Below are 72,089 nucleotides of genomic sequence, written 5' to 3' on the forward strand. Positions count from 1 at the left end.
GACGCAAAGGAGGTATGCATAAAGGAGATGATACTCCTGAGATGCAGGCAAACAATGCTGGTTTCAAGGCAGAGCTTTGCACAGAGTTGCTTACCAGTGCTACAGCAGGGATAGAACATTAGCTGTGAGGCAGTAGATCTGCCAGCTAATGAAGGCTATAATTAAGCATAACACCTGTGTGTAGAGGCTGCAGGGAAGAGGCTTCCAAAAAAAGGCTTCCCCACCCACTAGGTAGGAGATCTCTCCTCTGCGGAAGCCCTGGCCACATTGCTGCTAACTTGGCACCACCAGAATGTGGGGTGCTGTAGGGGACTGTAACTCCCCCCCCCCCCCCCTCCATTTCTGCGCACCTTAGCGGTCACAGTGAGTGAGTAGCTCAGCTTTCATCCTGGAGAAAAGCAGAAGGGTGAAGATTACGGCTGTGATTATGGCTCTTTCCACTCCTCCACACCTCTGAAAAAGGATCTTTGTTAGTCTTTATTGTCACTCATAATGAATCCATTTCCATACCCATCACTAAAACAATTTAGGTGCCTGATAAATCACATTACTTTCATTTATATTCAGATCTAATTGATTCCCCGTGTTTATTTTCTCAAGAGAAAAAAAAAAAAAAGGCATCATTCACTACCGAGCAGCTTTCTCTACTCACAGCCTTGCTCATTCTCCACTGCAAGCATGTTCTTTCCTCTCTATCCCCAATCAGTTCAGAGGAGCAAAAATCCCCTCTGGTTTATAAGTGAGCATTAATTAGCCCACAACAAATGCACAGGCACTTGCCCTTCTTTTCCTAGGAAGTTATCATGTACAGGTCTGGGAGGAAGAAACTGAAGTCAGGTCAGAGCTATTGTCCCCAGCAGCAAACCTTGCAAATACTGATTTCTCTTGACAGGACCAAGCAGAAAGAGTGGGTTTTGCTACTGGATGCCTAGGTATAGGAAAGTGGTCTGGTTTCCTTACAACTCTTCCCTATGCTTCTAAGTCCTTAAAAACCCTTACAAATGTGCAGATATATAGTTGTGCATTTAAATAATAAAGTGTTTTTACTTATTTTCCACATAGGAATGAACAAGTTTCAGTTTCCTCTTTCAGCTGAAAGACAAGATGGTGGGGGAAAAGGCTCTAATCGTATCTGAGGTTTTAATATTTGTCAATCAGTGTTTTCTTATATTTGTGTCAAAGAATGGGACAGAAATAAAAGGAGGAACACATTTATTGTAAAATCTAAGGGACAATATTTGGATTTTGTATTTCCATAGTGACATACACATTGATAATATACAGAGAAGGATCTGAAAACAATTATAGCAATCTAATATTCAAGATCAAAAGTAAGGCAAAGCAGGAGAATCAGGCATGAAATTTGTTCATTGTTCATTTACCAGACTCAACATGGACGTTTTTGTATCTGAGACGGACTCAGGGGAGTTACATCACATCACACAGTCACAGAGCCTTTCTTTGAAAAAAGCTTTTTACATTAAAAAACAAACAATAACAACAACAGCATTCTTCTAACGGATCACAGCTGAAGCAAAGCAGTTTTATATCCAGAAATAGAAATTGGTTAAGAGAATTAGTGGCTGTCTGAGGCATCAAGCTGGGTGTGATAATGAGATGGGTTATAAATAATGTCATTAATTCACATGTCCTTCTAACACATGCCACTCCAGTTAATGTACAAATCCCAAATCCCTCAACACAACATTCACTGACCTCCTCATTAAAGTATCTAATGGCATGAAGCCCGTTTTGCACAAATCTGCTATCTAGAGCTCTGAATCATGAATAATTATAATGCAGCATTTCTGCTCCTGAGCTAAAAGACAGAAGTATTTCTGTCACCAGAAAACAAGACTTTCATGTCTTTCATTGCCTTTTCAAAGTGTTGTGGTGTGTTATGGGGCAGCATATATCCCTGTGCTCTGTGCCAGTGCTGGGGCATGCCAGCATCCTCAAAAACCCCCTTCTACCTTGTAGAAGCCATTGATACCTTTCTGCTATGCCCCTAAAGCTAAATACACTTTATTAATCTCGCTGATTGCCCCACTAGCAGCCACTCCTCTGCTGGTGAAGGGTCACTGCTGATGGCAGCAGGTATTTGTCTCTGTTTCTCTGTCAAAGGTTTGGCTGGATCCCCAGGGCTGCTAAACAGGGGAGGGGTGTGGGGATCGGGGGGATGGATTTCCTTATACTTGAAGGGAAGACAGAAGCAGATACTTTTTTTTTTCTTCTCCCCCCCCCCCCCCCCATTATTCTAAAAGACCTCTGAAGGAGTAAATGTACTTCTGGAAAGTGCTTGGAGAGACTGGCTACCTTCAGTGAATTCTGGAGCTTCTGTTGACTGCATTCTGCCTTTCTTTCCCCAGAATACTTCAGGATGCCACTGACAGAGTCCTGTAGGTAGCTGGCACAGCACCCAAAGGAAATTGCTTCTGGACCCTGAAACTGGTCCTTTGTTCTCCATCAGCATCACAATGCAGCATGAGTGATGTATCTCCTGCTTCTATATTAAGAAAGAGAATGCACTTTGTGTTTTCAACAGGCAGGCAGGCAGGCAAACTATCTCTACAGGCTTTTGTCAGTGACAGTTTCCATGGTGTTCATGCCCTCTTTTTCAATCTCAGAGAGTACAATTTCATTATCTCCAAAGATAGTGTTTAAATTGCCCATCATGTTAATAAATTAAACCCTGGTAATTATGGGTTTTTCTAAATAATCTAATAAGGATGCTTCTGCTTTGATGGGGAGAATTTAATTGTAAAACAATATTTATAATGGACTTACAGAAACCATGATCAACTAGAATGCCTTCTCTGGAGGTTAATAGTCCTCTCTGCCCTGCAAGGCCAGAGCCTAACCTCTTCTTGTTGAGCATGGGAAAGAATCTACGGGTTTAAATACAGAAAATATTGAGAGAGTGGCCATTTCATCAAGGGATTCACGGATTCTTCCAAAGAAACCCTTTCCCAGCCCATCTGAAACAGTGACGCTGCTGATTTTGATGTTGCTAGTCTGGATCAGCCACACATGCTGCTCAGCCTTCTCTAATGTAGCATATTGACAGCAGTGAAAGCTGAGGTGGAGCAGGAGACTTGTGCTGGGTGTCTCCATGGTGTGCTGGCTGCACTGCCATGATCCAGCTGTGGCTGACAGAATGAGCTACCTTGGAAAACCCTATTCAGAAATGAACTCTAATTAGCCCCGTTATTGTTTGAAAATGGCTATTTAAAATCTGTGTATGCATATGGATTTGAGTAATATGATGATAAGTATCAAGTGGGATAAATGCTACCTCCAGCTGATCTATATTTCAGGGGGGTTTCATTCTTCAAGGCATCCTCCTGCTCTGAAATCATGATATTGACTTACAAGGCATGAGATTTAGAAAGTAATATAGCTGCTGTGTTGGTGTTGGTTTTTTTTTCCTTCTAGGATTTGAGTTTTCAGGGTGCATATATCCAGGCTTTCCTCTGAGCTTTTCAAGGAAGCAAAGCAGACAGTGAGAAGCCCAGGTAACCACCTGCCTTCAGGAGCTGCAGCTCTACAGATGTTACTGGATATAGGAAGATTTGGCAAGATCACAGCATTTCTGCACTTGCCTATCCCTGTAGGGACAGGGTAGTGTTATTTCAGTTATGCAAAGATATTCTGTATAATTCCCAATGCCCACATTCAAAAAAGAAGAATTCAGAAATTCCTAGTAGACATATGGGGAACGGGTCAAAATGACCTCTTCAGGACTGGGGACTTCTCAGAACAAATGGAGTGGAGGGTAAGCTGGATAGTGCTTATAGGCTGAGAAACCAAAAGGCAAGCCAAGCGCTTTCTCCAAAACAAGACCAAAGCTGCAAAGAGCCAATGTATATGAGATGTCTGTAGATGCCTCATTATGTAGAATTATTCCCTTTTAAATCTATGCTAAAGTAACTTGGTTTTGTAACAGGATGCTACTGGCTAGGCATCACTGGCTTGTAATGCCTGTGACAACATTTCTTGTTCAGTTTCTGCAGTGTTGGAATGAAGATGCATCTGTGCATCAGCCTGAAAACTAATGTCAGATGAGCTGATTTAATTTGTGGTCTGGCCTCAGCATCTCCTCTATGGATTATGTAAGACATTTTCCTTTTCTGTAGTTATAAGCCAGTCCTGAGGACAGTAGACTTTGCCTTCACATGTGGACTTGCCTTGGCCATCCACTATTGCAGTGAGAACTACCAGAATTGTAAACGGCATAAAACATATATAGTTTCTTCTGGAAGAAATTAGAAGTGGCTCTAGATGTCACATATCAACTGGCTTATAAATATAACTGTAATGCCTAAAAAAAGGTGATGATCACCTTTATACCTGCTTAATAGCATCATTTTAAACTGAATTACTGACATCATATATTACCTTCTTCCCCTACAGTAAATGGTCTCTCCCTGCTCTATTTTATTACTTATTGTAAATTCATTCAAGCAGTATATTTTGCTTTCAGCAAGGTATCCTCAGTTACTTTTTCTGTCCAGGATAAATTGAGATAAATTTTGCCTGTGCCTGTATTTTGCTTATGGCATCCATCTTTGCCCATGAAAAGTTACATGTAGAGTTGAACAGGACTTGAGAAATGATCATAGTGTACTGTAGAAAGTTACAGATCACCAGTTTGCAGTCAAACTGTGTGCAGAGGGCTCACTGAAGCAGCCAAGAATTTAATAGAAGGTGAAAAACATAAAGAAATGTGATGTATTCTCTAATGTTTATCCTGATAAAGTAATAAGCACATTACAAGGAAGTGACACTAGTTATTTACCATGACATCATAAGATTATACAGTAGCATATCACCCTAGGCACCACTGTTGCTAGTTATCATATTTTTGCTGTTGTAGGATTTATTTCAAGGGCTGTAGAAAAACAAAACTTTACTTTTGGTTTGTTTCTTTTTTCTTTTTTTTTTTTTTTTTTTTCGGTGGGGTTTCAAATAAAAGAGATCTCTATCCCTTTGTTGACATTCCTGTTCTCCCAAGGCTTAGCAAATCTCACAGCTGTGGCCACTTGCTGCCAAATCAAATAAAAACCTTAAGGTTTCCACCAACCAGCTTCTTTGAGGAGTTGCAGAGCCATTGTGGAAGCTACTTGATTGAAGGCTGTGGTTTTACAGCCATGGGAGTGAGATGTGTGAAGGTCAGTCCAGCTTTGCAGTGGTTCTGGGGAGGCCTGCATGTGGAAATGAAATGTATATCTTGCATGCTTTTTAGGAAACTCTATGAGCTGTCCCTAGATGCAACACATTTCTGGGTCAGTCTAGCCTTTGTTTTGTGCTTACAGCTCTGGAGATCCCGTGATGTGTTGGTGGTGAGGACCTGGTGCTGTGGTGGGCTGGATGCCAGTAGAGAACCCATTACATCCTGCAAAGCAGTGCCTGCTCTGTCTGATCTGAAGAGTGGCTCAATAGCAAGTTCACTTGAAGGTAGAAAAAAACAATTATTCAGGTCTTCCCCCTGTAAAAGGGGTCTGGCTTGGTGGCTGGCCCTGGGACACATCAGCACTCACCATCCCAACGGCTTTCCCTGCAGCAGTGGAGAGTGCCAACTGCAAAGCTGCTCCCTCACGTTCTCTTCCTGAATTGTCATCGTTCACTCCTCACTAACATCAAGTGTTTTATTTAAAAGTGTTTAGATATGCAGAGCTCGTTTTGGATTTGTATAATCAGAATTTTTAAGTGGACAAGGCCGTGATTTTCTCTTTACAAGGGAGTAATGTCACATTTCAGCTCAAAGTGAGTTTTCAGAGCCAGGTTACAAAATACAGGCAATTAAATACACAGACTTGAACAGTGGCATGGCTGCATGCATCCAAGGAGACAATTCTCACCCACCAGCTCATATCCACTTTGCTGTGCTCAGGGGAGTGGGGGAATCCTCCTGGGAGCTTCTGTTGATCTTGTGGCAGTGATTCCAAACATATCTTTGGGGGTGCTGCTGGGCATTGCTGGAAATAACGTTCAAACCTGACTCCTTCTGAATTTTACTCTGCAAATGTTGTAGTGGTACTGTTGAAAGTGCAGGTCTGTACACCAGAGGTGACCGGAGGTCTTGTGGAAGGAGATGCCTGTACTCTGCTGGCCTGGCTCTGTTAACTAACCCTTGTAAAACCTCTGAAGTTTATTCTGCCCACATACACTACTGAGAAGAGAGAAGCCTCTCCTCTGGAGTTTTTAGCATTCAGTAAGTAAAAACCAATTGATTTTTAGATCATGGGGCTGAGGGTTGAAAGCCAGTTGGGATAGATTTTGTTTAACTTCTGTATTTAAATAGCTCACACTGTTTGAATACTTATATTGCCTTTTTATTAGCTCACTCATGTTAGTGATGTGTGTGTCTGTGTCTCATGTCTTTGGGGAAAAAAAATGAAACAGCTGGCATGCAGGTCTACAAATAGGTATTAGCCAACATCTGATGTAGAGAGAGTCAGTGTTATACTGAAAGACTTAGGCAGGGTACAAAAATCTCAACTCATCAGGTGCCGCAGGGACATTGTGACCTTGCAGGCCCTTCTCACTGTAGATTTCACTGGTGGTCTGTGTCTTCTGTGCTGTCAGGAGCACCAGGGTCACCCCTGCCTGCTGTTATCTTGCAACAACCTTGCACATCACTGTAACAGCTAAGCTGCAAAGGGCAAGGTTACCTCTGATACTTGCAAAGCCAATTAGGACTTACAGAGCACTAAACTCAGATTTCTTCAAGTCATTTCATTTTATTGATCAGACACATTTTTATTTCCAGACTGCTCACTCTTGGGAACCATCCAGACTTCATAGTGCAAAGGACTATGTAAAATGTACTGATTCAGCACTCCCAGTGTGGTTATTTTTTTTTTTTTAACCTTGCAAGCTACATTTAAAATGCTAGACAGGGCTTGAAGAGCACTATCATATATCCAGTGTTTTTCTGAAAGATTTCTCCAACTTGCATTTCCCTTGTTCTCTTCAGAATTGAAACATTTCCTTCCTCTCTTTCTTGGTTAATTCCTTGGATTTTCCCAGAAGGGAGATTCCCAGCATGCAAGAGAGTTCATAAAGCAGGTGCTGACACTTAACTTCTTCCAAAATATTCCATGCAGGTTGGTAAGCTTTTCCCTATGGCTAATGGAGCTCAGACCAGACAGACAACACTTCAGGTGAGAAGCTGGACCTCTGCCTCTCCCCCAGAAAGTGCAGCACAGCTCTGTGCTGCCACTGCTCCTTTAGCACCTTTGTGAGTGCTGACTCCAGGCACACACATGCAATTTCCTGGAGACTCTTGTGTGAGTGAAATGACTTTACAGACAATTTAATGCCTTCTTGCACAGGAAAGATATATTCTTTTTGCCTTGACTGAAAGAGAGGCATAAAATCCCAGGAAAGGAAATAAAGTGATTCTGGATCAATAGAGAGAAATATACAGTAAATGCTTTAGTATGTTGTGCAATAACAAGAGCCCTTGTGCATTATAAATACAGACGCTTAGCTTATCATGTCCATGCTGTCAGTCCTTCAGTACCCACAAGCCACTTGAAAAGCACGCAGCTGAGCAGGTCTGAAGCCACCAAAGCTGCCTTTGTGTATTGTTCTGCTACTTGGAGAGACATCTTGGACTGAGAATAATGCTGAGAAGAGCCACCATCAGCACCCTGGACCTGGACATTCCAGCGGATGCAAGGCAGAGAAAACTGCACTGAATCTGCCTGGATTTGGCTAACGTTTAAAACCAGCAGCAGCCATTTCGATTTCTCTGGGTAACACAGATCCGTACTACACTGCTAGTTACACACAGGTTTGGGAGCAATTAACAAGTAAGTGACTGTGAAGTGAAAGTTGGAGCATCTCTGTGCGAGGGATCTGCAGAAATCTCTGCAGAGCTGAGGGCTGAGATATCTTCAGAGTTACGTTCCTAACTACATTTGCTGTGCCCTCAGGACGTGCAGGTCTTCCTTGCTATACACATCACAAAGTCCCATAGTCTGGTGAAATTTGGCTGATGGAAATCCATGCTGTCACACTTCATTAGAAGGTGGCCAGGGACAAGCACAGGGAGAAAAATCTCTGCTGATTGCAAACACCTAATTTCCTTCAGAAATCAGACTAGATTTCTTCCCAGAGCATATAGGCTGACTGCAAACATCTCAGAGTATTTGCAGGGCTGTTAGCAGTAAGCTGGCAATAAGTGCTGTCAGAGCCCCTTTGCAAGACCATGGGTCACCCCTTCTCTAGATAAAGTACTTGCAATGTGATGTGAGATGTTTTATTTCTGTACAGCACAGAAACATAGAAAATAGATGTTTAGCTGACTGGTAAGTGCAAGTTGTAATGTACTATTTTTCAAGTGTTTATTCCCCTGGTCTTGTCTACAAGCCAGGAAGAAACTGATCTGAACAGATTTCTCCCGTTGCCCGCCTGAAGCTCCCATTCCTCCTTCAAAATACTTTTTTCAAATTTCTTCTGAGAAACAGTACTTTCAAATAAGCTAATAGAGAATACATAATGAAATATGAGAAGATTTCTGTTGAATCCAACATATTGTCATGTTCCCAGTTCACCTCCTTGCCTCAGATTCCCTTTGTTCTCCCTCCATCCTCTCACCAGCCACCCTGTTCTTTTTCCTTTTGACTGCCCACTTTCACATTCATTTTGGCTTTCCTTCAGTCTTTTAATGCTGTATCTATTCCTTGAATTTACTATAGTTTGACATTCTGTTTCATGAGTCACCGCTGGGGATAGAGTTTGAAGTAGATCAAATTGCACAAACTAGTTCTTACAGCTGCCTAAAACTAATCTGAATTCATGCTCCTTATTCCCCTGATAAACCTTCGTGGATTCTTTGTTCTATACGCTCTCCCCAGAAGATGATGAAGTAAATATATGTATTTATTGCATGTGGTGATGGCTGAATGTCAGGGATAGGGAGACCAAGAACTTCTGCCCTTTTACCTTTGCACAGGTCCTCAGCTTGCACACCACAGAAAGTCTGGATCATGTCCCCTTCCTCAGAAGGTTTCTCTAATCGTTTTCCTTCCAGTACATTTTCAGTCAAACTTCATAATCCTCAGTGAGTTAATTGGGTATGCGTCCAAGTATACATTCGCATTTACATATCTCCTAGTGAAATGCTGAGTGGCAGCCACACTGAATTCCCAGCACTTTTCTGGCCTTCCCTTTTATTCTATCATGCTTTGTTGAATTTTTCTCTAATACAATAGAAATAAAAGTGATGTTTAGAGGAACGCTTGCTTACTAAACAACTACTAAATTCTACGTACAACTCCACTTTGCTGTGGTGTTTAATCACTTGCAGAAATTGTTCCTAAGCTTGTATTTTCTACTAAGAACATTAATCTTTAAATAACTTTATGCCATGGTGGTGTGAGATGATTAGGTTGGCAAGAATATCTGTTGTGGTGTCATCATAATTTTCATTAGTACAGTGGATTATGACAGCTTGTTCTCTGTTCAAATTGATGTGATTACTAGTCTGAGACCCTGGCACATTTCACTAACACCTGACATCTGGAAAAGAAAGGTGGGAGGCAATGAAAGCTCTCAAAGTTGCTACGTGATGCACACCAATAGTCTCATCATTCATTCCAGCAGCTGCTGCAGCCAAGGGTTATGGCCTTCCTTGGTCAACAGAGCTAACACAATTCTTGTGGTGATAAAACAATTAGCTTTTGTGATTAGTGATGGAAAATGCCATCAAACGATGAGTTGTGCTGAATAGGCAGCAACTAGAATTACCAGCACTTCTCTATTTAAATTCAGGTAACATATCAGAAGTGGGTGGATGAGTTGGAGATTTATTTTAAGAAGAACAAAAAGCAAGTGTCAAATATACATGTGTATATCAAATTGAAGACTCGTATCAGAACAGCAATGACAATGGAACAATTCTACCAGCAAAACTGTGAAGAAATGTGTTTCTAGCTTATATAACACCTTTAGCAGAGGATGAACTCTTGCCCTTGAATAATTGTGGTCCCTGTAAAGCTAATACTGCATGGGACAGCAGTGAGAGCTGCCCTGAGAAGCCAGACACTCTCACTCTGGCACAGCCATGAACCTGCACAGGACCCTCAACAGCCTTTGGTTCCCTAGGCTTCATACAATACTGCTGATATAAAGTGGTACTATCATACCACCTGACTTCAATCCTGGCATTTAACAATGACAGCAAAAGGATCTACAGAGAACAAGGCAGGTTCATAGTGGAAGTGAATTTTTCTTGTGCTACGAGTGAAATTCCTTTTATGTGGCAGCATTAAGCTTCTTACCAGCAGCTAAAAATGCAGGCTGTTAGCAATGTTTTTCTGTACAGACATATATATTCCAGCACTCGTCACTGGTGATGAATCTTTTCACAGTGATCTTGTTCCCTGCGGAGTCACCAAGCCCCACGCACTGCCAGTGCTATGAGTGTCCGACAGGAAAATCAGATTTGCTCTTTCACCATTAAGCTGCTATTTCCAGCCTTGAAAATTATGCTGGGTGACATTAGGCAGCCAGGCTCCATAAAACAGCATAGACAAGACTGTCAGATCACTGCACTGGCAGAATAATCTGTTCTGACACGGAGGAAACCGCTACATGGGAAAAACTGAGTCCTGATCCAGCCAGGGAAATGTGTGAGGGTAAAATGCCAGTGCTGCCACCACAAGAACTCTGGCTGTGTGACCAGACATAGGACACACAATGCATGGGACAGTGGTGCCCAGCGATCTGGCTGGCACTGCACATCTCTGAGCAGAGCCAAAGTGCATTTGAGGCAATTTTTGTACATGAGATGTAACTGAATAAAGCAAAAACTGCACAAAGTAAAACCAAAAGAATTTGAGTGGTGTGGTCTCCCTCACAGAAGACATCTTGGGCTTCTGATAGTGACCAAGCCTGGACTGAACTGCAATGCAGACAGAAGGGAAGATGGGAAGGGCTTTGACAGTGTCCAGCCCTTAGTGAAGTTTTTGTGCAGCTCAGAAAACACATGCAACTTTCTCAATTCCACATCCAAATTTTCTTACAGCGGAGTGAGGTCTTGTGTTTGCCATTATCAGGGATATGTTTTGAAATGTGTTAAGAAATTAACCCAAACCCATTAATCACTAGCATATTTCTTACTACAGTACCAGCCAAGGATTACTTCAATACTTATTTTAATGGATTCCTCAGCTATGAAGGTTAAAGGTCTTGCAAGACACTTTTTATAAGCTTTCTGAAATCTAATCCATCACTAATTTCTGTATGTCTTGCACAGCACTAGGCTAATGTAATGCATCACCACATAAATCCCTCTCTGATAAAATTATCCCAGGTATCACAAAAAATCAAAGCATTGTTCTTAAATACACATGCCTTTTTTTTCAGATGTCTCACTAGTTGAGATGTAAGCCTGGTATCTTCAAGACATTTTTTCTTGATGATGACTATCATTTGTAGTTTATTATGACACCTGGCAGCTCAGATTCTCCATGCCAACAAACGTTAGAGACAGAAGTGGTTCGCTAATGACATCTCTTAGTACAGAACAACTAACTTCCTACTCGTGTCCCCAGGCTGAATTTTTGGCCCAGTACCAGTGTTATTCATCCCACAAGCCAACCTGCTCCCTCTAAAGGGAGCACTGTATAAAACACTGATGTGACTCCTTTGTTCTTTCACTATTAATTTCTTCAACTAATTTTGGTTACCTAGGACATACAACCACTGGTCTAAGCATCAACAGTTGTTTCCTTTTAATGTGTTGCAGATGGATTGGTGCAGAGCCCATGGAGCATAGTTGCAGCATTGTTGCCTTCTTGGTTTTCCAGTCATGATCTCCCACAGAGGAGACAGGGAATGGCACTATGTGTCTAATTCTGCTACACACCACAACTGTGTGCTGTGCTAAGACTAGACATCTTTTTGCCTTCTTTATCCGTGAGCCATTAACACATTGCCTATGAAGGGCAGTGTGACAAACCAGGCCACAACAGCCATGGTATATGTTATGTTAGTGGAAAGTTTACACTGTAGATACAGAGTCAAAGAGAGGCCAAAAAGAAACTGATTTTTCAGTTTCCTGATAAGGAATGCTTAAAAGTATAAGCCTCTTAGCACATCACAAAGCACAATACAATACCTGAAAAAGTATAGAAGGGGAGATAAACTAGAAAAGGAGACTTGTTAGTACATTGACAAAAACATAGTAATGGAGAAAGCCTCATATGTGAAGTCATATGCAATGGTTGTGGCAATAGAAATCATTATATCAAATCCTGCAGACAAGAAAAGAAGGGAAGGAATATTCACCACATTAGGTTAGCAGTGATTTAAGCAAAGAGATCATGCAAGTATCTGATATTATCCAGTGCAAAATAGCAAAAATAATTTGTGTACATCAAGCTGCTCTCAGATGCAAAAACTGTACCCAGACCCACACAGCCACCCCAGGAGGCAGCACATGGAGGAGGACGGTGGGGCAGCTTGGCAGCCTGTTAAGAGTGTGAACAACTTACCTGGGAACAAGAAAGTTCCACAGTCATCAATGCAGCTGCACACATCTGTAGCATGCCAAAGGCAATTGTAAAGCAAGCTGAGCCAGCAGTTCAGAATTAAAGGTGGCTGCAGAAAGCAAAGGCAGACATGAATCTATAAAGAATTTCAAAGTCCTCAGAAAACATCTTTCAAGAGTTTTTTTTTAAGCTAATATATCTGTCCCCTTAAAGTCCTTGAGTGCCATCACCAGTACAGCTGCACAGTACATGGAAGGAATACAAAATTCACCTTTGGCTGGAAAAAGTATCATCTTTCAAGGCTGCTCTATCTTATCCTGGGTGCTCAGGTTTTTCAAATATTTCTGAAATTATGAAATTCCAAATTACTCAGAGACAGGCAGCTGGGCTCTTGCTCTCAGCAGCAGTGAAGGTCCTTAATTTCTGAAAACAAATTTTAATGGAGCTTGCAATAGGAAGAATTCTCCCCACAGGGTTAATTGATGCAAGTCCCATGACAATTCTTAAAATTGTAAGCTGTCAGCCAGGTTTCCCAACCCAATATGTTCTTAACAAGAATTGCTTGTTTTATTTACAGGTTACCATTAATTACAAGATCTGCATCACATTATTAAACTAATATTGTTGAGATTGATGTGGCCTGAATAAGTTATTCATGCCTCATGGCCATAAATGATTTATGCAAGCCCACCTCTATCCCTCCCCCTGTATTGCTTCATCTATGCTGACATTTCTTCGTGAATATTTAAGGTAGGATCTGCTCTCACTTCATGATGAAAGTCAAACACAAGCACACTACAGAGCACAATGGGCAGTTGCTATTCAACCCACACCACACCGACATACAATGAATAGATATTACGCTTTTATGTGCAAAAAGATAATTCTTGCAGGCTGCTTTAGGGTGTAGGTTGCATAACTCTCACTAATAAGCCTTTAAAACTTTACTAGGAGAGTGAATGCAATTACTGGAGCTTGGTTACTGCCTTTCCTTATTTAAGTACAGTAATGTTTGACAGAGCCCACTCAACAAGAGTTATGTGGCAGCAGTGCCACGACATGTGAAGGACACCTGGTTGGCACAGCCTCTTGTGGGACGTCCAGTCCTGGAGTGTGAGCACAAGCAGCAGCTGAGCAGGTGTGCAGGCACAGCTGTCCACCCATTTACCGAACATGTGGTGGAAGAGCTCATTCCTCCCCCAGTGCGCTGACCTTGTCTGACAGAGTTGGTATCCAAAGATGTTTCAAGACATTCCTGGATGGGGACACCAGGACATTTGTCTGTTTATTGAAATAACACTTTGCTGCCTGCAGGGCTATGTGTTGTTGCCACTGTTAACCTTCTCAAGTAATATAAAAGGCAAATTCTCTGCAGCCTATATCTGGTTACCCAGATCTCTATGTTTGTGTGTTCTTCTCATTGTGACAACTTGGATTTCTTCTGGCCTATGATGGAGCTGTCAGCAAGCCATCCCTGGCACCAGCAGGGGTTGTGCTGCAGAGCTGCAGGGGAAGCGCACAATATGGGAGGGACAGGGGCAATGCAGCTGTTATTAGCACCTGTCTTTGCTATGCAGCTTTTTGCAGAGCACTGCCCATGCAAAAACAACATGCATCCTGCTTCTGCACACCCTGTATGAGGGGTTGGAAACAGTTCAGCCTGCAAAATAGGGACAGGCTTCAGCCAATGAGGCTATTAAAGAATCATACCCCAACATCACGCTGGCACTCGGGTGCATTTGCTGCTCACCTTCACCAGGATTCACAGCAGCAAAAAGGATCAGGTTCTGACAGCTCTCCCAAGCCCCCATATATTGTAGGCACTACAAGGAAACACCAGCATTTAAGCAGAACAAGCATGTCCCTGTCTCCTGGGGAGTAGGAGCCCTGCTGCTTCCTCCTGGCTAGCTTTTTACTCCTTAAAAGTGGAAACTGGGATGTCACCGGGCCACCTGTGAGTGGGAACAGCTCCTCCCCTTCTCTCCTTGCTCATTTCTTGCCATGGCCCCTGCTTTGGCAGTGCTCCTGATGTTTTTAAAACTCTCCCTGATTACAGCCTCCTGGAAATGCCACTGTGAGTAACTGCACATTGCACAAATTACACTGGCCCATTGCAAGAAATTGAGAGTTTTCATTACCTCTGGCAGTGCCAGAGTAACAGCAGAGAACCCTCAGCTGCAGGTGAAGGTACCAGGCTGCTGCCTGTGGGCAGGCAGTAGATGTGCGGGGTAAAGCCACGCTGAGCCTGGGGTGTCCCTGTGTGCCAACCTGCCCATGGGCTCCCACTGCAACCTTACCTCCTGTTCAGACCATTCTCTGAATAACAGCCTGTGTACTGCTCACAATTTTCACATCCAGAGACTGACCCAGGAAACCTCCATTATGCCTTTGGGAGAAAAGAAATACTCTAAGTGCTCCTAGGATTATTAATAATGTAAAAGTTTCAATTGTGCAAACACACGAATATTCGCTCACATGAAGTTGGGCTTTTGTTACATTCAGCTGCTGATTAAGGTGTTGGGCAAAGCATTCTCCAGTATACTTTGTGCATGCATTCGGGAGCTAAATAATAGACTGTGTAATTGCCATAGTTGCAAATATTCATTTCATTGTATATGGGAAATTACATTTTCTAAAACAAAAACAAAAGTTATGGTGATTTTGTGGCTATATAGTTGAGATATGCTTGTAAGAATAGCAGGAAAATATTCTTGTGGTTGGCCTAAGCTTGTCTACCTTTAAGGGGAAATAGTGAAGGAAGGAAGTACATGCCAGCTTCAACCTGCAGAGGATCTAACAAGCTGTTGGTGCTCACAGTGGAGTTTACAAAGATGGCATGTTCTAGTTAACTTAAAAAAAAAAAAAAAAAAAAAAAAGTGCATTGAAAACTGTGGTATAGTGAATCTGCCAAATAAGAAGGATACTTTACACAAACAGTGATCAGATATTAGAAGAGGGAACATTCTCAGTTTCATTGTGAATTATTCACAGCATAATCTGTGAATCTCTGCAGTACCCTGATGGCTTAAAGAGACACAAAGTGCTAAAGAGCTTCAGGAGAGACCCAGCAAAGCATGCTGTGCTGTTAAGGGCCTGTCCCCTCGCCAGTCCCTGGGCAGCAGCAAAGTTGGGCCCTGCAGAGCCCTGTATGTATACTCCAACTCAGCCTCTGCTGGCACCCTGTACCATACAGCATGTGAGAGTTGATGCCAAAGCAAATGCATTCTAGCGAAGTCTGCTGGCAGCTTGTTCTCTTTATTACAACCGAGATGTTTGAAAAATATCCCTGGTTTTGTTAGCCTGAATGTTGGCAACAAAGTAGGGAATCTAGGGGAGCATCACATGGGGAGTAATGACAGGCTAAATGTTATTTTCATTACAGCCCCATTAGTGTGATTAGAGAAGGTGGTCACAGTACAACAGGAATTTTCTTTCCTGTCTCTGTGCTCTGTTACTGAAGACATTAATCCAAAAACAAAACCTCCCTTCCTCCCATTTCCCCAAATCATACATACATCTTTTATTCTCCTTACCTGATGTAGTCTGCAAGCTTTTAGCTTTCTGGCATGCTTCAGATGATTTTAAAACATTATCTTATGGTAGCCACGGATAGTTAATAGCCATAGATGTATTTTCTGTGCACAGGTTTCCCAGCACAGGGACCGCCTTCCTCACTGCACACCACTTAAGTACAAAAATCTTCACCTCTAAGACTCCCATAGTATTGTCAAGACAGGACAGCTTTTGAGCACTATTCTGTGCATTCATATATTTTGTTTCACATCCCTAAAGCATTTGGAAAATGAACAGAGAGTCCCTCATTTTCAGAAGAGGGAGGAAGAAACTCTCCAAGTCTGAATGACAGAGAGATCAGGAATGGGCAAGGGAAGATGACACTCAGGGAAATAATCACCCAGACCTAGGAAGAGAGAACCTTGAAGGAAAGAGAAAATTGAGCTTGGGTAATTTTCCAGTTCATTTACCATTGAAATGGAGACTGGAACAAATTCCACACCTGGATCTGAGTTCACTAAATTGCAAGTTTGAGTCACTTTGACATCTCACTGCACAAGCCCATCCCTCTCTAACCACACTAGGAAGCCCATCCTTTAGAGAGGCAGCCACTCAGCAAGCTGTCCCATTGCACTCATTCCCATCCAGCAGCTTCAAGTTGCCCATCCAAGATTTACTACCTGCCTTTTGAACCCGAGTCTGTGTTTCAAAGCCACAAACAACGGCCCATGTTATCTCATGCTCTGAAACCCTGGAAGTGAAACAAACATCTGCCTGCCTAGAGCCAAGAGAACATGGCTAGTAAATGTTGCTTCTCTCACCCTTTGACCAAAACGATCTGGAAATGCTGCATGGTGGCAGTGTTGTGCAATGAGGTAAGAACCCAGAGCACCAACCTGCAACAGGACTGTCAGCTGTTAAATTCGACTGTATGTAATCACCTTCACATTTTCTGACAGCTCAGAAAGTTTGTGACTGACAGGAACAAACAAACAACAAAAAAGAAACACATTTAGTCACCATCAGCCCGGATTTAGGCACCTACATACATTGCCCACTTTCCAGCTGGGACAGACAGGATTTTAGTTGCAGGGAACTGAGATCAAGCTTAGCAGAATGCCCACACATTTCAGCATCCCACACACTTAATATCCATGATTGTAACAACATAGCAACTGGTCTGTAATTAGTACAGACATTGCCAGAGATGCCTTTGTATTACTTATGAGTCATGCTACTAAAATATTCTTTATTCATTATCCAAGTCCTTTTCATTTCAATGCCAGCCATTACCATAGGATACATAGGACTCTGTCAGGCTTGTCAAAGCCAAGTGCCTTCTGATAGGGATCTTCATATTTAATCTGACGAAGATTTACTTTACAAAAGAGTGAGATCACAAGGTTCCTCTCTGCACAAAAGAAGAAAGAAAAATTTAAACACGTCTCAAAGTAAGGGATTTTCTCCTTGTTGCTTCTCCAGGCACCCACCTACAGTTAGAAGAACCACTTTGAAACTTGGCTTAAATTGTTCTGTCAGTTTATTAAATATTTGTATTTTAATATATTTCTAGTTAACTAATGAGGAAAGAAGTCTCATGGAAAGAAAGAAAGCTTAGATAGAATAGGAAACTTCCCTTCATCTTTAATATAATATATGGAACTGAAAAAAAAAGGGAAAAGTAGCTGAAATGTATTATGACAAGCAAATAAAAGTAATATTGGAAAATTCCTTCAGGCAGATTCTGTTCTAGGCCACTACTATTTATTAAGATTTATTTTTTATTCACTAAGTTATTAAATCACTGTGCTGGAAAGTCTTTGGGTCATTTCAAACCACCATTTCATTGATTTCTTATTCCTAAAACATCCTTAATATAGCGTTGTCATTAGAGGTGATGACAATGATCCCAAGATTTCCCTTGGCAGTGGGCTAATTGTCTAAACGTTCTTGCTGTTGAAGAGAAAATCTGACAGATTAACTCAGAATACAATATAAGATTTATAAATAAAAAGGTAGGTTAAAAAAATAGTCTGACATGGTCAGAAAAGTTCCTATAAAACACACAACAGAAAGCGGGTGACTTGGCTTGCTGTTTCCCAGCTCACATGCAGCTAGCTGGGCACAGGTGCGAGCTGAGAGGGCAGCACAGAGGGAGAGCATCCCCCTGAGCAGCCTAGTCCTGGGTGCCTAACCCTAACTGCTGCTGTTCTAAAAACTTTACATTTTCATGCTTTGGAGTTCATCTACTATTTCTTACTGCTGGAATGTGAGTGGCAGACAGAATTGTCTCTCTTGAGTGTAATATGTTATGGAAATGGTGTTTTTCTATTCAGCTGATTTCGTAATCTCATCATGTTCTGCATTTCTAAATATTTAAAAAACGTCTTTCTTTTTTTAGAAATATTTTTTTAGATTTGAATAAATAATTTATTTTAGAATAGAATCTTTTTTTTTTCTTTGTCTTGAATGTCACTATTGTTTTCACATGTAGATGTATACATTGAAGACTTAGTTTTACCTCAAAAGGGAATTCAGAGAGCAGCCTCTCTCTCCGAGATCTGCAGCAGAGCTGGAACATTTTTTTTTTTCTCAGCCATGCAGGCCTAAGAAAAGGGAAATGGCAATCCCTGTCACCTATTGGTGCTACACTGGATCAACATAACAAAATTGCTGATTATACTGATTCCTGAGACAGGCTTGCATTACACAATATATGTCAGAGGAAATCAAACTGCCAATCAAGAAAAATCTTTGAAATATTCAGTTTAGCAATCTATTTGTTTCCCAATTGGAAAAGATATAGCAGAAATGCACTATAGACTGCCACTATGGAGAAAAAGAAAACCTCCAGAAGATTAGTCTAGAAATAAATTTATATTTTAAAGTTGAATCTTTTTTTTTTTTCTTCCCTCTTCTTCCTTTCAATAAAATCTTTGGCTGCATCAGTTGCTGAAGGCACAAAAGTTTGGCATAAGATGTACCTACTGACTTTAAGGATAAATCAAACCAACTCAGCGCCATCATTTCCTGTAAGCATTACAGGAAACACATCCACATCTTTATGAGGAATGACACCAGATGCTTCTGCCAGATCAAAACCCAGAGGCACTGGTTTGCCAAAGAGCTGAAAAGGCCAGGCACTGAGCTGCACAGAAAAAGATGGGTGTGGATGACTCACCCCAAACTGGAAGACCCCAAATTCTTGTCACATAGGCTACCAGACTATGACACATTGCAGCATGGACTGTGCAGGTCATGGGTTGTGTTTCTCACCTCGCTCCTGTCCTGCAGTCACCCTGAACACAGAGCAGTCTCTCCATGGCTGGGAATGTGCCACCTTCACTCTGCTTCATTGGTACGGATGATGGGGACAAGGCCAAAGCAACTGTGATGATCCTCCTGATGGGCAGCCAAAAACACGATGCTGTTATTTACCTTTTCTGTTCTCCATTTCTCACATGCTTTTGACCAGTGCTAAAAGAAAACAAACCTGATCAAAGAACCAGTGGTCCCGTTAGCCTGTGGAAATTGAGGTTCTTTCTCATTTACAGGACATCATTCAGCAAAGAGGTAGCTGAAAGTTTCAGCTGCAGGAATGATCACAGCTGCTGTTTCCAAATCGTGTCCAAAGGAGTTTAAAATAACAGCAAATAATAAAAAGCTACTTTTGAGAGGCAGAGTAAGTTTCTCTATAGCACTAACAGACACTAAATTGTAATTTTCTTCATTAACTCATCATGCTACAGAAGAAATGAGGTTTCAGAGGGAATTCAGAAATCATTTCTTCCACATCAAGAGTTTGTGCACTTAATTTACTGCAGTAAACCACCATTCTGCATGCTGAGGATCTCTGTGTTAGCCAGATGATGAAACAGCATCTGCCTTACACACTTTTTTTCTCCATTTAACTAGTAAAATATTTCCATTTCAGTGATGAGATGAAAAACACAGTGGAGAAAATCACAGAAGAAAAGAAATTCACAGCTTTCTAACTAGGGCTGTAGAGTGAAATAGCTAATATTGCCAGATTCAGCACAAAGGAAAATGACGGGGAATATTTTTTACAAAACACGCTACAATGAACATAAACTGCAAGAGCATTTTGGAGGAGCATGTAGCATGCAAGCAGGATTTCAGAACAACATAAGAGACTTATATATACAGAGGCACATCTTTTTTCATTACCCAAAATGACTTGGGTCTAAAAAAAAAACCAACATTGACAATGGAAGAATTTATGGACGTGGGAATCTGAAATCTCAGTCTGGTTTCCATAGATTTCTAGATGCTCAGAATAACAATGTAATTTGAAACTACAGCCTCATAATTGTGCCTAACATTGGAGCAGCATGTTGATGGCATGGGCCCCAAAGAAACTCCCTCCAAACATTTGCCATCTGCAGCCTGCAGAGAAGGGGGACAGTGAGGTTGGTTTGAACTCACTCACTACACTTCTGGTGCAGCAGAAGTGGTATTAAGCACACTGGTCTGTTTTTTTTTTTTTTAAAAAAAAACAGTGTTCCAGGTACTATGCTTTGACACCTCTCATTTCACATAGAATAAGCCTCTTTTTACTAAATTCTGACTAAAATTTTAATAAAGACCTTTTCCAATTGCTCCTTCCTTTTTCCCTCCCTCCAAGTGCTCAGTTCTCATATATTATGCCCAGCATCTTACAGCTTATAAAAATACATCATTGAATTTGAAGCAAAATCAGAAGAGTTTTAATTGCTCAGAGTCTTGGGAGGTCCCAGCCCCATTTGCAATAGGAATGCATTCAAAGATTCAGCCACTGGATTAATCCCAGGGTTCAGTGGAGGGATCCAAAATTGAAATTTAAAGAAGAGGCTTAGAATAATCAGGTCACTGATCCCAGAAACCCTTATGGTCAGTATGGTCTGGCAGTAGGCTTTCTGCATAGATACAATGTTTTTTTACTGTTTTAAATGTCATGTTCAGCGTGCAGTTGCTCCACTGCTGTTGCATTGTCTGCAAAGGAGCTGTGGACCAAAATTACCATGGATACTTATTTTGCCAAGGCTTTGAGAGCTCAGAAAATGGATGACTGCGGAACATATTTCTTGTGCAATATTTTGGCAGTTTTGAGCATAGAAAAGGCACTATTCCCAACAACAATTGTAAGGGGCAACTGCTATCTACTATTTATTCTCCGTAGTTAACATAATATTTTGAGCTTAGTCACAGAGTGGCAAGCTCTCTTGGCACTGAAGATGTTGTTTCCCCTTCTCCCTAGTGCATGTAACACATGAAACTAGAGAACCAATACTTACAAATGTTCATATATTAAAGACATTACATAGAGAAACAGTGAACAGTAATGAGGAGGAGCCCTAAGTGAATCCTCTCTTCCTTTCAAGGAGTTTTCAAAGCCTTTGTCTACCTCACCTTGTATTATCTTGCTGGGAGATGGTGTCTTTGCACTGTTCTCTGGAGGGGTGAACTTCGTCCCCATAGGAAACTAGCCATAGATATCAGGCAAAGTAGGATATACAGATTTATAGCTTCATTATCTGTTTTAGCAGATATGAATATTGCAAGGAGAAATCATGGAAGGAGATGTTTGTATTCTTGTAAATGGCCAAGAAAGCAGAAAACCACAGTTGTCAGAACCTTTTACTATCATTACCAAAAAGTTTATAACTGTTTACTAAGCATACATAGCCAATCAGTGTTCATAATTTCCAAACCCTATGTTGGTTATACCCTGCACATGCTGCTTAGCAGCCAGCTCAAAGCAGTGGGGATTTCCTCAGTAAGGGGAAATCAGAACTTGTCAATTCATTTAGCAGCATGCTACAAGCCTTACCATGAACAAATTGCATCTACACATCAGAGTTGCTGGAGTTCCAGAAAGCACAAGATAGTGTCAGGGAAGAAAATATATCCCTGGGAGAAAGTTATAGAAGTGATCTTGTAACAGCTGAGCAGTGCAGATAATCAGTCCTCCTTAACTGCCAGTGGGTTGAACAGGACTCTTAGACCACTACTGGCACAGGTCAGCCACCTCTTGCCATTTAAATGTTATCACAACAATTCCTGTAACATTCTAAATTGAAAAAATAATGAGCAGTATATAGAAATGAATCACTGGCTTGTTCTGGGAAAGCAACTAGCCAAAATTCAAAGGACCTTTACAGTGTCACAGAGATTTTTCTGACATAATAATGACTGGTGGGAAGGGCTTGTGTTTGTCTGTGTTCTGCTGCCAGCCTAATCAGATCAGCACCACTAATAAAGTTTACTTCCCTCTAGCTGGCTTTTAGCTTGCAAATGTGTGTTCAGCTTAAGTCAGGGCAGAAAGAAGAAAAGATTTGTCTCTGCCATGTTCTTTGCAGGTTTTGGGAGAGGGATGATACCAGCTTTAGGAAATCCAGATTCAAATTCTGACAACAGTGCACAGAGGCGAGTGAATTGTGCAGGTCTCCGCGCCTCAGTGTCCTGTTGCTGAGCAGTTTCCCCTGCCTTTGCTAAGCTGTGTGTGCAAAGAAGAGTTGCTCTGGGGCCCTGCCAGACTGTGCTTGTGCAAAGCAGCTCCAACCATGGCATGGTCTTGATGGAGCAGGTGGGGTGTGAATGCTCCCACCTTCCTCACTGTCTCTGGGCTGGACCAGTCCCAATCAGGGCCCCTCTGGTCATGCACACTGCTTTAAATTGCCTGTGCATGAAGTTCCCAGCAAACCTGATGTTTTTAGTTTATTTTATTTCCCTAACCCACTGCTAAGACTGGTTTTATCAAGTACCTTTTGCTAGCCTAATAAAATATCATTATCATTTATGAAAGAAAGCCAGATGCTTAGCAGATGAAACTGTCCAGGAGAGTGCTGGTGACAGTGCTGCAGATGGACTTAGATGCAATCAATTTATGATAACAATGCTGAGCAAAGGAACAGCTGTGACAATCTCCCTGCTTGGGTTTGGATACCATATCTGATGGCACCTATTTAAATCCTTGTCTCCACCACATTTAGCAGTAAATTTATCCTGCAGCAAGACTGAGTGTTGTCTAGTGTAAACAGTAGCCACTCCTTCCTCACCATACACCAAGAGCAAAGTACAGGCATTGTTTTTGTGCAGGTGGAAACAGGTTCCCACAGTGCTTCACTCAGTGAAAAGGTTCATCTTGTTTTGTGTTGGCAGCCCTGGGTCAGTTTACTTCTGCATCTGTGGTGGTCTGGATGTCAATTTGTATGATTACAAGGACTGGCTTGCTACAGAAAAGCAGACAGACTTATTTTCTTTAAGTTTTCATAAGAAGCCTTTCATACAAAATATAACATATTTAGCCCACCATGTCCATAACAAATACCTCTTCTAGCCTTTTTATTAATCTATTTATTTTTAAAATCATGCAGCTATAAACATATCACCTGGTGTTGTACACATAGAACCTGCTTAAAGATCTTTCCACCACCAGTATTGCATCTTGCAGAAAGTGGAATATTGACAAAATATGTGACCTTTGAGGCGGGGTGTGGTGAATGGCTGGTCTGAATCTCCCTGCAGATTTTTGCTTCATCTCTCTTATTCAGTGATGTGATCCCTTTGCACGATTACCATCTTTCCACACTCACTAGCCTGCAAGAGCCCTAGCAAGCTCAGATGAACAACCAAATAACATGTATTCACTGAATTAATCCACCAGGCATCACCACTTTGATAACAACTGAAGTTGTCCCCTGAAAACAGGGAATCAACAAAATCATTAACGGGATTTCATGTACTTCATTCTCTTTTCTGAAGATGAAGCTGAGCTCCCTGTTTAGATGGGTAACATTATGGGGTCACACATAACAGTTGTGTTATGTGTGACCTGTTTACAGTCACTGTCCCTTGATAACGTGACGATGTCACATTCATGATGTCAAAGATTATTTTGCTTTTTGTGATATCTTAAACTATTCCTAGCACAGAAAGGGAAGGGGAAAAAAAGAAAAAAGAAAAAAGAAAAAAGCCTGTTTTGCACATCACTAGCTATTAGGCTATGTCTGGTTACATCACATCAGCTGACATACCATAAACCAATGCAAGCAGATCAGATGTGACACAAATGTCATGTTGCATCAGATTTTAAAAAAATTGTCAGCTTTTACACCGTAGATAAAAAATGCCAAGAGAAGTTCAACAATTGCACCTGTTCAAGATAAAGCAATGCTATTTACCAACTGTAATACCTATTTTCATATTCCAATGGCACATTTCCAGTTTATGAAATTACCACTTTTCCTCTGTTACGCTCTTATTCCTCACCAAAAGACACAGAAGTCATGACCATTAACCTTGACAAAGCACCCATCAGCAGGGAATTCATCAGCTGAAAAATGGATAAAACATTGTGCCTATCTCAAGAAAAATAATAAAAATAAACAGCACTGAAATCAATAGCAACCTTTCTATTGATTCAAACAGGAAATGGATCAAGGTTTCCATGCCTCAGTAAATACTTCTACTGTACAACTAATTTCCAATTAGGAGGAAAAGCATGTTTTTAGTAGGCCAGTAAGGAAAAAATAAATAATAATAATAATAATAAGAAATTATATAACAGAACAGACAGAATACAAAGGAAAGGTAGCACTTACATAACGTATCAAGTGTTAATGCCATGGTTGTTTTTTCAATGTTTTCTTCATTTTCCACTCACACAGAAGAGAGAGTGAATAAGAGAGCAAGCCCGAAGTTTGCTCCAGTAGCAGGGACCTGGCGCATGTACATGCCCCTCCTAGGGGTCAGCGAAAATATTGCGCCTGAACCAGAGGCCACTGGCCACCTGCTCACCCTGATTCTGGAGCAGAAAAAAGCTTTGGGACATTTGCAGCTCCCCTATCTGTGGTTTACTAAAGTAGTCATTTCAATGCCATATCATATGTGAGCTGCAGAGGAGTCTGACACTCCTTTGCAAGAATTCCCCTTGCCCACAGTCACAGCTTATATCAATTACTTTCAGCAACCTGAGGGTCTTTATTTTGTGTTGGGTTGGTAGCAGTCTGCCTTTATGATAGATTATTGCATGAGGCTGGAAACTCTTGGTGACACTGATAACACAATTGGTTAATAACTTCTGTTACAAGCTCAAGCAAAGCCCAAACTGCAAAATTAAACAGTAAATGGCCAGAAGCATCACCTGCGTTACTAGGAGAGCACCTGCACACGAACCTACTGCCTGCTCACAGCAGCAAGCAGCTGCAGCAGCAATAGAGGAATTGGGTGGGGGAGGCATGAGCTGACTGAGTGACTCTGCTCTCCAAAATCAATCTCCGGTATGGTTTTCCCCTTCTCACATAACGTGTATACAACAGGAAAAATTTCCCTTCCCTTGTTTGCATGTCTCAATATGAAAGAAAAGAGACAGGCATTCCTGCAGGAGCAGGGATGCTGAGCAGTGAGATGAAAGTGCTTGTCAAGGATGACAGGAACTAAAAGGACATTCTCCAGGTTATGTGGTTCTCTGTAAACTTTCAGTAACCTCCTCCTTGACATTGTGTCTATCACATAATACTGCTTCAGGAGAGAAGTAGTGTTTAACACCTGCAGCATACTAGATCTTGCTCCTCTGACATGCCACTTATTTTGCTATGAATCTTCCCTTTTGATTTGGCAAGTGCAAAGGCCCATTTCTGGCCTTTTTTTTTTTTTTTTGGTGGTGGTTTGCTTTATTTATTTATTTATTTCCTAAAGGCTCTAATAACTCCACTCCTCAACTGCTCAGCCCAGTTTTGGGGAAAGAGAGCACATGCAGGGAGGGGTGGAGAAACAGTTGCAGTTTCAATAATGGTTGAAGCAACGTTCAAGAAATATTTTCAGTATATTAAAAGAGGAACCAGTGCTTTTCCCCAGGCTCCCCACTGTAGCTGATGTGAAGAGAACATTCTGCAGAATACAGACCGCATTGCTGAGTGCAGTTCTGCCCTGTGAAAATTTGTTTTCTATATGGAAATTTCTTTAAATGACAGTCTAACAAGTCAGACATTTTCTCTGATGTGGAAATATTTCCTGCTTATCTTCTTCATCATTCAGATTGTTATTCATCATGTATGCTGGAGCAGCACCTGTGGATGGACCCAAGCAAAGGTATTAATTCGATGATGAATCAGGCAGTTTACTCGTAGACTAAGACTCAAATTGTAAAGCGATTCATCTTAGAACCTGTTTATAAGTGAAAAACAGACACCTTGAGGCTGCTAACCTTTTAGAAACACCACAGTGACAAATTCTGCCTGACAGGTTTGATATGAATTCTGCTTGCTGTATAAATATTGATGGTTTTAAAGCTTAGCATTGCAAACTTAATCTTAGCAGGTATATTTGCAGATCTAGAGCTGTGCTGAGTGCAAGCCCCCTGTTCTGGCAGGGAAATGATGCAGTGCAGTGCTCAAGGTGTTATTTAGAGTCATTAGTTCTTGAAAGGAAAAAGTTAATTGACAAGTGTTCACAAATGTTGTGTACTTGAACATCTCAGAGGAATAGCCCAATTACTATACTCTCAAACAAGCAGATCCAGGATCATTAAGAACCACTGACATGTTGAAAAAGACACTGGGAAGGCATGCAAGCAGAACAGGATTTTTGTGGTCATGTTGCTCTCTTTGTGAAGGGGAAAACAAGCCACCCAGGAACCCCCGCTGTGCCTTCATATTACCTACAGATGCCCTGGAGATCTCTTTGAGCAAGGCAAGAAGAAAGCAAAGAACTTCAGGATTTGAACTTGAGTGTTTATTTTTAGGTCTTCTGAACAGTTGTCTCATGAAGGTCTGCATCCATGGAGCCTCAGAGCCCATCTCCATCAGCCAGAAGCATAATTTATAGCTCATTTTCTCCAGCATCAAAGCTAACTGCATGAAAGACATACAATATTGAGAAAGATCCAATTTTGCTAACACTTTGAAGAGTTAAGGAAGCAAGACAGGAAAAGAATATTAAAAAAAAAATATGTACACCAGTTTTCTTTGTTTTCTGGCTTCTAGACAGTTCCCCTTTATTTACTCCACCTATATAGTTCACCTTTAGATAACTTAGCTAATGAACATTTATTCATACTTTTAAAATAAAGCATTTTTAAAACTAAATCTTTAAGTTAATGAGCTGCCTTGCAAATTTTCTGTTTTTACCAGAGCTACTTTGGGTCATGCCTGCCAAACCAAATTCTTTGACCCAGTTTCTAAGAATAAATTCCCTCCTGAAAGCTGAACACATCTGCACCAATCTGTATAGTCCAGCTTGCTGCAACTGGGTTTTTATCATGGAAATGCACAGAGACTTTAGCATTGGTGATGTGAATTAAGCTACTGTATTTTTTCCAAGGCTATTCTAAAATTCTGAGGTCAGTACTTATATGGCTTAGTGACAAGGGAATTAACTGTACAAAGATCAGGAGATATTAAAATAAGAAAAAAAATAGCTCACTGCAAAAAAATAGTAGCATGCAATAATGTATGAGGCACAGATTGCCATTACTTAAAGTAAAAGAGCTGTAACACTTTTTTTTTTTTTACTTTACAGTAGCAAATGGGTGCAAGGAAAAACAAACAAACAAACAAAAAAAAACAATTAATGAACATTCTTTGAAAAAAATATGATCAGGACACTGTGATCAAACTTTTAAAAGAATTATTATACATAATGAGATATATTAGCTGCCAGATACCTGCAACCATACAGATCAGCTCCCTTCCTTCTACTTTCTGTTTAGGCTGCAAATCCACATGTCACAGAGTGTATCTCACTGCGACCTCTTGCCCACACTATAAATCAATGGTAGTTTTGCTGCTGAGCTGCTGTACTTAAATCAAGTCCTATGCATATAAATAAACATAAAATCACATAGCAGCCCCATGCTGTAATCCTGATGGGACTCTGAGGCTGTCATAAGAAGAGTTGTAGCTTGGTCATAATTGCACACAAGTGCCTCCCATTTGCACTTCTGCCCAGCAGAGTCTAGAGAAGGATGTTTGCTTCAGCTGATGTAGATTAGGCCTCTTTAATCTCTCCTGGAAATATTTTTACATGCTGTTTTTCAGTGGAGGTCTTGACACAGGTGGAATATATGATCAGCCTTTCTACAAGGGCTTGATCTTGCAAACTCCTCATTCAGTGAGAGCCCAGGGTACCCACTATACTAAACCAAGGCCTGGCTCCACTAAAACACAGATAAAAGAAGCACCTCCAGGAGGAGGTGGTTGTTACCATGTCCCTAAATCTCTGAACTGGGGGGATATTACAGCAGTGCAGGCCTGGGCTGCCAGAGGAGCAGAAATCACCAGTTACCCAGCTCAGAACTTGTTTTAGATGCAGTAACAAATATAATGCCCAGGTCTGGAAGGGTGCTGGAATGAGGAATATTTACAGGCTGAACTGGACCCCTGGGAGAAGACTAGCAGCAGCACCTTAAAGGAGCCCAGCACAGGCTCCCAAAAATTCCAGAAAAAAAAAAAAAATGATTTACATTATTATTATTAATTAATTTAGCCCAGGACTAAGCAGACTGCAGACTAAGGACTGCAGGCTTAGCAGAAGGTCCTGTCAAATTATATTTTACTTTGACCCAGAATCTATGGACATATTCTGACTACATTTATCTCCATGGCTCCTCCTGACTCTTTTGGAAACAGCAGCATTTGTTTGCCACCCTGAGGCAGCTCTCCTTGGGAAACAGCAAGGTGTTTCTGCATAACTGGGTCCATTAGCCAAAGCACCGTTGCAGGGCACAGCTCAGTTAATCCATTGAATTTTTGTACCCTCCCTCTAAAATCTCTGGGAAGCCTCAGGGAGCTTAAACAATGTAAGAGCATCAAACACTGAACCTACTACCCTTTTGTTTCAAGTTCAACCACTTTGCTTTCAGCCTCGTCACATGGGGGGTGAAGCGGAGTGATGTAGTTTTGGAGAGGGTTGTGTTGCAAAATGGTGACTGAGGGAAAGGCATGGGAAAGAGTGCTGATGCTCCTCAGAAAAATCCATTTTCTTCTTCCTTCTTCTCAGGGGCCCAGAGCCATCCCAGGTCTGGGAGACTGTGTAAGAACAATTTGTTTGTACAGGGAATGGCAAGATGCAAGAGCACTGCCGGGGTAAACTGAAAGAGAGTGCCAAGAGAGGAGTATATTTCAGGCACCAACGTGAAATGGGTTGTAGTTTTGCTTCTCTACCTTGCTACCTAACTGTAACTGCATGTATCAGTGGAGAAGAAAACCATGGCAACAGAAACTTAGTTCATACTTTAATTTATTGCCATCGAGATATTTGCCAAGTGCCAACTCCCTGGGAAAAAATGTATTTTTCATCAGCACTACACAGAAATTAGCATCAGAAGAATTAATGCACTTAATAACTGTCATGAAACACTTAGAAAAGTGCCTGAGACATGAAGACAACTGTATTTATGAGTCCCTTCAACCTCTAGCAAACATCAGCTAACTGGATAAATGTCAATGCAAGTTTGAATCATGATTTAGTGTCATTTTAAATCTAAGTGAAGCAAGGGTTTTCTTTATTTAGCTAACACTGGAAGTGACATAATGAAAAAAGGACAAAAGCTCCTGTTTGTGCTGCAGATCTCTCAGCCTTAAACCTAGAAGGTGAGGGCATTTCCCAAATGGGTCAAGGCATAAAGGAATGTGACTATTTTGCATCCAGAAGAGAATGAGTGCCTAAAATAAAGAATAGAGATGGAACCATTTGGATCCCTTAGCCTTGGGACTCACCTCACCAACTTTCCTCCTCCATGGGATATCTGCTGGCATTGCTGTGTGAGCACCTTCCATCCAGGAGAGCTCTGGAGGACTGCATGCAGTGAGCCTCCTGCTGTGTCTCAGGTGGCAAAGCAGCAAAATGGAAAATTTGTGGGTGTCTCTAGGAGATGCAGGACTGAGTGTTCCAAGCCCAATCTGACATTCTGTTCCTTGGCCCAACCACAAGGTTATCCTCCTGCCACCCCACAATCCCAACAGCACAACTTCTCCACATCAGTTTGGTACTTCCTCTCCCTCCATATCACAGTTTTCTAATTTGCAGTGACAGAAAACAAGCAACAAGCTGCCCAGAGCATCTCCAGGCTTTACATTCTTATCTCGAGAGAGTCTGTGTTTGGTTTTGGCCCAGGGACAGAAAGAAGTAACATTTTTCCCAACACTAATGCTGAATCATAGGTAAATGTATATTTAATGCATTAAATACACAACAAACAAACTTCAAATACAATTAAGATCACTACGGGTAGCACTGTATTTTTAAAGGACAATCTCTGTTGTTTTTGTTGTTGTTATTTCATATACATATTTCAATAAAATATTTTATTATTTATATATAAATATACACATATGGCTATATATTTATATATATTATATATATTCTTATATATATATATTATACTGTGTTGCCAACAGATAGCAACACCTACTGTAAGACTTGCAACACAGAACTGTGTCCTGGGTTTACTTTCAGAGCCTACAGAGACTTTAGGAAATTTGGGATGTTATGGGCCTGTTTTCACATCTCAAGCAACAGCTTGTTCAAAGATTTCTAGAGGATGGTGTTTTCAGATACCTCCTAATTTGGAACCAGACTTCCTCCTCCACATTATTAAACACCATTTCCTTACCATGAAGGCTGTATTGATGAAATTCATTCTATGTATTATTTTGCAAGCTTGTAACAAACTGACCACTTCATTCAACCTCACGGTTTTAGTAGGGAACACTACTTAGTACCACATTGAAAATGGCATATTTATTATGAGAAAAATAGCAACTGATTCATTGTTCAGCTGATGGGAGGAATTGTTTCTATCACTGCATGATTCATCTTGATTCATCCCACGCCTGGAATGATGGAGGAATAATTTAAAGTGACCTGTACGTATCGGTAAGCCCTAAACTAACAGCAGCCACAGGGCATTATCACCATGGGCAGCTGAGGAAAGTCTCTGCTTTGTATACATTGATGATGGACAAAAGCAAAATGTGTGGATACGTCAGCTTCATAGTAACAATACTGAAAAGATGAAAACAGTTATTGAAACAGAGGATGTTCTCTCATTCAGAGTTTGTTGTGGAAAGCCAGCTCTCAAGGGAGAAGGTAGAGAAGAAGCAAGCTAGAGAAAAGGAATCAAATTTTTTATTGTAGCCAAAGCAAGATCTGTGCAGGGAAAGAGTGAAAAAAATAACCTGCTACATGTGCTGATGAGACAAATAGGACAGGGAGTCCTATTTGGACATTTGGATCCTATTTGGATCTGTCCTATTTAGGACAGATCATCCTAAAATAGTGAAAAGCCTGGTGTGTGCCTGCTTGCACATAAGGCAAGCAGAGAATAGGTAATAAAATGAGAAACAGGCAAGCCTAAAGTAAATACAGGGAAAAGGGAGAGAGAGAAGAACTGTAACACAAAGCAGATACTCCAGGACCCAGTAACTCTGGAAACCATAAGATAGGGATGATAACAGCAGCCAGGTAAACAATCCAAAAACCAGAAGGGCTCAGGTGCCCTGATAGTGTGGGGTAGCAGGGGTGACCTTATAGAAATCACAGATTATTTGCCACAGAGCACCATTTCTTTTGGGATCCTGGGATGACCCAAAGTGCTTCATGAGACACTAAGACATGGTCATATTGTTCCTATGGCACAGCTTTATTGTGTCCAGGAACAAGGAGCTCGATACCAGTGTTCCAGTGTGCTGTGGTGCCAAGCAGGACACATGCAGAGCTGCCCTGTGGAATGGACCAGATTATAGATTCACTAAGTGAATACTCTGAAACACTGTAATTGCTATATGGGATGCATTATTGCAATATGAGGGTTTTAATGGAGAGTTAAGAGCAGTGCTGACCTTTAAATACCCTACACATTCTAAGGCTGCACTAGATGATTTTACACCAAGTTTTTATTAGCATTATAAGTAAATGAGTTATTATCATTCATGAATTCTGTAACAGTCAATTTGTTTCTCTGCCCAGAGCCTTGAAGTGCCTATTTCACAATTTCTTAGAGATGTAACCATAGGAACTAAGTGGTTGCCAACATAAACCTTCATAATTAATGATGATAAGCTTTCACCCTATTGAGTGATACTGAAATGTATACAGAGCCGATGAAATGCACCTCAAGGGCCATGGGGCCCTAAAGGCAGCAGTACATTGACTTACTGTATGTAAAACTTACGCACTGCCTGAGTGACTGCATTGGCTCAGCTGTGCATTTTTGAAACTCCCACAAAGACGCATGCTGTGAAATGGAAGAACATGAAGGCAGATTTTCTGCCCTGGAAAGCAGAGATCCCTCTGAGCTGTAATGGAGAGCAAAGCAGTGCCCCTGCCCTGCAAGAATGTGTTTTTTTGTTTTCCAATTTTTATTTTTCCTAATCAGCTAGTGCTGGAGGATAGACAGGTCCACTGCAGATGATCATCCTCAAAGAGGTGTGTGGTTCCTAAACAATATCTTATATTTTCCTAAGAACCTACATGGGGACACAGACATTCCATCCCTTCAAGATTCCCAGTACACTTTCTGGACAATTGCAGCTGCACACAGAGAGCAAGGGGCTCTCTGTTCCAGTGGGATCAGCCCCACAAAAGAAAGGAATGCGGAGCTTGACATTTAAATGTTTTCTGAAGGCAAACAATTGACAGTGGACACAGTGACAGCTTCCTTTCATCTTTGAGGGGTGCTACTATAGAAATATGAAGTGCTTCAGGGGAGAGATGATATAGGCCATGTACACTCCTGTGAATAGATGAACAGACACACCAATTTCTATCTAAGCTGTCTGTATACAGCACCTGGTGTTAAGAAGCCCACATTTTGTTTCTGTGGTGCAATAATCCTAACAGTAAAGAAGCATGTTTGAATATTTAACTTCATTAAGTAAACTACACTGATCCTTTAAACAGGTTGTTGGTTATCTTGAACATCAAAAACACTCCGAATCCTCTATGCTTAAATGTATCCATCTTCAATTTGGTACAGATACACAGGCACTGCCAGATAACATTGTCACAGAAGATAATAGGCTCCCGCTGCTAAATAAACACTTAGAGGAAGATTCACATTTGAATTTTTATTCTGTTGGCTTTAATGAGATGCCATCAGCAGAAGTTTACCCCCATATTTAGATGTCATTAGGTGAAGCTCTTTACAATCATAACAACGGTAAAAATATTCCCAAGAATTTTTAGAATAATTTCTTCTGGAAATAAGCTTTTCTTGCAAACATGCATTTCTTTGCAGGCTTCATGCAGTATTGCATTGGTAGATAAGGAATCACACACAGCAAGGATGGGATAGAGGAATCTCATGGAGTGACCTGGGACACTGTCAACTTGTGGGGCCAGGTGTCCCCCAGCAAGCAGGGGTGCAGGCTGTGCACACATGGTAGCAATGTCCTCTGTCCAAAGCGTTGTAGTCAGCATATAGCTTGAAGCTATTGCAGTTACATTTGGCATGGGCATAGTGTACAGGTCTGGTCACCTAGTCACATAGACAGGAGAGGTTCAGACCTGTTGAGAGTACCCATTTAAAGTGCTTTGATCTCCTTCATGCCCAGGTACACAGACTCCCTCTTGAATCATTTGCAAAGTAGGAATTGCACATGTTCTTGCAACCTACCACTGTTCCTGGGGGTCCTTCTCCATAGCCTATCCTCCTTTCCTCATCATGTGGTATGGAGATTTTAATTAAACAGTAAGTGACCATCATAACCCAATGTTACATAAAACAATACTGCAAGATTCTGCTCTGAGCTGTCATAAACTATTTGTTCCTCATCAATCAGCCCCCAAACTACACAGCATCAGCTAGCAAGAGATGAGCTGTGAGCCTGGCCACTGACACAGAAAGCAGCCCTTGCATCCTCTATTGCTTCCCAACAACATCTGCTCCCAAATGCAATGAAAGGCTAAAACTAGCCAGGTTTACCATTTCTCCTTTCTTTGTCTCCATGTGCTGCTGAATTCAAGTGTGTCCAACTCCACGTCCCTGGGGCCTTGGTAACGTCTTGGGATTTTAGGATCTCCAAAACTAATTTTCTCCTTCATATTCCAGCAGGGATAACTTGGAGGAATAATGATTTGGCCACATATATATTTATATCCTATCACATTATACTCAAAACAACTGCCTCTGGGTACAAAAGAACACATTAAAATGTATGCAAACTAAGTTAGCAAATGTCAGCTAGAGGTCCTAAAAACAAACTGTGCTTCTCAGCCCCTAGGCTAGAAATCTAAATAAACAGATGTTCTTTGCACTGTACCCTGAAGGTTAAACTTAGCCTTTGTTAGACAAACAAGGGACACTGGTACTCTTTTCTATATACATGTATGACGTGCTTATGGCATATATAACTGTGGCTTAGACCATTTGACATATTTCAGCTTAAGGATCTTAACAGAGAAAAGGAAATTATAATACCTCTAGTAGAGGAGGAACAGACAGACTGGGCACAATTAATCAATAAATCAATAAATCTACAATTCAGAAGCATCCACTGAGAGCTATCATCTCCCTGTTTCTATAGCTGCTTTCTATGCAGCTCAGGATCCAAAACAGTTGGAGGAATGATCTTGAAGCCCATTTGGAGCAATGTTTTCCCTCTCTCATCCTGATCTTGGCAGGTTTTCAGATTCCTACAGATGAAAAACAATCTTTTCTAATGTTTGGTAGTTTTATACAATTCCTACCCAAGTAACAAATTTACTTACAAATAACTACATAGACTGAAGGTAGGAATTAGATAACATTTCCAAAGACTATTTTCCTTATTAGCTCAATATAATGTTTACGTGGAAATATATCAAGCCAGGGCTATGATAGCTTCCTGTATCTCTCCTGAGAAGAGGATCTTGGCTTGTGCTGTGAGAATGGGGTTCCCAGAACTTCACATCAGCTCTGTGAACTGCAGACAGCAAAATGGTGACTCTGTGGGCTCTGAAACCTTCACACCTTTGAGGAAGGCAAAAAATCTGAACCACACACTGAATTCCACCCAGAAAACATAATTTGAATATAGTTGTGTGCAGCCAATAGTCACATTTAAATAGTGGGTGTTCAGTTTCTGTTGTTGTGTTACATGTGCTTCTCCACACAAAATGGACCTGTTAAAGTAACAGATACAGGAAAAATTAAGAGGTCTAAGGGCCTGGTGGGTCCTGGTGATTCCCCCAGCTGATGAAGGAAAGTTTTACAGTCTAATGCTTACAAAGGAACTTAAAGAAAATTTCTGAAATGACCTATAGAGAAAAATGCAACTCACCCATAAACAAAAAACTTGAAGAGAAAGTTGGGGAGAATCCTAGCCACTGTGTTGTTTTTCCCTGGAAATTAGTAAAACTAAATATGCCAAAAGACAATTTGCTACTCACAGGTTGGTCAGCAGGGTTTCTACTTTCTCTTGAGCTCTTTTTGGGCTTTGAAATATGAGCTCAAGGCACGTGTTCATCTATTTTTTTTTCCTTCCCCTCCTTCCTCTGCCTCCCCCCTCCCCCCAGGTATTTGCATTTCTTCATATTTCTCTAAGCAGAGCTGCTTAACTCTTTTTATGTCCATGCTTCTGTTCTGTTCTAACTTATTCTGCATGTCTTTGAATTTTTTATCAAATGCAAACTTCTAACCCACGTACACATATATTTTTCCAGTTCAGCAATAAATAACGTGAATATAAGCAGTCCATGTTCCAGCTGTAAAGTGCTGCTTGTGGTAGTGGCTGCCTCCCACATTTGATTGCTTTAATTTACCCATTTCACTTCTCTTCACATAACTAAGTAAATTCTTTTTCTCCCAGGGCCATGCTTGCTGACCTTGGAGATTATTTGATCATGTGGTTCTTTACAGAATGCTTCAAGTTCTGCTAAATTAGTTCCTAATTTTCTCAAGGTCTACTAAAAGACATTTTTTTTACTGAGTATTTTGAGAAGTGGTGCTTTAACCTGTGTACCTGAATGTTCTTATGGTAAGACATGAGAAGTCCCTGGAAGATAGAGGGATGGCTGAAAGGGGTGATCCAGCTTCTTCAGACGATTCATTCTGCTCCATGTCCAGGGACAACAGATCCATTTTGCAAGGAAGAACAGAGGGATGTCATAGTTCCTTCCTTCAAGTGTCTTTTCTCCCATTCCTTTCAACCCCAAGGAGGTCAGGATTGAGGTGGAGGTAGCCTGTCCCTACCCCTAGGTCTCTCTGGATGCTTTGGCACATTCTCCTATGAGCAAGGCGACAAGATAGACTTGAAGACTATATGGGCTTAGTTTTCAAAGGGAACCAGAATAAAATGTATTCTCCACAACCACCCATCATGATGGACCCTATGGCCAGAGGCTGGCCAACACTACAAGGGGAAGGATTGAAGAGCAGGGAGAGCCATAAGGACTGTTATGTTCAATGCAGCTTTGCTAAGATGAGTTACACATCACTAACTAATCCAGAATGACTCTCAAGGTCCACTGTTATTCAGCAGAGGTCAATCAATAGGACTTTTTAATGTTTTGCTATGTTGTTTCAAGAATAATGGATTCAGGTACAGAGACAAGGCCTTGTAAACTGTCTGCAATGAGATACTTTGTATTTGGAAAGTAGAGAACTATGACTGTTGATCATCTAATTAAATTTCAGGCTAAGTTTGCTGTAATTTGATTTACTGATGTGTTCCGAGTGAATCACAAACATTTTGAAATAAGAGGCTAGTATGACAACTGTGCACAATGATACAGAAAATAAAGGACTTCTCTATGCCAATTGGAAATAAATCCACAGTTATTTAAATAAAGGCATGAATTATTTATGGAACTTCTGTAGCACAAAGATGCTGATGCAAACACTATCATAACAGAGAATATAAAAGCAAAACTAAATATGTGACTTAACTGCCAATAATTCTGTAATGTGTCTAAAGGAATAGTACTTTGTTTACTACATTGAGCTGTTCCCCCACACATACAGTGGACAAGAGTTTTCCTGTATTACATTCATGCATCCACTAGACTACATTAATATCCTTGTACTAAATAATTTCTTCCTGGAGCTGAATCAATATTAGTGTTATTATACAGGGAATATATCTGTTGAAAACTTCCAGACAGACTTGCCCTTTTCTACCATAAGATCCATTTATAACAGTTTTAATGTCTTCTACCAACAGTCCACATTTTGTAGGATTAAAAAAAAAAAAAAAAAAAAAAAAAAAAAAAAAAAAAAAGTTGAAAACAATTCAAAAACACAACTTTCAAAGCCATTTTCTATAGGAACAAATTCATCTGTAGTGAGGGTAATTGCTCCTTTTAAAGCACTGTTTCCACTGTTCTGTTGGGAATTATGCTTAAGTGGGGACTGAACTCATCATTTCCTCATTTAAACGTCTGTAAACAGTGTAAGTGCAGGACATTAGGTCTTGATCAGAAATCTCTGCAAAAATGTTCATTGATATTTTGTGCAAATTAAAGCGAGTTCCATTTTGTGTAAAACAGCATTTGAACTCTTTGCTCCTCACAAATGACCTGGAACTGTAGACATTTCTGCTAAATGGTGGTGTTTTGGCTGCCTTGAGCTAGAGTTTAAGGATCATGGTTCATGCAAGGTGTAGTTAAATAACGGTTAAAATCAGTAAATAGGCCTTGGTAGATTCAAAACAGAATCCATGTAAAGGGACATGAACCACACTATGCTCTCTCAGAGTCCCACTACTAGGATTGTATTATATCAATTATAAGCTGCCCTGCAGCTATCATTAAAAGAAATAAAATGATAGCCTAGAGGTGTTGCACTTGATGCATTTGTAGCCCATTTATGCCCATTTGTAACAGGGAATAACTTAAACAATATCCTTATAAAACACAACTTGATTCTGCTTTTAAGAGAAAGAACCAGTCCCCCCCCAGTCCTCACACAAAGGCAAAGCTTCACAGGAGCACATCAGATAAACATAATTTCCAGAGGAGCTCTTAATTGACTGCACTTGTGAAAGATGCATCAAAATGTCCCCAAATGACACATTGTTGCTTTTTCAATTTGCTGACAGTTTGCCTGCAGGTAAACCTCTAGCACACTAATAGTTTTTCTTGGCCAACATAACCAATATAGATTTAGTATCTTTCTTTGCTAAATAAGAGGAACATTAACGATAGCTGCTGGCTAGAAAATTAACCAAGTGAACTCTTCAATTTCTCTGTCCTGTCTGTCTCTCTCATTAATTTTTTATGGAAATCAAAGACTAATTCTGTCTCTCTGCTTGTAATCACATTCAAAACATGCTCATGACTCAGTAATCTGCTTATGAGCATTGCCGTTCTCTGCAGTAACTCTGCAGACACTCACATTTGGGGCGGTCTGAATGCTCACACAGCTTGCAGTTGCCAACATGATTTTTTTTTCCTTGCTGTTTTTGTCATTTTAGACTCTCCCTCCATTATGAAAGCTAACAGCATGAACAGGAAACCCATCAAGCCAAAGTTAGAAGTCATAAGAAGCTATTCACCATGCTGCAAAACTCTGGTAAGCAATTTCTGATGGCTTTATTCAAAAAGTGAAATTGCTGCTGGTGCCTTAACAAAACGGAGCCCAGTCTGAAAGGCCAGATGTGAAATCCCACACTCATTATCTCAATGCAAGGGAAGTCTGATCCAAATTTGATATTTTGGCTTGAGAAAATGCAAATAGCAGAGTTGCTCTGCATACAGAACGTACTGTGAATGAGGTTTTATTTTAAAATTAAACCTGATGCCAACATGTTAACTTTCTGAGCTGTGTTCAGCATCATAATTACCTGCTTCGACCAGTAATAGGTTGCCATCATACAACAGAACTATCCAGCTTGTGGTAGCTCTGCCTGTTGTTATTATTGCTCATTCTGTCCAAACAAAGAGCCTCTGGGGAGGAACTGTGAGCAGATATCCATATGATCTTTTCACCAGCTACTAGAATAAAAAGTGAGCAAGGTGAATTCACATTTAACAGCAATAGAATGACTTGTGTGCTCCTCAGTAAGAAGAGACAAAAGGCAATGAAAAACAAAGGACAAGGAACTGCTCTACGGGATCACAAGGCACACAGATGGGCTTACCATGCTTATCCTTTCAGATACATTTTCATGGCTCAACAACCCAGCTAATTTTACCTAAGAGAGAAATGGTGAAGCAAAGAGATAATAATTCTCTATAAAGCAAACACACTTTTAGTTATAGCCAGATTTTATATCACAAAAATATAAGAGAACAGCACAGAACTTCTTTTCTATTTTTGCATGTAATCCATATAAATAATTTTCCACATTCAAATTATGCACCAAAATCAACTCTTGCAGATGAAATGCATTTATTTATTTATTTATTTATTTATTTATTTATTTATTGTGAATCTGTGGAGAGCACAAAGACATTGCTAGCAGAGTTTGCAGTAAAAACAATTGGAATGTTTCTACTTAAACCTTTACTCTGTACACAATAAACATGCACATATGTATTGCACAGAGCTCTGGTAATGTATTCTAATATTCTCTCATGTTTCCTGCGATCACAGCTCCCAAAGCGTAATATTTTGGAAGAAGCTAATTTGTTATATCATCTAAAGAAAACAAGCACAGCCTTCCTGCTCTGCTCACACAACACATAAAAGCAGAAAGAATTTCTCTATCCTAAAGAATGATCTTTGAGTTGCCTAAAAATAAGCTTTGAGAAGCATGTGGAAATAAACACCACAAATATGAATGAGAGGGAATTCGAAACGAGACACTTATTAGATCCAGAAAGGCAAAAAAAAAACAAAACAAAACAAAAAAAACCAAACAAACAAACAAAAAAAAAACCAGCAACATGTGCCTTCTCTTCAAAACTAGTTCTGTTTGATTTGACACATTCATTTTTGTGTGTTTAGAGCTAGGCAGGGATTTGTTGGAAAAAGGTGGTCATGGGGACATGCAAGTGGGTCAGAATGACATGTTTCTGCAAGCTGAATCAAATAATTTTTTTTAACAATTGCCTCATGGAGAATGTATAAGGACAAAAACACTCTGCTGCCAGCTAAGCAAAACTTCTCCTGAAAGTTCTTGTGCAGAATGTACTGTACTTTTGCTTATTTACCCTGTTTATTTGTTTTATTTTGCAAACTACAGTATTTCCATTTTAATCTAGAGCATCCTCATTTTAGGCTTTAAAACTGGGTCAACACACACAGAAAATTCGCATCAAACTGCAGTTCCTGAACATAGATAGGCAGAGTTGTCAAAATATTCTCATCACTGAGTAAATTTGTGCTTAGAGCAAAACCAACAGCCTGGAAAACACAAGTGCCCTGCAAGCTATCAATTAGCCCTTACATCAAGATAAACTTGTGTCAAAAGAAAATTACTTCCATTTTACATGAAGAAATTCAACTCTGCTCTGATTTACAGAAATGGACAGGAAAAACTATTTGCATGAAGAAAGGCTTTGCCATTTGGTGAGCTCCTACAGGGAAGCTCCTATACCCTCAGTGGGTACAATTTTGGGCTGAAGATCTGAGATTTCAAAGATTTTCCATTTCTCAACAAGATCAAAAAAAGTACTTTCAGATGTTTTCACAAAAAACAATCTCCACAGAACAGCAATTTGGATGTTTGACCTTCCACTCAAACTCTTGGTGTAAGTCAAATGCAGCAGGATGATAAAGCAGTTCTACCAGACCCTGTGCATTTGCCTGACCAAGGCTATTTGCAATTCAAGGGAAAAATACTGTCTTTTAGAAAATGTGTATTTTACAAAGAAAGTGTGCCTCTGCAAATCCCCCAACATAATACTGCATAAGGTGCTAGCAACATCTTTAGATGAACCAGGAACAGTACCTCTTCCTAGTGTGTCTTTGTGGCAGCTGGGTGCAATGTCATGGTTGCAGGTTCAGGTTTTCTGAAAGTATAGAGGGGTTTCTGCTCATAGTGCCTGTGCTGTACAGAAGCTTGCAGTTCCAGCAGGAAAATTTAATTTGCCATGTACTGTTAATCTTAGTAACCCTGCTTAAGCAACACGACCAGGGACTCCTTTTTTTGTAACTGTGAATGACATATAGGAGACCAAAGAGCAGCCCTAAGAGAAGCTTCAATATTGGATGTAGTGTGAAATCTGGCCCTTTTGGGGTTGTTCAGCTGAGACCACCCAGAAAAAAATGTTCAAGACCTCCAGCTCCCAGTTGTACATTTGCTCTTCACCCCAAAGCCCACTGATTTCAGCATGGGCCACCCCTCCAGAGACCCTGCACTCTTTACCAGGGAGAAATTACAAACCAGAAAGGGCTCTGCAATACTAGTGCAAACTATAGATTAACTTCCTTTTCAGAAACCAATTCTCCTGAATGTCAGAGAAACCCACGTTTCCACAAGTACTCTGGACAGATCTTGTTTTCTCTGGTGGGTCTCTCCTTGTTTACAACATTCCAGATCTATGAGTCCTTTGATTCAGAATAACAAGATGAATAAAAAAATAGTGTGGTATAACATAATTGAAGTTGCATGAAGAATACAAATTTTTTTTCATTTGCAATGGCCCAAACTGGACTTTTGGTCTTTTTTGAGCTTCTCTTACTGCCTGTAATTAAAGAATTCATTTTATTTAGCTAACACATGTAGAGACATATGACTTAAAACTGTACCTGCAACACAGTTTTTCATTAACTTTAACAAAATTGACATCTGGTTTTGTTTTGTTTTGTTGTTGTTGTTCTCATAGGCACTGAAAATTTGGAACAGATCTAAGATAAGAAAATATTTGAAGCACTTTTATCCCAATTTATGCTTACCGATCATGCTTCCCAACTCTATCAAACAGAACCAGATGGTAGTAAACAACTGAGTTTTTCCCCTCCTGTAGATTTTCTTACAGGTCTTACAGGTGGTACTGTTACAGCCCATGAATGCAATATTCAGTTGGTTGTTCAGATGCAAAGATCAAACCTTTGAAGTGAAGGGATAGGCAGAAAAGTATTAAAGATTATTTCATTACCTCCACTTATGAGAGGAGTGGTACTAGTTTCTGCAAGTTATGCTTAGGTGAGAAAAAGCATCTCGCTTATGATTCAGAACATGACACCACAAGGTAAAAGAATAAATTTCCATGCAGAAATGTTAACTCCACAGAAGTCCAAAGAAAAATTCACAGAAATCTGGGTGAAACCAAAGCTTCCTCCCAAACCACTGGCCACATCTCTGCCTTCCTGCACTGACATTTTCCTGTTCTAGTCTCACTGTTCACTCCTCTTTTACATGACTTCCTCCTAACATAACCCTTCCTCCATTTACAGTGACAACATCTTATTCCAATATGGCTCTATCTGCTTCTCTTCATTTTCTTTTGTTTTTGCATCTCTGCCTTTGGGGCCACCGGGGAAATAAATAAACAAATAAAATGGTAACCTTTACCGTGCAGAGCTTTCCCAGCCAAATGAGGCAAGAGAAATCAAAAAATACCACCCTTTTCCCAGCCAAGGACCTTTCAAGGGTTTCAGTCCTTTGAGGAGACTGAACTCACAGACCTGAAATTTGCTCAGATGTATTTTCCTACTCTGGCCCTAATTTAATGTTATTGACTCTTCATGGCTCCCAGGCCCCATTTCCGCTGTCCAGTCTCCAAATAACACTGCAACACATTTCTGGTTGAATGTCTTACAAGCTCTCTGTCTTAGACTCCAGTGGGATTTAATGAACAGGAAAATAGGCATTTGAAGCATGGAATGGATCTCAGGCTACTGAATGTGATAAATGTAAATTGAATGCTCAAGACTAATTGATTTTTTTAAAAAAGTGTAATGGATAAACTAATTTTTACCAAGATACATTTTAAAATAAGACATATATTCCCCCTGCAGTTTCAGTACTGCCAATACAGTGCCACATCTATTGGTATGGCACACAGGATGTGTGGGTCAGAAGAGTTCAGTCTTAAGTTTGTAGGAAAAATGAGGCTGTATGTATTTTCCAGTTCTCATCTGTGTTAAACTCTCCACCTTGAGGTATGCAACATTTACCAGCTTACACGTTTGACATTTCCCGCAGTCCTTGCTTTGACTGAATGCCCATTCTCCTTCTGCTTTGGACTATTTCAGAGCCTGTTAACAAGGAAAAATAGAACTGGCCAGGAAAATAAATTACTTTTTGAAAAAGATCACTGTAGTTCAGACATGTTTCTGAGTAACTGGGCTGAGGAAGGGGATAGGAATTGCAAACCACAGGCTCAGAAGTACCTAGACATAGTGACCATGCATTAGAAATTAGGCTTTATGTTTCTTCAAAGGCATCAATTTGTCTTGTGTTAATGGTTAATTCAACTCACCTATTTAATGTTTAAAGGACCAGTATAACTTGTTTGCAAGAATACAACACTGATAAGCTATGGCAACATCACTGTACTCTCAGAAAAGCATATGCACCAAAGCTAGAAAACTGCTCACTAGGAATTCATTGGGAAGATTCAAAAACCTTCCTAACCCAGAGGCTGTACCCTGCCTTCAATTGCTATGCAACCCTTTCCATCAACATCAGTTAGAATTTCAGCTTTAAAATGCTCCTGAATCAGTCACTGCTAGAAATAATGAACCTTCTGCTGCTGATGCTGTGAAGACCTAGAGCAAGCCACAAAACTGAGCCCTGTGGTCACTGTGAAGAAGTATATGCACTGGGGCTGAGGGCTGCCAAATACCCTCTGTTGATACGTAAGGCGTTCAATACTGAGGTCTGTTTTTTAGAGAAATTTTGGCTGGGTAAGAGTAAACCTGACACTGGAATTATATCATTATCTCCTTGTGGCTTTGTCAGAGCTTTGCAAAAGATAGGACCAGGACATGCTTACAAAATACTCCCTATTAAGAAGGGGCTTGCCCCATTCAAATGGATTGGGGCTTCTCAGCTCCACTGAAGAAAGCTTCTGTGCTGCCTTCAAGTGTTTGAGGTTGTAGCTGCACATAGGCTTAATTAAAAAATAAAACTAAATTCTTAATTTTACACCGGTACCCCACAAAACAAGAATGCACTGTCCAAGAGAGTACTAATCTGATTTTAAGGAAACTTTCAGCAATTGCTCAAGTCACCCACCTGTCTCTTGTACTTGGCTCAGCAACAATAACAACAAAAATAGAGAGAAACTGCCTCTTGTTGAAGAAAAATTTGCAAGAAGGAAGAGATTAATGTGGAACAGCTGTGCTATGGAGTTTATGAATAATTTGCTGAAAATAAACCTTAATGGCAAATTAAGAACAGAGATTAGCTCTGCAGATCTGTGCTCTCAGTGGGTAACTAGGTTGCACAAAAGTGCACCACAGAACTCAGCATCAGGAGCAGCTCTGCTGGCAGCATCTCCTCAGGAGCCAGGCAGCAGTGGCCAGTTAACAGGCAGTGGTGGGGGAGCTGCTTTGCAACTATCTGCTTGGCTCCAGTCAGGCTTTTGCTTTTGGAAAACCTGACTGTGATGAGTCCATTCAGGGAGGAATAAAAAGGAGAAAACAGCCAAATGTAACAGCTCAGATATTTCCCCTCTGCATTGTTTCCAACAGGTAATAAAATTTTGGGGCAGATGTTGAATGCTATCACTCATGTCAGGAAAGCTGTGGACTCTGCCCAGTTCAGCTCTCTAAGATGGATATAGTTTCCCCCATTGTATTCAGGATGGCATTAACCTGTTCAGAGCCCCTGACAAACCAATGGCAGGACTCTGAGGTCTCTCCAGTGATTTAGAGACCCACCCCAGGTGCCCCAGAGAGCTAACAGCTAGCTGGTAACATGCATCCCATGAGCCTACTTGAATGAATCTTCAGAGTTCACCAAGAACCCAAGATTGCATTTCCTAAATATTCAGCAGTACAAAACCCCTGCTTTGCTTCCTGCTTCCTGCTCCTATCCCATGTGAGGCTGTTCACATGCCATGCTCTGCCCTGCATGTGGCATCTCTGCTACCTCCAGTGATCTCCATGCTTAGGACTGCACCTGGCTCTATTTGCAGAGCAATCCTCTTCCTGCTGGTGCCCACCACTTTGGGTTCAGCTCCATGGATGTAGAGCATGTCAGCTCCCCATCTGCTAACAGGGCCAGAGCCCACAAGGGGTGCAACCCCAAAGAGCTCAGGGGTGCTCAAGTCCCTCGCCTAGGGTTTCTCTGCTGTGTGCCTGATCAAGCAGGATCTGTGAATTAAAACCTTTGGCTCCATGATCAGTTTCTCCCATAATGGCTGGGTACCAACAGGGAGAGGGATGAAAATACCAAGCTATTCCCTCTCTGAAAGGATAAAGGCCAATAAAAAATGGATGTTGGCAGTCTGACATGAATTACCACATGGGCTGGCATTCTGAAATGTCCCAGATTTGCCAACATGCCTGACTGCTTTGTGGACATTGAATAACATGACCCTAAACACAACAGGAACCACTTGTGCCTGCAGAAATGATTGCAATTCATTTTGTGGTTCATTCAGCCAGCTCTGATCACTGCTTTTGCTTCAGTTGAGAAAAGACATTAATCTGCCTAATTTTTCTCTCTGTAATTCAAATCAGACAATCTCCATTTGCTAAATGTGATTGATAAATTAATTGCACAACATTAATTCCTGACACTAGTTCAGAACATGCAAAGTAGAAATAAGTCACTAAGAACCTCTATATCTGGAAAATAAATTATGGATGATTCAGGAAATGTTCAAGCTCAGTATCAGGATATTTTCAGTACCAGTGGAGGATTGAAAGTTCATTTAACCTAGTACAGTTCAATTCTTCCTCTTCTAACACCCTCAGCAATCATAAGAGATCACTGGAGCTGGTTGCATGGCCAAACATGAAGGCCTATTTGGATGGACATACTGCATCTGGCAGAAGAAATTTCCCATTTGCTTCTTGTTTTTCTGAATTGTAATGTCACTCCAAAAAAGAACAAAAGTATCTCTTCAGTATCAAATATTTATAGCTTTTTATGTTTGCTTGCTTGTTAGAAGAGAGAATTTGAAAAATTACACAGTATATAACAGAAGAAATCATCACTGGCAAAAGGCAATGGTGAAAGGTTGCTAGCCTGGCTGCCAGCAAACCCAGGCTCACAAGGAAATGGCACTTGCTCCTTTACTAAACTACACAGACACATGGGACAGGTTGCGCTGAGATGCACCCTTATTAACGGAAAATTGTTCCTCAAAGCCAATGAATCACTCATTATGAAACATGAAGCACATCCAGTTCTTTCCAAACCAGAGGACATTTACTAGCTGCTCAATAAGCTTTATTACGGTATCTCCTACGAGTTTTATGCATGCAATCAAAGCATCTACATTGAGTTCTGCAAATTTTAAGCACCTCCATAAAGCAATGAAATGACCTTCACACACACACACACAAAAAGTTAATAAAGGCCAATAATAATCAAGTTTTACCTCAGTGAGGCACAAATATTAACCATATGTAAATTGCACTGATAAATCTGAAAGGAGCAAGAAGCAGCCAATGCTTTGTATAATTACTGGATATACTGGGACCAGAAACAGCATCAAGAATTTACTAGTCCTGCAAGATAAACCATGGGGTAGACACATACGAATGAGGAAATTAAAAGCAAATGTGTTCATAGGCCTCTGTAAAAATGAAAGGAGCAAAGCTGTAATTCAAATGCCACTTAATTTTTATGACTTTAACAGCCAAACAAATGCCCTTTACCATGATTGGTTAAAACTCCTCTAATGGCATACAATTAGGAAAGGTATTTAATAAATCAATGCCACCCCCTGCTTGCCTCAGGCTGACTGGCACCTCTGTGCAGGTCCTTGCAAGCCGTCCTGCTGTGACATGGAGCTCTGGTTGGTCACGGTATGCAGAAAGAATTGTCAGGGCAAGGAGAGCAGAGCAGCCACAGAAGCTTTCTGCAGCACTGCCTCTGCCTTCCTGCACATTCCTGGTGAACAGCTGCTCTTGCTCAGAGCCCACACTATCGATCACTGGTAAGAAAGACCAGTAATGTGCCCATCCTCCTTTTTTCCCCCCTCCAAGCAATCATATCAAGATGTACAGCTAATCCCACAGTTCTTCTACCAAAACAGTGTTTGATGTATCACTGCATTCACTAGCTGTCTGCCACTACCTAGCAAAGGGCCTTTACTCTCTTGTTCTCATGCATTAAATACAGAGTGCATCAAACAACATTTCAGCTGGTTTTCTTTGCACTGCACTACAAGCTTTACAAACAGAATAAGTAGACTTACTTCTTTTGTAAATACTGATAAACTGGAAAAAAAATAATACTGTGATTGCATTATTATGCCTTTCTTTGCCTGCCTCCTCCCCCTCCACACCTCCCAGCAGATCTGTCAGCAGATCTATACAGTCCAATGTTGACAGCTTGCATGCAGGTTAGGGGGCTGCAGCAGCAACCCAGCAGCATCAAGCCTATAATTTAGATAACCCATTTCTCAGCCTGGCTCTGATTCTAGTCCTTGCTCCACTTCAGAGTCACAGACTGAAAATCAGTGCTTCCAGAGGCCACAACGCTTGCAAATGCAGTACACCCATGATTGATTTTCCTTAGGGGTATTCCATGCTGCTATTCTGGGCCTGTAATTACATCTCAAAAAAAAAAAGTTGTCTGTCAAGATGAAGTCTACTTTCCTGATGATGCTGATTTTCTCTTCCTTTCATATTGCAAAATAATACAAATAGGATGAGAGAGACTTTTTTCATCCCTCTCTCTTTCTTTTTCTTTTTCTTTTTTCTTTTTTTTTTTTCTTTTTCCATCTAGGATGCATAATTTTAACCTCCAAACTAGGTCAGCTCAGAGAAGGAGCATTTAATTTAATCTGTTACACTGATTAACAAAGCTGTTGTATTGTTAAAGATTAAATGTGAAGTGTTTACAGAAATATTAGTCCTTTGGTATAAATAGTTGTTAGATGATGCTAAGAAAAAGCAGCCAGGATAGAGGAAGAATAAAGAAAAGAACCTGACAGAAGCCTGTCAGTCAGGAAGCTCTGACATTCTGGTCATTTCAGATCCTCGGGTCTGAGGATCTGAAATCATGTTATCCCATTCATTGGGAAATTCAGCACACTCACAGCACACATAATCCTGATGCACAACAAAGATAATAAGTCAAGGATAAGGAAAGCCTTATAGACTCCTAGATTAAATACAGTAGGTCTTACATCTTCTGTTGCTAACTTAAAACTTTATAAAATTAATCATTAAACATATCATCAAGCCCTTTAATATAAATAAAATCAGAAACAAAACCCTCTTTTCCCTTCCTCTCTTCCTGATTGTCACATCTGAAGATACAGACCTGAGTGTGAGTGGTTTAGGGGTGTTTCTGATCAAGTCCCTACATCTTTATGTTGGCTATGAAGCCTCAAGTCAAAGACCACTGGCTGCAGATGTTTAAGCAGACCCACTCACTGCTGCAGCCTGCTGTAATTTTGCTTTGACATCACTTCCTCTTGGTTTGACAATGTTTTTTTTTGTCCTATGTTTTTTTGTCCTTTTTAATTAACCCTTTTGTTATCCTTGTTAAGAGTCTCAGGAGCGGAATAGGGCATTCCTCTGAAAAGCCTCATTTCTGTGCCAAAAGCTTGTAGCATCAGACTTCTGTATGTATACGTCCATGCTACGTTCTCCGTGAGTGAGTTGCATACTTGCTGCTTTTTCTCACTTGCTCTTCTGGCTTTCCTCATTGCCTCAACATTTCCAAAATGCTGGAACAACTGTGCTGAGAAAAACCTGGAGCTCAGTCCACCTACCTGCAAAACACAAGCCTCCATCTATTTCAACAAGAGAAGGAGATGACCTTTAAATTTTGTATTGCATTGGGCTTGGAATAACTCAGAACTCTTTTCATACAAACTTTCAAATATATCAATCATATACAACAGCTCATAGAGTCTTTGTGTTAGTTCACTGCCTTCTTATTTCCCCCAGCTTCTCATAAATAATCTCCAACATATCTGTTCCCGTCTGGGGTACAGATGCACTTTCAGGCCTAGTGCTTATTTTTTAGCCATGTTTTACACCTTGCGATCAAGGACTTTGCTGCCTTTGTAGATTTGTTCTGAAAAATCCTTGGCTCCTTTTAGGACTAAAATTAAGCCTCCTTCATTGTGCATTTAATTAACTTTTATTTGCTTGACATTTCATTTTTATTATTTTTAAGCAATCTGAGGTTCTTGGCATTAAAAGCACATGTAAACTAATCCAACTGAAAGAATATCTTCATAAAGACTTTTTTTTTTTTTTATCATGCCACTAGGAATATTTTTCTGGGAAAAGAAAACAGCTGCAACAATTCACCTTGATTACCTCAGTACCTCAGTAGAACAGACACCATGCAAGGCAATAACAGGATGAGAGAAAGTATCTGCTGAGAACTTGCAGATGCTAAATCAGGTAACTTGTGCTTCTGGTTTAGCTCCTACAGGTACTAGTAAGAGAGTGGAGCAACTGCAGAATACTTATTTCACTGGAAATAATACATTTATTTCTAAAGTGTTTCAAAACTTGATTTTGGCCTGGATCCCTAAAGGACTGAAGAGAAAGCAGTGTGTGAACTCCTCAGCCTGGTTACTTCTATGTTTCTCCTCTCTTCCTTCCCATTTTGGCACATATGAGAAATGATCTGGTGCTCCTGAGATGTGGCCTGAGTGGAAATCAGTGGCTGCACAGGAGCATGAGCCCATCCTCACTGTTAGCACTGTAAAAAGGGAGCAGGGAGCAGCTGTGTTTCCCCAAAAATCCTCCATGCCACCCAGAGCTCACTGGATAGGGAATCTCTTGCTACAACAACTCCTCCCCATGCTCCCACCAGCTCCTAGCCAGAGCACAACTGACACAGCAGAAATAAAACAAACAAACAAAAAAAGTAATTAATCAACATATACAGCAAGTCTTAGGTAAGCACAAAATGCCCTGCTTCCCACAGACAACTTGTTTTGATTATAACCAGCATATATATATATACACTTAGTACATCTGAGAAGTAGCGGGATAGTTTAGAAGAAATGTTGTGTATCACATAAAAATCAAATCAATTAATATTCTGTATGTTAATCAAGACAACAGCTCGATGAAGTGCCCTCATGAGAATCAAGACACATGACAGATCTTTTGCTTTACAGGTAATCTCAACCCACAGTGTTCCCCCTATCCATTTTAAAGAACTCATAATTCAGCAAAAGGGGGAAATCTGACACTTATTGAACATGAGATATTTTTGTAATGGCACGGTTAGTGTATTGATTACATTACTCTTTTTAAATATTGTAACACAGTCTTTGGCTAATGGACTATTTAATTAAAGAAAAACAAACATTAGTTTTCAATTTATGGTAAGGAATGCCCTTATCAGGATGGGTTGCAGGATGTGATCCTCACTGTCTTTGCAGATTTATCACTTGTACCAGACACATAGGATATAAATAACATCAGCCTTAGACTGGTGGCACCCACTCAGTCTTCAGCACTTCATAATGTTCTGCTGAAAAATCAGTGTTCTCTGAAAGCCTCATCCTGAATAGCAGGCATCATTTTCTCAGCTGAAATTAAAAATGGTTGGGAGATGAGCAGTGAGGTACAGTTGTCATTATTTAGCCATATAGGCTACATAGTCTATTTGGATGATACTAAAACTGGCGTGTTGTTTCCTGATAATAGAAAATAATGTTTAATAAACATTGGGTTTGCAAGCATCCATTTTATTCCTGACTTTTAAATTCATTTTTGCTTCCACTTCCTATAATCTGGTGGATTCAAAGTGACAAATTTAATTTGAAAATTTCACCCCCTTACTGAAAATTGATATTCTAATCTGCATGAATGCAAGAAGGAATACAATAAAATTCATTGCCATGGACACACTTGCCAAATAGGCTCTTTGAAGCCTCTGCTTCCCACACTCCCACTGAAACCAATCTAATAGGTTTGCCCAATCAATTTTTTGCCCCAAAAATTTGCCCAAAAAAATAGCCCAGCAATTTTTTTCTACACTAGCTTTAGACCTCGCCAAATGCATAGCAGAGACCTCAGAGATCAGGGATGTCTCCTCCCCAGCCCAGGGCATGTGGTAGAAAACAGAGCTGAGCTTTTCAGAGAAAAGAGAGGCTTCAAAGAGCATGTCTGGGTAAGAGAGAAAATTGAAGATAATAGGCCATAAAGGAACCATCCTGGTGACTAACAGGTACTTGAATGTAAGCAAGTATTTACAGATGGTTTACACCATGTGACAAGGCTGACACAGGGAAGGGATCTCAGGGGCCTAAGGTAGCTCACATATCCCCATGTGGACTGTAGGAAGGATCGTGAGCCGTTGCAGAGCTTCAGCCCTGCTTTTGCCATTGAGCCATCCCCATAAGTCAGCACCTCTGTGCCAGGGCTGGGCTGATCAGTCTGGAAGACGGAGAAAGTGGAGAACTACATAAGGTCAAGCCAGAAGTTTTCACCTAACAGGCATAGGTGAAGTGGGGAGAAAAATACAGCAGGAGCCTGCATAGGTTTTGCTAAGACTTTTTGACCTTTGACTGTGCATCTGGAAACACAGGGAAATGCCCCACTGCTCAACCTGCTACACTCAAGGGACAAATAACCATAGCCTTAAACACCCTCTGCAGCACTCCCTGGGAGGTGGTTTTCCCAAAGCAGTTTTGTGTATGGGTACCATGTGGGGACCAAGTGTCACCATCTGCTCCTGGGAAGCGAGAGAAGAGGAAGGGGTCCCTGCAAAAGTGTTTTCTTTGTGTCCTTCGAGGAGCACAATTTTGCTCTGCTCTGGTCCCCAAAACCAGCAGGTTGTACAGATTGTTCGCTCCAAGGTTGTTTGCCAAACAGTGGGAGCAGAAACCTCTCCTGAGGCACCCCCAAGCTTCAGGCATGATATTTGATGGTGTCATGGTAACATTTTGAGGACTGCCACCTGCCCCTTGACTCACACTATGACATTTCTACTTCTGCACTTTGCGCAGTGGTTTTCTTCCAGCTGCTGGTAGCATGGCTCAGGTGTCTGCAAATAATCTGGGGCTCTGTGTCTGCAATTCAAATTATTCCTCTCCTTGTGCAGCACCTTGCAATTGTCAACATTGATTTTCAAAGCTTGCAGCACAGCGTTAACCAGGAACTGCTCTTTCTAAGGGATTTCTGCTGGCTGTTTTTCTTCTCCATCTATTTTTCTCCCCTCTAACAGAACCACTGGGAGAGAGTGCCTCAGCACAGAAACACTTTGTTTGGGTGCCAAATCCTCATTGCAGTGGGGTGTAGCCAGGAGGCTCACATCCCTCTGCCAGGAAAACTCTTTGCTTTTCAGTAGCTCTCAACCCCCAGTATCCCTCTGGCAGCTGAAGGCAGGAAGGAGCGACCTGATTCCTGTCCCAAAGCTTTCCCCTCACTCCTCTGCAGGCTACAAATCCACAAGACTCTTACCAGCTCAGAGATTTTACTGTGGTCCAGGTCTCTCCCCACAGAATCTGCATACAACTTGCCTCCAACTTGCCACCTTGGCTCTAAGTATAGTATTTAAAATCAAAAAGAAAGCCAGCGCATGGAGGGAGAATGAACAACCCAGGTAGTGCAGCCAGCCTGCCTATTCCTCAGCACCATACCACAGCGGATGAGGGTCCCTCCATCCCTGCTAGCTTGCTGCACTCCTTCAGAGCAGATTATGTATCCAGAAACAGAAGAGACTTTTTATTTCCTACTTCTCTGGAGAGCTCTTGAGTTGCTCTCTGAGCAGCACTCATTAAAAAGCCATCCATGGCAGCCATTCGATTTCTTTTTAAGCAATCAGTAGTTGTGGCAATTTTAGAAAAGGGATGTAATTCTTGTAAGAGCAATTTCTGCCTGGACAAATGCTGCTGATGGGAGAGGCACAAAGAAAATTGGGAAAATAAACTGCCTGTGGGGAGGGGTGGGAAAAGCAGAGGCTGCACCGGAGTGCTGTGCCCCATGCCTTGCACTGTGCCCAAAATGGCAGCCATGCCTGAGGGGCCAGTGAGCAACCCTGAGACATGAAGGAGACTTCTCATCCAGCAGACCCCAATGAATGTCCCATGGGTCAGTCCCCTCTCAGGAAGACATGTCTTCATTTACCTTTATTTCCTCCCTTTCTTTCATTGTCACTTTTTTCCTGCTTTTCTTTCCCCAGCAAGGGAGAAAGGCCATCACAGAAGCATGGCAGCATCGCAGCAGAATGAAGGGTTTTATCCCTTGCACAAGGGTTGATATTCAGTCATGCTGATTGCATGAACATCCTGGGAAATGGCTGGCCTGCAGAGTCCCCAGGTTCCCTCCAAAACACTCCTCTCAGAAACAAGAATTGTGCAGGGTAATACAGCAGCATTTCTGCTCTCCAGTAGCACTTTCCTAATTTGAGTTAAACCTGCCATTCCCTGTTTCCCAACTCTCTCATTCATTTACAATGCACAGTTGGCTAAGAGTCCAGCAGAACAGCTTGTTTGTGGAGAAGGTCTGGATGTAGGAAATCAACAGGATTTTAGATGATAAAATTATTGGGGTGCTGGAAGGGAATATATATAGTTATAGTAATCCAGCTTACTCGTTCTTTTATATCATTTTAAAAGAACACCCATAGAATGTTGAAAGATCAGGAGAAGTAGGGAAAAAATGAAAACTGCAGGAAGAGATGCATACAGGATTCCTGAAACAAGACAGAACCATACCACAGGGCACTGAGGAGAGATGAAGAGAAACAGAGTAGCACAAAGCCCTGCAAGCTCTTCCACTAGCTTCCCACAACCCCATGCACGAGCAGCCACAACAGCCACCACCTGCAGAGCCGGAGTCAGTACTGCAGCTCCTGGAGAGATGTTAATCAAACTGCTACCAGAAACAATGCAAAGACATCTTTAATCAGCACATCTACCTGGGAAGGAACAGGGCAGGAAAGAAAAATTGCCCCTGCTTAATAGACATTGATGCCAAACCTGGGCCTAACCCTAGTGAAGCCGCAGGCTGAAACAGCGCAAGGGATTGGGCAGAGCCCAAGTGCTGCTCTTCCCAGCTGAGTCCAGCACAGCTGCCCTGGCCAGGCTGGCTCTGGGGGTTACTGCATCTTTCATCTTGCTCTGGCCATGCACACTGCCTGGCTTCAGCTCAGAGCAGGCTGATAGCTGCTCCCCCTGCACCTGTTGGGGTCAGCGGTAGTCCTGGGGAAGCCCTGAGGGCGTGGCCCTGGGGTCTGGCCAGACCCTTCTTACACTTTCTGGAGTCTCACTTCACAAGTAACCTGATGCTATTTTTCTTTGGTGGTTTGTGAAGCTGATGGAGGTACCAGCCTCATGCAGACTGCAGTGACCACTAGGCTCTGGCCCCTGCTTTGGTGTATTGGCTGGTTGTGGAGATCTTACACCTGTGACACCTGTGACACCTGTCTTTAGCAGATATACTCCTGAAACCACATTGGAGTTTGGACAGTGTTTCTTTTTCCAGGTGTCTATGGAAGTGCTTCCACAGGAAGTCTGAGGGACTTTGCCTCTACTTAATGCTCTCATTACATTTATCAGTTGGTCCAGGAAAGATCTGGTGTTTGCTTCAGTCCTTCCCTTAACACTCTGTGGTCCAGGAGAATTGGCTTCTTATGCCAGGTTTGCACTAGGCTCTGCCAAGCTCTACTAGTGATGGAATTTTTTAAAAACATACCTCTTTCTGCCACATGTCTCTGCTGGCAAAATACATGGCAGAGATGTGTAGTGCCAGCATAAATTGCATTTGCCAGTTGGGCTTATTTTGCTCACAGAAACAGCTTTGAAGCTGCATTTGTGTTTTGCTAGAGCAGCCAAATTTCTCAGCACACACAAAGCTGACTTTCCAGCTCATAGCTCTGCTCTGGCAGAGGAGCTGATCTGACTCTGCAGACCCTTGGGCAGCCTGGGAGGCTGTCCAGGTCCTGCCTCCAGCACAGCTCCTCTGCTCCCCAGCTTCCCTGCTCCTGCCAAAGATAGGAACTGACTTCCAGTGGGTCCAGTTGAGAAATGTTTTTTCACACTGTGTATTTCATCCTGCTGTTTGAATCAGCTAAAATCTGCCCTTTCATTCTTTCTCTTTTAAGAACAAAAATATTACACAGCAAATACAAACCTGACTCTCTGTGTTAAGACGATCTAAAACACATTATCTTTTTACAGAAGGCTTCAAAGTAAAAAAAGGATCTTAGTTATACCAGCAAGGAGATTTATAATCAATGTTGAACAGTTCAGCTTCTCCTCTATCCCTTGATTAATGAATATGAAATACCATTTACCTTATAACTACTCCAAAATATGTTAAGCACATAACCACACCTAAATCCGTTGAACAGCTTTTTGATTCTCTCTTTCTTTTTGAGGATGCGTGAAGATTCAGCTGAATATAATTTGTGCCATCAGCAACTGGAGTTATTCCATAGTTGTCACTGTTAACATTACATTTCTCTTAACGATAATGAGGTGACACTGAATTATGGAAGTCTTTATACTGTTTTAATGCTGTGATCATTCAGGTGTTATGAGTCTGTAGGAATGTTAAGGCAGTTTAGCTATACATATATATATAGCCCAGATTAAAAGGCAATACTATTTCCAAGGATTTTTTGACCAGGCAAACTTAATCAACAATTTAAGACACAAATAGCTCTCCTGCACCTCCCCTGCAAGTAGTCAGGGCTGTCTTCTGAGGCACTTGCTAAAACTTCTCAAATCAATCGCAGCTATCAGTGAGGGCATGAAGGACATCTGGAAGGGATGGGGACACAGGTGTAGTGAAGTCATTCTTTCAGAGAGTGGCTGATGTCACCTCTCTGACAAATTTAACCACTCTTTTAAGTAGTTTGTGGGGACAGGACAAGGGGCAATGGCCACAAAATGGAGCACAGGAAGTTACCCACCAATATGAGAAAGAACTTCTTCGCAGTGAGGGTGATGAAGCACTGGAACGGGCTGCCCAGGGAGGCTGTGGAGTCTCCTTCTCTGGAGATATTCAAGGCCCATCTGGATGCCTACCTGGGAACCTGCTTTGGCAGGGGGATTGGACCCGATGGTCTTTTGAGGTCCCTTCCAACCCCTACAATTCTGTGAATCTATGAATTCTGTGAATCTGTGAAAGCTGTTCTCTGACAGCTGAGAGATGTAGACCTGTTCCAGGATTGAGTTAGACTGAACTAGTGGACAGACAAGAGCATATGCGTCAACCTCCAGCAACAAGCACATCAAACACATTTGCACATGAATGGGGCCACTTTTAAACTTTATGCCAAGAAGGAATCTGAGCTGTCTTCTTATGCAGAGGAGGATGTAAATATTAATGATGAAGCATGACCGAAAAAAAGCTACTAAATATTTTAATCAACTCAGCCATCATGTGAAACAGAAGTAATTTTCCCCTCTTAGGGCCACATGGATGGATGCACATGTGCTGCCTGATGTAGCAGAGATCATCTATTTAGGCTGCTTTAACTTAATAGCTAAAATTCAGCTCTTTGACTTCCTATGTTTAGGAAAGAATTTGATATACATTTTTAAGGTCTTGAAATAGAAAGAAGCTAGTAATAGCTGTAAAGAGAGGAAAAAAAAATGCAGAGAAAAGCACAGCCTAGGATAATACAAAATTAGTTTAAGAGCATTCCTCCTTATCCTACCCATTTCTTTATCTCATTTTAAATTTCTCTTTGAAAATCCCAACAGTCCTTCCTAAGTCTTTATGTCATGTACAAGATGGTTTTGTTATTCCTTATCCAGATCATTAAAACAGGTGTTGAGCAGTGTTGTACCTAGGGCAGGAACTCAAGCTTCTGGCTGTCAACCTTTGCCATGAAGAAAACCAGCTATTTCACCTCAACTTTTGTTTGCAATTTCCTCCTGATTTCTTTCTGTGCCTCTTTCACCCTGTGGGCTCTTCATTTCTCCAAGCACTCCCTTGCAAGCAGAGCTAAACACCAACCTCTGCCATAGTCATTGTCCAACAGCAAAGTGTGCACAAATTTTCATCATCTTGTTTTGCCAAGAATAGGAAAAAATAAAATGTGATGGGATATATTTGAGTTACGAACAACCAGAGATCATGTATGTCTTACCATTATTAATAATTTAGATTTTCAGTATTATAATTTAAATTATAAGAGTCAATTTGACTGATAAGTACTTCTGGGGTACTCTAGTCCAACCCCTCCTTAGGGCCAAATTCAGTGCTGGACTAGGTTTCTCTGAGTTGCATGCTCCTACAGAACATTTCTAATGAAAATCCTATTTTGGGCAGTATTTAGGCAACTATTTACAAATTTCAGATCTAGTAGATGTACTTCCAGACCAAGCAGTTTTCCCACTTCACTACACTGTTCTTAGCTAGTTTCCATACAGACTGAATAACAGAGCAGGGAGAAATACATAACTTTAATCAACTAAGACAATTTTTGAAGAGAAAAGGGATATGAGAACTATGAGAACTCCTTGAAATGTATCTTGCCAGAATTCCTTTGGAAAGAAGTCCAAAAGAAACTTAGGTACCATTGGGGGCCAGACTTAATACCCATCTCCATAAAGATAAGCGAACCTGAAGGTACAGGTAATTAATTTCCAGGCAAATGAGACATAACAGTAACAAATTTTGGCTCAATTTGTCTTCTGAAATCTGTCGGCACCTTGCCATTGGCTTCATTGGCAGCAGAACCCAGTTCCCCATTCAACACAAAGCTCATTTTTGTTCCCCAAAATGGGCTGTGCCATGAGCTGGTGGCCTGGAACAGCCTCATGCACCTGGGCTCCAAAGCAGCACACCAGGCGGTCTCCCACGGGGACTGCGGATGGTTCCACATGTAAATGAACATCATAGATCACTGGCCCTTTGCCAGAGAAGCTCAGCATCATATACAGTTCAGCCCCCTCCTTTCATGTGGTCTCCTTAGGGACTTAGAGAGCCTCATATGGGGGCCATAGGGCCCATGCAATCCCCTGGCTGGGAGTACACTAGTTTTGGCACCTGCATTACAAATCCCAAAATGTGCTAGTACACAAACCAAAGCAAAACAGTGTCTGATTTCAGAAGTGAATTTAGACCTTCAGAGTCTTATTGAAGGTCTCTGGCCAAAATCCTGCTATCCTTCAGACTGAAAATGAGGTATGTCAAAAAAAAAAAAATAAAATCACAAAATCACTTTTTCTGTATTTGTTTCCCATTTCTTTTGTATTCTTCTTCTTTGCCAGTGTCTTGCCAATGTCTTTCCCTCTCAGGTTTTTCGGCAATCCCAGTTCCCTCTAACAGCAGCCAGACCGGCATCCTGTGAGGGAGGTGGGACTGAGCAAACTTTTTAGATAAATGTGGATCATTTTACTGAGATTTTGGGTTTGTTAGGATACAGAATTAATAAAGTTAATTAAATTAATTACATCACATTTCGGGCTGTTCCTAAAACTGGATGTTTCCCTGGCAACACAGAGAACTTAGTCAATCTGATGAACAGCAGTGTGCACAGATTTCCTCACTGTAGTATCAGCCCATGGAGCTGCAGGAAAATGGCTGGGAACAGCAAGTCCTCCAGCTGCTGTGAGCCACCAAGCACCTCCAGCCCAGCATGGAGCACAGCTCACTGCTGTGAATTAAGCATCTTTTGGGGACACAGACACAGCTTCCTGCATTGCCTGTGTCCAGCACAAATGACAATGCAAAATACCTGTAATGCCCAGCAATGCCATAAAATAAAGAAACTGCAGCAGCAAAGCACAGCTTTAATTCTTTTCCATTTAGGGGAGAAAAAAAAAAAAAAAAAAAGAGAGAGAGAGAGAGAGAGAGAGAGAAAATAAATAAAAAGAAAAAAAAAAAAAAAAAAAGAAAAAAAAGAGAGAAAGAGAGAGAGTAGTTTCACTCAGAGGACTTTGAAGTCACCAAGCTCCTTGGCTTTTAACAGAGCAATGCCTGTGAGAAACATAGACCCCAAAGCATTAAACTGTGCAAGTAGAAAACTCAAACATATCCTCTAGGTAATTTGCCTCAGTTCCCACAGTGCAGCTGAAAGGGGAACCAGTCTTCTGACCCAAGAAAACTTGCACAGATGACTTGACCTTGGTTAATGAGCCAAGGCTTCCCAAACCATACTGTCAGAAGCAGTGACAGTAAGTATTCAGAATCAGTGTTTGCAGGGAAGAACGCATGCAGTGCAACCAAATTAATTAGAAAACATAAAAACTGACATGATGTATAAGAAATGAACAAAAAGAAATCCAAAATCATCTCCTTTGCTTCTTCTTACTGAAAATGTTTTAGTATATTGTTCTTCAATACAATTCATGTTATCAGCTGGTAGAACAATTATCTAAGTAAAAGATTTAACCATAATTGAAGACTAAACAATATTCTGAGAAAACACATAGTCTTGCTTGAGCTGAATTTCAATTCCCCACATATTTGGTGCTTTATCTACAGATTTTCCAAATAACCAGTCTAGGAGGGTGCTAGGCAGCATTTCATAACCTCTCACACACAAATTACAATCCATCAAGTCACTACCAAAAGGACCAGCACATTCATTGCATGAGTTTCTTTAGCCCGTCCCAGTCCATACAATTAGCTCATACCATATTTTGGATTCTCAGCGGAATGAAGTTTATTTCTCTTCCAGCACAAAATCCAGGGAAGCCTAAAACCATGTCTGTATGTGCACAACACATCAACTGCAACAAAGCAGTAGGACACACTGGCTATTTCTCTTAGAGGTACCGCAAAATTCCCACCAACACCTTTGCAACAGGTGTCTTTGTCTTTTTAAAATAAGTTAATATCACAGAAAATAGGGAGGTAGAAAAGGGTGGATGGGGGAAGGTGCTTTTAGTTTGCTTTTAGTTTCTCACTGCTCTAGTCTGCTAGTGATGGGCAATTAACTATATTAATCTCCCTACGTTAAGTCTGTTTTGCCCATGACAGTAATTGGTGAGTGATCTTCCTGTCCTTAACTCAACCCTTGAGCACTTTGTCAACATATCTTCTCCCCCTCTTTCCTATGAGGAGGTGGAATGAGAGAGTGGTTGTGATGCAGTTTAGCTGCCCATCAGGGTGAAACCATCACAATAATAAACAGCATTCTAATGACTGATAGCACAAGAAGATAAGAGACAGTGTTCTCCTTGCCACACGCCAGCCTCTCCCAGTTAGGCAGCTGCAGCTGACCTTTCAGTGAACAACAGGCGACTGAACCCATCAACTTGTCCACAACAAATGATGAGTGCATTAAATTAAGAGTTTTACAGCAGTGAAATGTCAATATGCCAATGGTTCCTGATGGCTTTCTATATGACTAAGCAACACATTCATATCCAGAAAATGTCAGCATCTTGTGGCAAGAGCTGACAGACGTTCAAAGCACGTTTGGCTTAGTGACCTATGCAGCCACACATCACCATTGTCAGCGTTGCTTGCTGCCATGCGTGGTTCAGCCTAGAAAGACCCCAATAAAGGACCGGGATAATACGCAGAAATGCAACCTGGAGTTACTGCAGTATTGAGCTAACTTCAAAGCACTTTAGAAAATGCTCAGGTGTACATACCAATCCAAGGTTGTGCCATGGTGTATCAGCTGAGAACAGAGGAGATTAAACTGACAGTCTGTATTTTGATTTATCACATAAAAACGGCAGGGTTTTTATTCATTTGGCTTGATAAACAGCTCTTCTACTTGACTTTTTAATTAAATTGTGAAGACTATTTATTATATAACCATAAATTGTTTGTGTAACTAGTTGTGTTATTGAGGGATCTGAGAGCAAAGGCCAAATAAAATAAAAACTAATAAAAATGTATGTTTTTCTCCAAAAAATCAATAGTAATTTAAGCATGCTACAATTCTATTTGAGAAAGATTGATTATCTCACAGGAAGAATTTTTAAACATTTGGCTGGTTCCTTCCATTTTCCTAGAATTGTTTTCTTTTAGAAAACTGACAGCAAAATGTTAAGACATGTTGACTTTAAAATACCGGGCTTTGAAAATCACCTATGTTTGTGCATATCAGGTGAGTGATGGGGAATATATATTTTAATAAAACTGCCCGTAATCTTGATAAAAAAAGTGAAACACAGCCTGACATAACGCTTATTCACATGCAGCAAAAAAAGTAATCTGCAATAACTATTTCCCCACATATGAATTCAATGCCACATAATAACAATCAATACACAGTAGAAGAGAAACTATAGGTACAATTACAGATCTGATATTTTTACCACTTATACAAAAAGTCCGTTAACATACAGTGATGTTGACGAGCTTTATGTTAGTTGGATGACAGAAAACTGTAAGGAAAACTATAGCTGAAGGAAACTAATTATGGAAAATCCTGCAGAACATAACACTAAATACAGAACTGAGTATAATAATTTCCACACTTTTCTCTTCTACATTACAGATGTACAGATTTGTTTAGGTAGATTTCTATACCTATACTTGCATTATATTGTATCTTTCTCCTCCTTACAAGCATAATAGTACCAATTAAGCTTAAAAAGCTGTGCTAGCTGGGTTGGTGAGGCTTAAAAATGCTTTGGTTGATTAGACTTGGAAAGATGCCTTGCATTTAACATATTTTCCTGGTCTATGTCCACAGAGGTGAAGGTGACTTCCACTTCACAGGATTTCCAACGGATCTCCGGATAAGTGGCCTGAACTCCTCAAGAAGATCACATTCAGAGTATAGCTTCCTCTCCTCCAAGTAACCATTTTACCTTCCTTACATATGCTAAGTCATTTTTGGCCATGGACAAATCCCCACTGAGGGATTTTCCATCACATGATTTGCAGAATTTGCCCTTTACCACCTGCTACAGACATTTAAAAGGACATGTGTCAAGCCAGGAAGCAAGGAAGGCTTGTGTGCCTTGGCGAAAGTTCTGTGAAACATTTCATTTTCAGTGAATTAACATTTCTGAAGGAAGAATTGCTGCATCAGAATATTGCCCTTTAGCTCCAACATGAAGGTACATAACAGTAGTTTGATTTGCAACAAATCCTTCAATAGAAAGTGCTGAGCTAGCAGGACTGCTTGCCTGGAAGGTTGTATGAAAAATGTGTACAACCACCATCAAAGATGAAACGAAGCGTTAACTTCTGGATTATAACTAATCCCTCTGGAAATAATCACTTATTCAATCAACAAAATAAGACCAGTCACATTAACCTTGAAAGATCTACTAATAGCAACTCTTCAAGCTTCACATACACAAATGATGAGGTTTAGCACCAACAGTTCCTTGAATCTGTTTCCTCACTCTAGTTTTCACCATAAAACAGTAAAAAATATCCTCAGGCCTTTTTATTCTTTCGCTTACATAAAATGTAATAATTCAGGAGCCAATTTTCTTCTCACATGACCATGTTTATTTCAGACCTTACTTCTGCAAAGTTGCACTAATGCATGTAAACACAGAGGGAAAGCACACAGGGAGGTGCTTTCTCCATACAGCACTATGGAATTTTTTAACACCTAATTCAAAGTGCCTGTGGGAGTTGGGTCCTGACCTAAGACCATCCCACTCAGGACATCTCCAGTCAGACAACTGGCACAAGTTTTGAACTCTCTCTAAAAACCACCATGAGCTGGAATTACCTGGGATATGGTCACTGAAATTCAGGTCCATGGAAGGGTTTCTGTGCTGTACTCCATTTCAAGCATAGTACCAGGGGACATCATGATGCCCCAGGGTGGTTTCCACAACTGCCACAAGGTTACATAAGGAAGCTGCCAGCAAAGATGTGGAAGAAAAGGAGGTGTCTCCTCTTGGCCAAAACTTGTTCAGTTGCAACTGTAAATACTGAAAAATATTGTGTCTGCTGTCTGGCAGTGCCCCTGGAGATAGGCAGCAACTGAGCAGAGAGCTGAACTTCAGCACTGAAGTCCTACAAAACCCAAAAGCTCAGTTCTTGGGTGCTCAATCCAGCTCTGACTGCAGAAAGCTTATTCTAATGAAGTAAGGAACAAACTTTACTGGAACTTATATTTATAAAAAATATAGCTAATATTTCTGCAATATTCATTCTGGGAGCTCTTAGAGGACAGCAACTTCAGAAGAAAACAAACTTGAAAAGAGAAAAGAGTTTGAGTCAATAACAAAGTGTCTTTATCATTCATATATTTAACAACTGCATCTTTCTGTGCAGTTTTTAAAAGAAATCACCTTCATTTGCTAGCTGTGCATTTGTGAAACACCTTTAGCCTTCAATTCTCTGGAAAAAATAATTAAATTTAATAGAATCCACCCACGTTCTAAAGCTGAGATGGAAAGTACTTATATTTAATAGAAACTACAGCTTCTAAATGATTATAGCATTTAATTTGCATTCTCTTTGCTATTTTAACTGGAGCTTTATTAGAACTGCATTGCTGGTTGCTGTGTTTATCTTTTACTGCCATTGTCATTATAAAAAAAAATATACATGGAAAGCAGATAAAAAACAGAGAAAATATAAAAAGACAGCACACAAGCAGAGTATGCTGAATATTTGTGTTTTGGGAAAAAACATCTCAGATTTCTAAAAAGCTCAAATCCCCATTTGCTCTCCTTGTGAGCTTCCAGGAAGAGAAAAGAAAATATAAGATGTTGCTGGCTCATTTCCATACCAATTAAACAGAGAGAGGCAGACTGTCAATGGGTGAATGTGCAGCACTCCAGAAAACTGTGCCCATTGACACTGGTGGAAGAGCCTTCTCACAGCCTGCTTGCCTGCTTTTTTCTCTCTGCTCTCTCCCTCTGAGGTCCAGCCAGGCATTGTGAGTTGGACCAGGTGCTCAGGTTTTGCCAGTTCAAATCCCCAGCTGAAGATTACACATTTGCACTCAGATGTGAATCTCTGTTAATAAAATCATCACAAATATCAAGAAACAATGTTGTAACACTGGCCTAGTGTGCCCAGAACATTTGGCAGAGGTGAATGAGGGTTGGGTGGGAACAAAAAAAAAAAAAAAAAAAAAAAAAAGAGAGAGAGACAGAGAGAGACTACAGTGAACTATATTTCTTGTGAATGACAGGCTTATTGGGAGACTAATGTGTCCGTTGATAGCATTTTAGGAAAAGGGACATGTTGTCCTTTTGTTAACTGCTGCTTTTGAGACTGTCAACCTTTTGCTCACTGCATTCATGAGTGTAGACAGATCACTACCAGAAAGCAAAGTTTGATCCAGTGTAACACTCGCCAAATCTGGAGCAGAGCCAAAGATGCCTGCAATTACAGGACAGCAACAAGCTCATATCCTGGGGTTCCTGCACTGCAGTGCATACAAAATATTTCATACAGCATGATTCAGATAACATTTCAGATAGCATAATTGATAATGATTGTTTTAATTAACCCTTGTCAAACAATACGGAACAAAGCACAGTAATACCAATATTCCAAGGCTGGTGCACATTTTTTAAGGTTTGCTTACATGTGCTCAGGTGCATTGTCATGAGTCTGTCTTGGCAGGAAATTCAAGACAAAAAGGTTACTGGATCATTTATGCAGAGACACATGAGCTTGCAACTATTAAACACAAACCTTGCAAAGTCCTTACTAGATGGGAAAATAGAGGTTCAAAGAGGAATTAGCCTATATTACCAATGATTTCTTCAGTGGTTTCTCTGTGCCCAAACTAGAAGTTCTTCAGCCTTTCTTGAAACATATTCCATGTTATCTTGGGAGAAACATTGTAAAGGAAAAAGCCCATGAGTGCTTGCACTCTTCCTTGTGAAAGGCTGCTACCTCCTCCACCTCCCTTAGATCTGCAACACAGAGTGGATCTGCTGAGGAGTTTTGCAGAGGAAAAACTTCTTAAGATAATGATGCCAGACCATGGAGCACAGCGGGCGCACCCCCAGATTTCATCTTCATAACAAGAGAAAGAAAACTGCCTTCAGCATTTGAAATCTTCTTTTAAGCAGGTCAGATCACCTGATTAGAAGCAGTCTGGCTACTTGGAAGAAGATTTTGTAGGCATTTATAATGGCAGAAAAATAAAATTTATATACCCCATTACAATTTAATGAATTGATTTGTTATTATCCAGCCTAATTTATCAACAGTTGTGCCAGGATGAAACAGTATATACATCAGCACACCAGATTGGCACATGTGGCCTCAGGGTTGCCCACACTGGTCCCAGTCAGCACCAGGAGCTGAGCTGGAACCCAAACCAGTCAGAACACAAATGCTGGGGAAAAGCAAAGGGGTTCAAATCCTCATTTGGGCTTCTTCCCAACATACAAAGTTTGAACAAGATGTTCCCAAGGGGTATGAATGGTCATGTCAGGTCCTCCAGCCCATCTCTGACCTCTGGAAATGAACCAAATTGCTCTGCAGGCCACTAGCACAGACGGACAAGGCAAGCCATAGGTCACTATACGTGAAGATGATGTCTGGAAGTGGTGTTACAACGCAAAAAAACCCAAACATGTCCTGTTGCACACTATTGCTTTAGAACCTCGCCAAGTCCTCAGATTGTGGCTGAATCTACCAGGCTCCAGCTGCACTTTGCTCCTTTCTAGCAGTGCTCAATAGTTTGTGTTCACTTCAAGGTGAGCTCTTCCTTCAATTTTAATTCAACTGTGTCGGCATGTTTTTGTGCTCACATTCAAGTGAAGCTAATTTTACATGGCAATATGCCAGTTCAGGAAACCAATACGCAAATTCATAATTATTCATGCATAATTCAGGAATTATTTGCATACAGTAAACAGGCCATCATCCTGATGAAGTGTCAAATGATATAAAGTGCTAATGAAAGAAAGGAGAATAGACAAGAAGAGATCATGAGACAAAGGGGGAGAGAAAGTGGAGGTGTATACGTATCCTCTAATGAACTTTTGAAAGTCTCTTCAGGCTCTTGTGCCTGAAAAGTGACTCCCAAGACACCTTTAAGCCCAGCTGCAGCAGCCATCCCCTCTCCCACATTTGTGTTCAGGACAGCACAAATAGTCCCAGGGAGCAAAGATACAATTTCAGTCTGGCCTAGGGGTTATCTGGGTATAAATCATATCTTTCCAATCAAACCAGAAATTAGTTCTTCCAAGACCTAGTAATTCAAAAGACCCATCGTTGTCAGAGGTGAAGTGTTTCATTATTAAAGGGCTCTTTGGCTGTCTCAGGAGGGTGCCTACACTTTCCTGGAACCCTGTTATGTATTATGTATGGTGAAATTATTTTAATCATTTCACTGCAAGAGCAAACATTTCCCAGACTCATTCAAGTCTCTCTTTTGTTCTTATCCTGGGGTTTGTGAGACAGAGTCCCCAGATCTGGCAACTGTGAAAATACTATATATTGCTAAGAGTGCTCGTTAACAACATGGTATTCACTGAGGAAGAAAGGCAGAAGTGGATTTACACTCTGAGATTCTGGCATTGAATTAATTCACATTGTTTTACAGTGAGAGTTATATTCAGTGGAGCGACCTGACTCTTACAGAAAACATGCTTTTCACAAGGAAAAAAACAATCAAGTTTGCAGCCAACAGTAAATTCTTCCTTTTTTAAATTTGTAGATTTGATTATTATTACCAAAAGTTTTAAAGCTTTAGTATTTCAGAAAATGTCTTTTAGCTTTCAATATTCAGAATAAACCTCTTATTTTTAATGTGATTTTATGTAAATATGTAGATAAATATTTCTACCAAACTGTAGACCCAAGTTATTTCAATATTAATCTCAATAAAAGCCTCAGAGTAAAGTGTTGATTTTTTTTTTGTGAGAAAAATGCTTTTCAAAGTCATTTTAAAATGTTTTATTTTGAAAACTTCTTCTTTTTAATCATAGTTATTAATGAACAATTTGTCAGAGCAAGGAACAGTGGAAAAACAAATTAGAAAGCACAGTTTCTGTGCTGACTTATAATGTATGACCCTGTTGCTTTATGTATATTATACTTTGCATAAAATTAAATAGATGTGGTAATGGATTACACCTGGTACTAACTCCTGCTAGACTGGATGAAGCCCAACATGGCTATTTTAGGTGTGCAGGGCTCACAGGGCCTATTGGAGTTTATAGTTCTTTTTTGTGTGCATGCATTATTGGTTGGTTTATCACTGATTAAGGTTCATAAAAGACCTGACTTTGATGGCTGCTTCTATTGAAGTGGAAATCGGTGATATCTACCCAGCCTTGCGATAGATTTATTATACCTGCACTGCACTGAAAACATACCTATTATTAACGGAGGGGCAGTTGACATCATCACTAAATACAGGTACCAAAACATTCATTATCTCTAAGCGTTTTGATTATATTACAGTTTGCTCGCTTATACTCTCATATCAAGAGCAGCAAGGCTGCATTCAGAGGACAAAAGGAGAGACAGACTTTCATTGTGTGCTTTTTTGTTTGTTTTCTCACTTTCTTTTTAAGAACATAGGTTTTGTGGAAAGGCAATATTATTTACAATCAGCACTTCACTTTTGCTTGCTGTTGGTTTGCTGTTTTATTTTTTTTTCCCCATTTTTTTTTTTCTATGAATTGACTGCCAGGGGGAGCTGAGATTGGGAGATAAATACATGGGCTGCAGTAACTCTTGAGAAGAGCTGGTGATCTCTGTATCCTTCTGTTTCATGCTGTTGTATGCATGATAAAAATTATATTTTATGGGGAAGATGGGTTAGGAGAAAGTGTTCTAAGCACTGTGCATGGCACAGAGAAAAAGAAGGAAACAAAGCCTGGAAAAGGCAGGAGCACTTTTTGCCATAAGAAAGTATTTCAGCTTGTCAGAATGAAAGACAGGCATTTTCAAAGTGCATAATTTCCATGGAATTACATGGATGTGGGTGGCTTCAAGGTTACAGCTTCTGCTCTGCCACAGATAGGTTTCAAGGCCAGAACATAATTTTATCCTGTGATATAACTGTCTGTATTATTAAGTTGCTGTGGCATGTCTGAATGCCTGTTGCCCAAAGCCATTAGCACCTCTGTTTCCTTGTTTCTCTGAAGCTGTGGACAGCGGGAGAACAGGGCAATTTGGTATCACTCTGTGACTTTTCTCACCTTGGCCTTGTGAAGTGTGTGGGTGACATAGTCACAGTCACAAACATTGCTTTGAGCAGCAGCACAGAAATCAGCAGTGGCTTTTAAGACATGGTGAAGGAGAAAGAAGGAAAGCAGAAACTCCTGCAGCGGACATGAGCTAGGGAAGATGATGTTTTTTTGGTCATCCCAAAGAAAATTCAGCTTAAAATTTAACCACTTCAGGGAAGGAAGCAGAAGTTCAAGAAAGGGAGACAACATGGACAGTATTTTGTACTTGTGAATTCACAAAGGTTGACTTCACCTACTCTCTAATGAGTTTGGAATCACCCTTGGAGAGGCATTGGTTTGAAATTTGATTTCAAGCAAATTCCCCCAAAATAAAGCAAAGAAAACACAAATTACATGCCAACAAGACAGACCTTGAGCAGGTTGACAAGGATGAATGCTTTTTGATGTCTTTTCCTGATAGATGCTTGTAGGGTTTGGAGAGGACTGCATGGTTGTGACTTCCGAAAATTGCTCCGTCAGGGCTCCCAGGATGATCTCTCTGTCTAGGGCAGGCAAACGTCTTCACATCCATGGTTCCTGCCTTAGGGCAAGAACTAGGCAAAATGACCTCCTGCAGTCCTTGTCAATTCTGCTAATAAAAGATGTCTTATTATCTATCAGCTCCCCCTAATTTCTCTATTGGCATCTGTGATGAATTCCAAAGAGATATAAGGAACCCTTGTGAAAGAAATTTTGGGAATATTTTTTGGTGCTCAGAAGGTTTTGCCTGATCCTCTGTAGTGTCTCATGAGATACATCATGCCGTAGTTAACACGGTTTCTATCAATGCATTAATAAATACTAACAATTCCTTGAGAGAAGCTGATCCTTCCAGCCCTCAGAATTAAAAGCAAAAACAACAACAAACAAAAACAGACAAACAAAATAAAACAAAACAAATAAATAAAAAAATCAACAAACAAACAAACAAACAAACAAAACAGCTTGATTCTGGGAGACTTTCTGGGCACCAGTGGAGAATCAACAAGGTGTTTGTCTTCACACAGATTATGAATAGACCAACTGAAAATAATTAATATTCACTTTCACTCGCATCAAAATATCTGCTATCAGCTAGGAGAGCTATGTGGAGCAATCAGAAAAGAAAAAGAAAAGGAAAGAAAATGAAAAAAGTACTCCTCTCTTTGTTACTTTACTCATAAATAACAGACAGAGAAATGTGCCAAAATGCTAATAAATATGTTTTTTCAACACAAAACCAAACCTACTTATCACAAGAGCCATGCAGGGCTGTGCAGCAAATGCTGACGGGTTGAATACACAGTTGCTGCCTGGGGCCACTGCAGAAAATTTCAGGTTTTGCTGTCACCGCTGTGTTCCAAGGACAGCTCAAAACAAGGTTAAATAGCAAGGTAAATACTGGGAAGGGGGGGAGGGGGATCCTGGTGAAACACATGGCAGGATTTTCGTACCTTGCAAGCCCTTTCTCTCCTGTTTGCTAGCTTACCCATAGTACTATTAAAACAGCTTTCTAATGACAAGCTCAGAGTCATATTTTCCCTGCCTACATAAGATCACTGCAAATTCCACCCACCAAAAATATTGACCACTGCTTGGATGGGGTCATGCCTAGAGCATCCAGGAAACAGAGAGCTGCACATTGTAAAACACAAATTAAGTCTCCACTGACAGTGGTGAGTGCTAGCACCAAGACTACTTCTCCTCCCAGCATAAGGCTTTGTAAGAGGTCGCAAGACTGAAAAGAAAAACGTGGGGAACATGACCTTTGGGCAAAGGAAGAGCCTAGGATTAAGCAGTTGCATCTGTTATGGCCTGAGGAGGTGCAGGAGGGTGCTGTGGCAGTGGCAATGCTGCTGAGGGCCACCTCTCACTTGTGCAGCATGGACAAAACAGATTAACTCATTTTTTTGCCCTAACTGAGCTGACACCAGCCATCATCCCTCTCAGGTTAGATACCCAGGGCCAGCACAAGCACTAAAACAGGTGGCAACCATAAACCATAAATTCCCTTCTGAAACTCTGCATTAAAGCAAAGATTACACCATCTTCACAACACAGCCTGTATTTATTTTGCCTTGTACCTTACCTTGTATTTAGCTTCATTAAAATCAGCTTATTCTACACCAGTGCAGAGCTGCGTATAAATTATGCTGCTGGTGATTATAAATTCATGTTGTTATTTTCAAAGTAGGAAACCTTCTCAAGGTGGGAGAATCTCTCCTATAATCCTTTTACTTTAATCAACCAAGCTTGTAAACTTATAAAGTAAACAATCAGAAAACTGGTATCAAATTTGTCTGACAAGGTTATCTTGCCCTCCTTTAATATTTTACTGGTTATGAAGTAGGATTTAAAATAAATGCCTTCAAGGTACCTTCAACCCTGGCAGATGGCATAAGTAGCAAAGCAAGAGCTGTAATTGAAAAATCAATAGCAAACTCATAATTTACTGCCTCCCACATCAGTATTGTAAAGAAAGAGAGGGGTGCCTGTCTATGGATGCTGAGAGTGTCCCTTTTCTGGGCTGATAAAGCTGATGAACTCCAAATCCTGCCTGAGAGGTCTCTGGCTAAGATGGCCACATCCCCCTGCAGTGGTTTTAGAAATCTCCAGACTGCTCAGTTTCCAGGACTGAAGCCAAGGGAAGATACACCACTTTGCCTGCTAACAAATCCCCAGTCAATTTTCTTTAATGACTGTGGAGCAGATTCATGGGAATTGGCAGGGGAAGAGCAATTAGGCTGGGACTGTGCCTTTCACATCCCCATGACAAGTGACCAGGCACAACCCTGAATTTCACCGACACCTGGCAAGAACATGCAGAAATCCTGTGCTCCAAGAAAAGCTCCATGTAGGTATGGGTTAGGGCAGCTCTACTTACATGTTTGCATAGTATTTTTCCTGATTCCCAGTTTCACAGAGGACTGGCAGAAGGGCTGATTCATGATCCATGCCTTTAGAAGGAGCTGTATTCATAAACCATAAAGATCAGCCCTGCATTCTCCAGGCCTGCTTCCGAAATATCAACATGGACAGCTAGGGAATGAGTAGTACATTGCCAAGGTTTTCAGCAAGGGCTGAGACTGACTGGCATGGCCTGAAAAAATAAAAATAAAAAAAAAAATACCTGAAATATTGGCTGTGCTTTGGCTGCAATGCATTCAAATGTTCGTGCATCTCTGCTTTTGTAACCAAGTCTTATCTACTGGCAGGCCTCCAGCAAATCACACAGCAGGCTGGAGTGGTAGGGAAGCAATCCCAGAAAAGAGATGCAGGCAAGTTACAGAGTGTCATGTGGTAAGTAACTGGGCAAGTGGTGCAAGGGAACAGGCAGCAAGTAATTCTGGAAACATCCGCAGAGCAGGTAAATTCCAGGAAAGATCATTTTCCTTTACTGGCCCCTTCATTCTGCTCTTTATTGCACATTTCAGATGCAGTAAAGGAAAAAAAAATAAAATTGGGGCAATAAAACAGCCACAAAGAAACAGCCAGGCATCTTCTGAAATACTCTGCAGGGCAGGACCCGTACAGTTTTGGGAAGGAGCAGGATATTATTAATGAAGGAACAGAATTGATGTGCCAGTGCTGGACCAGCCCGAAGACATTCATCTGACTGAAAATCACACACTATTTACCCTTTGTAACTTTCACTTTTTCAGGACACTTGCCCACAGGCCCCCGCAGTGGGGATCACAGTGATGCCTGGGGAAGTGGAGCTGGATGACCGATCCTTTGAGTGCCAGCTGTACGACAGTCCTGGAGCGCTCCCATGTTATTCAGGTGCCAGATGTGATGAAAGGAGATGGTCCAGGACAGGGTCTGTGGCACCATGATGCAGCATCAGGAACCAAACCAAGAAAATTTCACTCCCATATCCCAGTCATGTCGGAGTAGCCCTAATTGTACTGCACCTCACTTGAGAAAATTTGGCCTCACATATTAAATACCCAGAAAACCTTTTTTTTTTTTTTCTCTCTCTTTCTTTTTAGAAACTATTAAAATATCAACAACTCAAATTGTGCAGGAATGCTACAGAGCCCAGCTAGGGAGTTAAGATGCTTGCCCCAAGCAGTACCTGGAGCAGAGCTGCAGGATGGGGGCACGTTGTAGCTTAGTGGGACA

At 40.9% G+C, this 72,089-nt stretch overlaps 2 long non-coding RNA genes across 4 annotated transcripts; one reads left to right on the top strand and one right to left on the bottom strand.

Moving 5' to 3' along the window:
• Positions 1–4,644: 4,644 nt before the first annotated feature.
• On the top strand, positions 4,645–11,061 carry LOC106020541 (uncharacterized). Its single transcript, XR_001196100.5, has 3 exons — positions 4,645–5,171; positions 6,035–6,214; positions 7,110–11,061. It is a non-coding gene; the product is annotated as an uncharacterized lncRNA (long non-coding RNA).
• A 6,187-nt stretch (positions 11,062–17,248) lies between these two features.
• Positions 17,249–27,992, bottom strand: LOC110354712 (uncharacterized). Of its 3 annotated transcripts, none has more exons than XR_005268255.2 (6): positions 27,685–27,992; positions 26,684–26,872; positions 24,623–26,089; positions 19,296–19,421; positions 18,541–18,625; positions 17,249–17,430 (listed from the first exon to the last, which is right to left on the bottom strand). It is a non-coding gene; the product is annotated as an uncharacterized lncRNA (long non-coding RNA). The 3 variants fall into 3 exon arrangements; XR_011811843.1 differs by having other exon boundaries at positions 26,680–26,872; XR_002406931.4 differs by lacking the exon at positions 18,541–18,625 and having other exon boundaries at positions 26,680–26,872.
• Between the last annotated feature and the right edge of the window lie 44,097 nt (positions 27,993–72,089).

Source organism: Anas platyrhynchos, chromosome 10, assembly GCF_047663525.1.
Source record: "Anas platyrhynchos isolate ZD024472 breed Pekin duck chromosome 10, IASCAAS_PekinDuck_T2T, whole genome shotgun sequence".
NCBI lineage: Eukaryota > Metazoa > Chordata > Aves > Anseriformes > Anatidae > Anas > Anas platyrhynchos.